This window comes from Acomys minous, assembly GCF_964271855.1.
Source record: "Acomys minous genome assembly, chromosome: 3".
NCBI classification, from domain to species: domain Eukaryota; kingdom Metazoa; phylum Chordata; class Mammalia; order Rodentia; family Muridae; genus Acomys; species Acomys minous.
Genome location: NC_140485.1, coordinates 40,557,447 through 40,629,535, shown reverse-complemented (window position 1 = coordinate 40,629,535; position 72,089 = coordinate 40,557,447).

Here is a 72,089-nt window from a genome sequence, read left to right as displayed (position 1 = left end):
GAAAACTGACCAGCTGAGAAGCAGTTAGCCTACTTGTTCTTTTCAAGCACTCTGCTTGAGCAAGCATTTATACTTTTTGCTTCATTGACCACTATTTCTTCTTCTTCTTTTGGGGTGAGGTGGGGTGGGATGGAGCTTAAATAATAAAATAATAATAAAAGTAGAAACATATAAATAAACACTCCAATATGACGATTTAACAAAAGTAGTATATCCAGATAAAATTAGTACTATCTTAAAGTGATTACTCTAGTTAGATAACTGCAATCCTTATATTTACTACTTCATTAACAGGTTTTAAAGATTAGTTTCTTTAAAAGGAAGAAATTTTTATACAATAAACCTGTATCTTCATTTCTATCACCATTTAAAACATCTGTTTCTGTTTGCCCACGTCTCTTGACACTGCGCCTTTAAGAACGCTGGTGTATAAGTCACATTCTTGACATTGACCATATTCAAGAAGCCAAGTTAAGAATACGTCTCTATACAGCAGTGCCAGAGAATTCTCATTCCTTCTTTAAATCCTAAAGGTCTGCACCTTCCAAAGTAGCTGTCCTTGTTGCACCATGGGCTGAGACTCACCTGTGTAGTCAAGTCAGCTGTCTTCTGGGGAAAGCTGAACACTGAGTCAAGTCACATATCGCCTTTTATACAAAATTAGTACCCTGTGGATTTACTGGGTGTTAACATGACCAATACCAACGCAAAGCCTGCTGTAAGCGAATCGGTGTTTAGACGGACAGGGAGATCAAGTTTAGCCAAGATAGTCTAAACGCCATAGACCAGAAAATGCTATCAGTGATGATGGTTTCTGTACAAATTGAATTTGATATGGTAGCACGCCCACTCCTTTACCTTGCTAAATTAAAATTGACTCTGGAGTCTAGACTGTTCTTTCTGATCTTTAACTTGGAGAACTCGGAATCCTATCCAAGCATTGCTTTCGTGTGCTTGGTACATCAAAATACATCTAATCAAGTGTTCCAAGAACGGACTGAACTCTGCAGGTGTGTAAACCAATATGAAGCACATTTGCATCTTAACCCTATGTGTGGAGTCTTTCCTTACGACCATATTCAGCTCTCCTGACTTAAATTCCTCTTTTCTGATGCTTTGGGAAGAATGTTTAATGTTTACGTGTTTGTAATGCCCTCAATACGGTACTGATGGGCTCCTCTAGATCTCTTTCTGTCACCAATGTCCTTGCTTCCTTCCTGTCTCTTCCTTCCACCAAAGTTCATTTATTTCACATGAAAAACACTAAGAAGCCATTCTAATTGTCTCTAGTTTCACAGTGTCATGTGATCACTGTAGAAATTTGAATAAAGACTTGAATAATCTGGTCTAAATGAATCATTTTCCCTACAGTGTTGATTGTACAGAGAAACATAGGTAGAAGCAGGAAGACCATTAGGATGGTGTGCAACAACCCAGGTCAGACATGGTGTTTCTTTGGACCAATTTGGGGGCAAAGGGTATTATGAGTCATGTTACGACTCTAGATATATTTTGAAACTAAAACAAACAACACTTTGGCTGGATAGATACTAAGTATGGAGGAAAGAGGTGAGGCTGACTCTATAAATGGATGGCTATAGATATAAATTTAGGAAAAATCTAAGATGTTCTTTATAGATCCAATATACACATATTGACCCTGAGGTGTCTGTAATACATTTAATAGACTGATGAATCCGGATTTTAGAGAAATATCTTGACTGAAGTTATAAATTTGGGAGGTAATGGCATGGGGCTGGGTGAGATTACCAAGGGAGTGGACTTAATAAGAATAAAAGAGTTGAAGCTGGTTAAACTCCAATAATACAGTGTCAAGAATATAATGAATCTTCTTCATCCTCTTTGTTTTCTTCTTCATTATTCCTCTCCGTTTCTTCAATCCAATGAAGTAAGAAGGGTAATTGAGGAAGGTATGGAGTAGAGAGAATGTTGTGTCCTAGAATACAGGTAAAGTGACTGTATCAGGATAAAGGAAGTGACAAGTAAGCCAAATGCCAAGGTAGTGATCTAATCCTTAGCCAGAGAAATTGAATGGATATAAACTATGCCCTGGTATTTGTTTCAAATGTTGGGAAGAGATGACATGTAGTGAACATAGACAATTCATTTAAGAATTTTCTTATAAGCATTGGCAAGAGAAAACTGGGTAATTGGGCAATGTAGAAGTAGAGTAAAAATTATTTTTACTTTTGCTTTTATGAGGGGGAATAAATGCATGTTCATATAGAGATGGGAATGTTTAAGGAAAGTAAAAACCAGTAAGCTAGAAAGATTTTTGAGTGTCTTTAAAGACATGAGAACAGATGGCTTTTGAATCACATATGGAGATTCTGGCTTTAGGTAGAAGCATGGGAGCTTACCCTCAAATCAAACAGTGGTGTATGAACAGGTATCCTAGGTGGGCAGGTGTGATGGGAGGGTAGGTTTGACAGATAGGCAGATATGGAGGAAGGGTAGATGTGGTAGGAGGGCAGGTGTGATAGGTGAGTAAATATGGAGGGAGGGCAGCTGTTGTGTGAAGGCGGGTTTGGTAGATGGGCAGGTGTGGTGGATGGGCAGGTGTGGTAGGTGCAGATGCTGTAGACCAGAGTCATGGTGATAGGTTGTAAGATGACCTCTAATTAACTTCCCTTTCCCAGTAAAACTGGGAACATAAAAGAACAACCACAACCAACATTTGGCAGTAAGGACAAGGGGTTTGCTGAGAGTTGTGGAAATCTGCCTAAAGGAGTCTAACATCTGTATCACTTCCTTTTTTTTTTTTTTTTTTTTTTTTGGAGAGGGGACAAGACAGATGCTATCAAACAGCAATGTCAACTTTAGGTGAAATAGCAGAGAAGACTTATAAGCAAAGTTCATTTATTTCACATGAAAAACACTAAGAAGCCATTCTAATTGTCTGTAGTTTCACTTTCATTTCTATTTAGGTTAGAGTTCTTCTAACATAACCCCATTTTACTTGGCTGGTCAAGAAGTGTCAGATCTTTCTCAGTTACATGCCTCTTATAGCTTAGTTAATTTCTTTTATATAGCTCACTGGGTACTCTTACATCTTGCATTATTTATTATTATTATTATTATTATTATTATTGTTGTTGTTGTTGTTATTATTATTATTGTTATTATTATTATTATTATTATTATTATTATTATTATTATTATTATTATTTTAATCTTACTGGAAAAATGAAAAAAAAAACTCATTGATTTTCTTTGTGCTGTGCAGCTTCCCTAGCCTGTTGGCTGTTAAGGGCATTCCTTTTTCTTTTTTTACTCACTGTTCTTGGTGGAGGGCATCTGCAAGGTTCACTCTCAGTGTTATGTGAATAGGCTGTTACTTTTCCAAGGGGAATTGTTAGCAAAAAGTAGAGGAAGTGTGAGCTGTGCTCTTCCGGTGTTGTGTTTCCTTTATTACTATGACTGTTTCCTGGTGTGACTGTGTTCTCCCTGTAACCACAGGTTGCAAGGAACAGCTCCTCTTTGCGACCAGCCCCAACTTTTCTGAGGAAGTCCCAGGCGTGCTCTGGGCCTCTCCAGAGGTTCTCTCCTTCTGGCCTCCGGCAGCTCCCTCTGCATTCCTGTGTGTCCTGTGGGTGAGGAGTGCTCCTCTGCAGTGACTCATGTTCCTAGGTAACTTCTCAGCAATTCCTTGGGTCTCCCATATGTTATCAAGTGTGCTTTTTGTGGTCTCATTGGTCGCTGGTTGACAAACCTGCTCTGTTGTCTTTTGGTCCCTCCAGAAGTAAAATCTATTTGAGTCTGCATGTAGTGACGTTAGCTCGCTATTTACTGAACACTATTTACTGACATCCATTAAATCCGTATCTATTGGATTGGACCGTATCCAAACTTTCCAGTCCCCAGTGTTTACTCTCAGCCTAGTATTTTCTGTTTCTTTTGAGTACCTACCTCGATGGTGATGCATACCCTACTTTCTGTTATAGAAACAGCAGGCTTCTGAGAACCGTGGATATACTCATGTCCCAAACTCTTGTAAGATGCCTGAGCTTCCAGACACATGTGCTTGGAGGTGCATTTTCTTCACACATGTTCTTGGTGGTGCATCTTCTTCTTCGGTTTGCAAAGGGGTTTCATGCTTGACTTCAAAGCAGGGGATTATCTGAGATGAAATCTCTAGAAGTTACCTGTTCACTATGGTGAGGTTTCTTCCCTCTTTTCATTTGTTCACATGATATGTATATTGATATAGGCTTTTAATGTTTAACATATTTTGGGGTTTTGTTTTATTTCTTCTTGAAATAATTTTAATTATTTAAATCCACTTACTTCACTTAGACCACAAAGTGATAAACATCCTATATGATATAATGTCCTCATATAAACTGCCTAATTTTTATTGTTTTAACCCCATTGAATAATCCAGAAAGAATAGCTTAGATATTTGCTGCCCAATATAGCAGATACCAATTACATGTAGTTATTTCAGGTTTGTAACTTGGTTAATAATAATGAAAGTGCTCCATTAAGTCTAAAATAGATGCTGGATCTCAAAGACAAATTTAAAAAATGCATTTAAATTTTCTTATTAGTGATTTTTGTCTCAACCATGTCAGAAATGACATTCACTTAGATATATGAACCCAACTAAAATATAAAGTGGAAATTTTACCTGTACTTTTTAAACTTTAGCCTTGCTTTCAAATGTAGTAAAGGAAAGTAGTTGAATCCCACAATGGCTCAAATTTTATTTCTGTTGGGTAATTCTAGCTTTTCACTTGGTGGCTAATGAGTAAGTTGTTGAGTTTGCTAGGTCTACTTACAGGTCTAAAGCCTGGTCTACGAGCATTGTACACTGCTAGGCTAGGTCAACTGATACAGCAGTAAGAAAACAAAGATCTCACTGTTTGCAATGCTTGTAATAGGAAGACAGAGAATATACTTGATGTTTTTCTGGGAAGAGCTAAGAAGAGTCAGTCTTTGTATTAAACTTCTTGTCACCTCCATGTGGGCTGCCAGCTGGGGATTACATTTATTTCCTCAGAGGGGACAATGGAACAGTAGTATAAAATGAAATGCTTATTTCTGTTGTATTTTCTCTCCTCAGAGCACTCTGGCACAGAATTCTCCTGGTAGAGTACCTTTAAAAGCAGGACTAGCACTTTGAGTATCCCACACTGGCATTCCTGTAAGAAGTCAGTCTGTTTCTGTCGGCTGCCCGATAATGCACAAAGCTAAAAATATTTTCTAGGCTTGTATCAATTAGAACATGCATCGAGTAAGCATTCTACAAATACATATGGATTTCACGTTCACTTTGCTGCTGGCTGGCAGTTCTTTTTAGAAAGCAAAGAACAAGGTTCTAAGAATGCACTGTGTGTTCAAGTAACTAACAATAAGTTGATGATGGATGTGGGCTATGGGGAAAGGGTGCACGCATATTGACAGTTCTCAGTGCACAGTGTAAGTGCCTGCTAGCTGCTTTATATCTCATTTCTTTTGGAAACATCATCTTATTTACATTCATGCACACACATATAGCACACTGGGATAATAGCTCATCATGCTTTCACACACTTAATATCATGCACACCCATTGTGGAAAGGATTATTGCCTTCACTTTGCAAAGTATGAATTTTGAGCTGTCACCATGTTAACGGTTTCCATGCACTATCTCCCTGAATGTCTCAGCCACCTGAGGAAGTCAGCACTGTCAGCATCTCCACACTGCAAATAGAACCAAGTGTCGAAAGTAGGGGTTAAGGTGCCCACTGCCATGGTGTGTGAAGAGAATGAAAGGAGACCCACTATTCCCGCCATTTTACTTCCATTACGTAGTTATTTACTACATAGAGTGGTTCACTAGATAAGAAGCATGCAGCGCCTGGGAGATACCATCCTCACTACCAACACTGTCGGGTTTCTCACACTGTGGATAGACTCAGCAGATAAGAGAAAGCCAGTTGTGGAGAGGGAAGAAACAAATCTCAGCAAGATAACAGAAGTAAAATGTAGGAAAAGTATGGTGTGAGTCATCAACTCAAGGGTCTTGACAGAAAGGTAGACACTAAACAGCTGACTCTCATTGCATATGTAAGTGATGAACAAAGAAGAGGTCTTTTAAATGTACTATTTCAGGCAGTGCAGTCCTTACAACCCTGAAATGAGTCCTGAAATCACTACCGTTTTAGGGATGAGTAAACCAAGTGCAGACCCATGCAGGCCCCTTGCTTGCAGATTCTGTCTCGGTGAGGCCATGTGAGCCCTGCTTAGTTGATTTGATGGGTCATGTTCTCCATCCCCTCTTACTCTCACAGTCTTTCCTCCCCCTCTTCCATGCGGTTCCAGAGCTCTGAGGGGAGGGATCCGGTGGAGAATTTCCATTTAGATTCTTGCTCAGCATAATGTCTGGCTGTGGGTCTCTGTGTATATGCTATGGCTGTTAACTGGGTGTTTTGTGGGACTCCTAAGAGTGGGAGTAGGTGCGCCTCTGACTCCTTTGCCTGCTCTTGAGACTTTTCCTAGTATTGGATTGCCTTGTCTGGCTGTGATAGGAAGGCTTTTGCCTTGTCTTATTGTATCTTGTTTTGTCATGTTTGGCTGTTGTTTCTTGGAGACCTCTTTTTCTGAAAGGAAATGGAGGGGGAGTGGATCTGTGGAAGAGGTGGGAGTTGGGGGGCGGGAAGCTGAGAGTAGCAGAGGGCAGGGAAACTGTGGTGGGAATGTATTATATGAGAGAATAGTCTATATTCAATTTAAAATGTGAATTATTAGAATGTAGAACTTTTCCTAAATAATTTTTTCAATCTCATATCTAGTACAAATCATTACATGTTAGAGAACGTTGAGATATCAAGTTGATGACATCATTGTAATTATTGGTACTTTCTGGGTAATTTTCTGTTCTCTCTGCAAGGCTGTGCCCCAGAGTCACCGGTCTACCTGTTTACCTTTTGCATTGGCCACTTAGCTGCCACATTTCACCAACTGAGACCTGAGAGTAGAATAAAGATACTGTTGAGGAGTCATCGGAGATACAAGGTAACATTGCTTAAGTTTCACCTTGCATGGGAATTACTTATATCCAGTTTCAAAAAGTGCATTCAGAACTAGAGATGTGGCTCAGTTGATAGAGTGCTTGCCTGGCATCCACAAAGCTGTGGGGTCTGAGTGTGGTACACACCCATAATTCCAAAACCTGGGAGGTGAAGGAAGAGGAATCGATATTCAAGGTCATCCTTATATACGTAGTGAGCTTGAGGACAGCCTGGGTTACATGAGACTATCTTAACAAACAAACAAATAAGCAACAACAATGCTACCCTCTTTATTATCTCATGTTATTCTGAATCAGGCTTGGGGATGATTCCTAAAGAAGGCAGGCCAGACAGGATCGCAGAGTGATTTGCCTATATTTACATTGAATGGCAGAATTTTGACTCACAGCTCAACTCTTGACGAAAGTCACGTAATTTGAGTCATCCTATTACAGGTGGCTCTAGGGTTTATTTTTATCACAGGAAAAAAAAATAGCAACTTTAGGAATGTTATGTGACAGAGACTAATGACTTTCCTCTTGTACCCTGCCTCGCTTTGTGTAGGAATAGGATTTTTATCTGCTTCCCCTTTGCATTTAGACACTGCAGAGCTCTAATTAAAAGTGTCTAAATAAAATGCCATATAGTATCTTTGGGGCACCCCTCAACCTCATAATAGACCTCATTGAGTAGCCCAGGTTGCCCTTGAAACCTTGGTCCTCCTGTGTCAGCATCCTCAGTGCTGGAATTACCAGTGTCCACCACCACAGGCTCACTTTTTTTTTTTAAAGGAAACACATGGCAGGGACTTCCCTTCCTTTTTACCTTGCCTCCATGCTGCTCTTTGGGATGTGATCCTGTCTCTGAGGCTCATAGGGTACAATAATGGGACTGTGACCTGTCATCTGAGCCACCCAGGACTTCTCAGAGCAGAGCTCCCTGTCTGGGCTCAGATTGCATAACTTTTCAAATTTAAATGAGAAGGGAAAAAGTTTTAGTTTGTGTAGACTGCTATGATTTCAGGTACCTGTCACTTTTATCTGAATAAATCTCATTTGTGTGGTTAACATCAGCATCTCAGGGCAGAGCTCCTGTTTCTTAGATCAATGGCTTGCCTCGAATGAAGACTATGGAAGTCTAGGGATGTCAAAATTCTTGAAATGAATGCAAATTTGAATGCTGACCTTAAGAGCTTGGAAGTATAAAATCTAAGGATTGCGATTTTAAAGATTCAGACTGCTTTTTTTTTTAATTTAAGTTTTCTTAAGATTGAGATTCTTAACTTCTAAAATATGGAGGCATTCATTCATCTTTGGCCCCAAGCTTTTTAAATCACAGGTGTGTGTGTGTGTGTGTGTGTGTGTGTGTGTGTGTGTGTGTGTGTGTGTGTGTGCGCGCGCGCGCGCGCACATGTGTACAAGAAGAAGAGGTCAGCTACCCCTCTGATGTGGAGTTATAGGCATGCCCAGGATGCTAGGATTAATTAATGTGTGGGTGCTTCATGATTCCACAGCAAGAACACTCTGGACCACTGAGCTATCTCTCCAGCCTGCACAGCTGCATATGGGACTCTCTCTGTCTCTTTCTCATCCCCATGGTCTTTCATCATAGCCCATTGACATTAGAGATGTGGCTATTAGAGATCCTATTAGAGATGTGGAAGCAATATCAGTTTATATGTCTTCAGCTATGAAGAGTTTTCAAATCCCAATCTACCATAGAAAATCTGGGAAGAAAGACATCTATGACTTTGGTGTGGGACCACTGATATGCCATGTGCATAAAGGCAGAAAGGGGCAGCTGGGAGGAGATTTCTGGGTACTTAGCTTAATTAGGATCAAGGGACAAAGTAAGTGAGGAGATAATTGGGTGACTTTCTATGGCATTATTGAGATACTCACAAGTGCTCTCTGTATTGTCTTCACTCACCCTTACATCTGCTCTATATCATGAGTGATGGCAAAACCTCTGTTATAAAGTGGGCGTGTCTGCAGAGGTGTTGTTTTTATGGGAAATAGCCTGTAGGTGAAATGAGAGCTGGGAAATCCATTTTACAAATGAGTAGATTAGACCATCTTGAGGGAGAACCGTTGCTTACAAGAAAAAGATGTCTAGGTGCTGGTTTGGGGACTGTGTTCAGGAAGATGGAAGTTTTTTCGAGGGCACGTGGCAATCTATGCTTTAAGTTAGAGGGAGAAGAACATTCTTCTTTCCTACCGGGAAGCCAACATCTCTCTTTCTCTTCTCACTTGTTTCAACACCAACATTCTTGTTATGGCTTTTGACACTTATATAGCTGACTTCATCTCCTGTGGGGATGACACTGAAGTAGGGAGTCTGGAGTAGCAGACGCCATGGGTAAGCTAGGAATCTGGGACACTGGTAGCATCAGTGTGTGGACCTTCTGGAGAGTTGAGCGCCTAAGGAGAGGGCATTAGGCTTCTCACTGAGGTTGTAGGAAAAGGAGCTTGTTAAACCCATCAGAGTCTGGGCAAACAGTAAGAGTAGAATAATGAACATCCATAAAACTGTGCACTTTAAAGTGAGACAGAGTGAGAGTACAAGACTTGCACAAGACCAAGCCAGACAAAATCCCAGCAGAAATTGGTGAAAGGCTCAAGAAGTTCCACTCCTATTTAAGGCGCTGTTGACAAGGTGCTATTGATGGCTGCTGCAGGAGGGAGAGTCAGGGAAAAGCAATGGGGCCATTGGAGAGGAAGGAAAAGGGAGGGAGCAGGGCTGTGTTTGATAAAAATGAATCGTATGCATGTTTAGATTTTAAGTAAAACATTAACTGAAACACAGAAAGAGTGAGAAAGGCTGTAGAGAGCCGAGAGCACACTGCCTTCAAAGCTTAGTGTGTAAGGAGCACAAGAGTGACGCAGTTGACAACTAAGCAGTGACTTTATGCACAGAATGCTACAGATGCTAGCTCACCAGCCTGAAGAGTTAGCAGTCAGCATCCTCCAAGGGATCAGAACTCTGGGGAAACTGAGACGATTAAGGTTTTCAAAAATAGAAGAATCCAGTTTTAGTCGATGGTCATTCTTGTTATTTGGATTTAAAAATATGCAGAGGACTTTCAGAGGCCAAATCCATACTAAATCCCCCTTTAGGCACTGTAGTGTTCTCTTTATTGTCATCCTTCCTCAGACCAGTAAATGTCCTCTAATATGCTAATAAAATCACTTTCAGCTAAGTTTAAACTTCTTCCTTTGAGCAATCGCTTTTGATGTAACATTTCTCTAGCCCCTACTATTTTAAAAGACATGAGCCTGAAAGAATAGTTAAATGAAGACCACGGTTCTTTTGTGTGGGTTGGCACATTTAAGGATCAAAAGTAGGTCATAGGGCTTTTGAAGTAGGTGTCAGAAGTAGGTGTCTTATAGTGATGTGGAGCATTTTGGGAGATGACAAGCAGCTTAATTTTAATAAACTAAGTTGACCCTAGATTGATCAAAGGTGTAGTATCCCATTTTGGCCTGTAAATCAAACAGGTAGGTGAGGAGGCGATGCCGAATGTGTGTCATCAGAAACAGCCTGGCTTTTGTTTCTGTGCCTCTTCTGTGGCCATGTCATCCTTCCATACGTGTGAAATATCTCCTACTTACACACAAGCAGTTCTCTGGAGATGTTTTCTGTCTCCTGAGAATCTTTCTAGTTTTGTATGTGGAAAACATTGTAATTAATAACAGATCACAATTGTGATCACTCTGTTGGAAAGGTATCTGCATCCCGGCTTGCTGTGACAGTATTCACAGGAAATAAGATGTGGAGGCACCACGAAATGTCTAAATGTCTATTGCCAACTGAAAAAGGGAAATGGGATATGGACATATTCTCTCTCTCTCTCTCTCTCTCTCTCTCTCTCTCTCTCTCTCGCCTTTACAAAGAGTCATTTAAAATGGAGCCAGTTGTGATGACATGAAATAAATGAGCCTAAAAGACATCATGCTGCTATATTTGTTTAGGAGACCTGACAGGCTGCGCCCATATGGTGGGGGAGGAGGTCCCCTTCTGTCAGAGGTCTAGGGGAAGGGAATAGGGTGAAAGAGGGAGGGAGAGAGGGAGAGAGGGAACAGGAAGATACAAGCAAGGGGATAACATTATAACAAATTAAAGAATAAATTATAGTAAATTAAAATAATATAAAAAAGTAAGACCCAGAGGCATGGAGGACACAGAGGAAACAAGGCCTTCTAAATCAGCCGTATCAACACACACACACACACACACACACACACACACACACACACACACACACACAAGCTCAAGCAGTGAGGCAGGAGGGCATGCAGAGGTCTGCACCAGATGGTATCCTAGAGCTGAAAGGAGAAATATACATATGCCCACATTCCTAACCCAGAAGACATCTCCAATTGAAAACCACTTGCAAATGAAAATGTAGTTGTCTAGAAGGGAGTTTCACTGGGGAAACAAACAAACAAAAAATTCTTAAGGGACCGCATGCTCAGTTCTTGATCAACAACAGAAAACAAACCCAATGGTATCTTATAATGTCATGTCAGGGCTTTGTTTTTTAAAAGTTTTCTGTTTTCTTATTTTGTTTATCTATTTCCTGATTTTTTTCATTTTTTTTTTTAGCCCCCTAGGTCCTTTAAATATATATTATGGCATTTGGTTTTGTGTTTTTATGGGATATCTGAGTATGTGAAAAAGTATGTGTTTACATCTATGTTTGTTTATTGTGCCTTTCCTTGAGCTCTTTTCCCTGTTTTTTTGTTTCTTTCTTTGTTTTGTACTATTCCAAAGTGTTATTTTTGTCTTATTATAATATTATATTATAATTATACTAATTATGTTATTATAATCCCTCAGAAGCCTGTTTGTTTCCTAATGAGAGATAGAAAAGGGGTGGATTGGATGGGAGAGGAGGTAGGGAGAAGCTGGAAGGAGAAGATGGAGTGAAACTGTAATCAGGGTACATTATATGAGAAAAAAAAATCTATTTTGTATAAAATGAAAAAAGGCATCATGCTGAGTCAAATACATTAAACACAAAAAAGCAAGTCACTTTATAAGTGGATCTTGAAAAAGCCAAACTCACAGAAACAGTAAGAAGGGTTACCAGGAATCATGGGGAGATGTTGGTCAAAAGTCATGGCCTTCATTTGTACCTGCTGGGGACCATGATAAAAGAGTGCATACAGTACGTGGAATCAGCCCGATGAGTGCACCTGAAGTACTCTTTGCGATCACAGAACAAAAAACCTGATTTGGTTATTTATTTTATAGCAGAAACACATAACAAACCTAGAGTTGGATACTTTAAAGTTGCATAATTTGCCAATCACATATCAGTATAGCAGAAAAAAAATGAAAAAGGATATGTTATTAAATTAAAAATAGTGGTGAATATGCTTGTTCTTTTGTCTGTTTTTATGGTTGTGGCATATTTTAACAAAGTAATCAAAGCATATTGTGAAACAAATCAGTATTCTGTAGGAAGCTAGAGAGCTTGAAAAGTCCAACTTCCTGGTAAACATTTTGCCTGAGGCCAACCCTGTGTTTCTCTGGAAAATGCTTAGGAGCTAAGAGGGTCTTTTATCCCTCTGGGCACTCAACTATGCGAAGAGCTCCATGAAGTAAATTAGACGAGTCGAGTCAGACTCCACTTGCTGAGCCTGCACAGCTCGGGTGTCGCGAGCCCGCTGCTGCAGACGCGTGAGTCACTGAGCATCCTGGGTACTTTGGGTGCTCATGTGAAAGGGGTCCTTGGCCATGGCTGTGGCATTTTGGAGCAATCCATTTAGTTGCTCAGTTGGAATTGTCCCAAGCCTTCCCTCCAGGTCACTTACATTCTTGACCTTTAAAATGTATTGGAGTCTAAATTGTCAAGGTAAGAGAGAACGGGAGGCCCGAGCCCTGATAAGCATCTTTGTTTTGACTGAATTAGTCTGTTATCACAGGCTGCTGGAAAGAAGGGCCAGAGGCGGTTTTCCTCAGGGCTTAAGAGCCAAAGGGAAGTCAGTTATTTAGAGAGGGGGAGACCGAGGAAGAGAGAGAAGAGGGCAAGAAGTAGCCATGGTTCCGATTCTTCAAGAAGACGTTATTGGGTGCCTTATGCTGATCTAAAACTTGACAGAAAGCCTTTCAAGGATGGAAGACAGCTTTGCCCTGCTATGCCCTCAATCATCAATAAGCAGTTATGGAAGTCGCAAACCAGAGCCACTCGCCACATAGTTCATCCCCAAAGAAGTGGGCTTCACGAAGACGTGCTCTTAAAAAAATAATAAACTGATATTTGAGTCAAAAATTGAGGGATTGGCCTTAGAATGATGCTGTCTTTCCTCTGTGCGTTTGGAGTTTGGGAGTTTAGGGTTTTTCAAACTGCAACTGAGGCTTTTATTTTGATCCTAGGAGATTTGCCTCCTGACAGGTGGCTGCCGCCAGGTGAGAGATGGCTCTAGACGTTGCCATCAGCTGCTCAGCCTTCCTTCTCATTGGCAGGTGCAGCTGAGCACACAGCCGCTGCAGCCTGGAAGCTCACTGTGCTTACCCATAAACGAAATACAGCGGGCAGCAGAAATGAGCCCTATTACTAAATCACAGGTTCCTCCCGCCGAGAGCACTGCTGCAAAACAACAAGAAAATACCTGAGTGCTAAATGATGCATTACCCATTAGAGATGATGGCCCTCATTTCGTTCTGCGATGACATTTTCCGCGCAGCCAAGGCTGTTTTGGTCCAGAAACTTTCTCCATAGCTGTGTTTTCCATGACTCGTTAGTTTTCCTCCCTGGCACCCTTTTCGTTCAGATAAAAAAAATCTCTCATTAGACATACTAGTCTTTTTACACTGCTGTTGAAGAAATCCATCTTGGTGGTATCTCTGGAGCAAACCATTACATTCCTAGGCCTGGACAGACACCCTGAATTACTCCAAGAAGAAGCTCCTGTCCCTGGGTGACAGAGGATCTGGTGAAGGGGAGGGCAAGGCTAAGGTGGTATTGATAATTGTCCTGACTTTGAGAGTCTGAGGTTCTTGATTGCTGGCAGCTGTTCCATTGTGTGGAAGAGAACCTTGTTTAGGGAGCAGCACAGTCCTGCCAGTGTTGGGGAGCAGCACAGTCCCCAGGCTATGGCCCTCCTGCTAATATTGAGACCTGAAAGAGACAGTTGAAGATGCAGTAAAGAGCTGGGTATGTCCGAGGCTGGGAATTTTGGAAATTTCCCATTACAAAATTACAAATTCTACTTTTTGTTCAAGGATAAAACACGGCTGACAGCTTTATGTATGATAGGGTTTATCTGAGTTTATCTATGAGAATCCTCTGACTCAGCATCTCAGACAATGACCACTATTATGAACGCGCGGGCTTCCTCTTAGAAAGGACTTGCAGCCCAATAGTATGGCTGCTAGCTGCTTCAGCTGCTAAGCTCTTGAGAGTCAGCCTTAGGTCTGTATGGCATTGTTCAATCCCTTAGCAGGACTATGGTAAAGGGGTGATTACCTTGCTTAGCTCTTGGTGTCATGATATAAACAAGATGTGCCAAATGCAGACTGTCAGGGAGAAGTTATATATATGGGAGAAGCTGGGCCTGTTGACTTTTATTATGTATTTCTAGGCCATAGTGTGTTTCCGAACACAAAGCAAAAACAAGATAAAGTTTTGCCGAGGAGCCTTCATTGTAGCTTTCCATCTGAGGCAATGGAACGTGGTAAAGGAAAATGACAGTGTACTCTGTTCAGATTGATGACGGTGTGAAGGGTTGAGGCCACATGGAAGGAGCTAGCCTGCAGATTACAAACACTATGTGGATTGTTATCATTTAGAGCTTGCTCTAGTTTTACTGTAGCTCCTGTCCTCAATCTTCTGCCTCCTGTGCTAATGTGGGAAAGTGCACGGAGCAATTACTTCTAACCTGTCTGCCCCTAAGACCATGCTCCGTGCTTCCATGCTTTCTTCTTAGTGTCATAGAACAGAGTCCTTTGAAATTCATCTGGGATGTTGAAAGTGTGTGGTTTTAAGAAGGAAGCCAACTTAGCGTTTTGAAATGCAGATTGCAACCATCTACTTTGCTTCATTCCCACTACCTTCTCAGATCCATAATACCTTGCCCACTCTGGAAATGCCAGCAAACATTTACAGGTATCCCTAGCGATCTACCCTGCTGTCTTCTTAGAGACAGCTCCTCAGAGGTCCTGATAGTGAAAGCACACTTCAAAGCACTCCCAGTTTCAGACTTTTAAATCAATGTGGTGTCAGAGAGATGGCTTTGAAAATGAAACCCATTTTGAAAGCTGGAATGAGAAAGCAAGTCTCCATTAGTGGCTCCTCTCCTATGCTTCTCTGCTCTTTCCTCACTGTTGGTAGTTTTGTTTGTCTGTTTTTAGCTTGTCAATCCTCAGAGGGAAGGGGATATATTCCACTCACCACTGCTTCTCTAGCTGATTTCTAATCAATGTAAAGGAAAAAAAAAAAAAGCAGGCCTGTAAACATTGTTCTGATAAATGAAAGTGACAGCCCGAAGTAGCTTGAACTTATGTGGCCACAAACATCTCACTTTGAAGTCTCTGAATTAGTTTAGGTTGATAAAGAATACTCTTTTTAAATAGAGCTATGTAAAGGTTAATTGATGGGATATATATATATATATACACACACACACATATATATATACATTATTTGATTAAGACTAGTGATTAATACTCATTCCTTACATCTTTCACAAGCATATAGTTGTAAAGGTTTAGTTCATAGTATTCCTAATAACACAGAAAGGTATTCCTGTTTTAAGAGAACACAAAACAGCCCCTGAATCTTTGGCTGTATTAAATTCCTTTCTGATGTTTTGCTGATGTCTGCACCCAGAGTAGAACTTTCTGTGCTAAACCTCTTGTCTCTGTGGCTAGCAGGAAATGCTGCACCGAAGTCAGTCCATGGGGAGCTAAAATTAGGGAGGCTTGCTAACCTGAGATTCAGCTTCAGGGAAGGGCTGGAGAATCCTTGTGTGGTCTCTACATCCTGAGAGGGTTTCTGAACTTGATAAGGAAAGATAGAGACCCTCAAATTGAGGCTCCCGTTATGAGTGTCTCCTACTCACGGTGTGGCAGCATCCTCTGAATGACTATCTCCTAAGGAGAGGTGTAATACAACTGTGGCAAACACTACCATTGCTAATTTGTCCCTATTACAGTATGAAGATCAAATAGTTTAATTGTTTAAACACAGTTTCAGGGCATCAAAGTGCTCTATGTAGGAATGATTGAATAACTAAGAATATTTCCTGACCCTCATTTACATAAAGTTCATGTAGGAAAGATATTTGGCGAGTCTGGTTTGGTATCCTTAGACCACTGGTCTAAATGTGGAAGTGTGTCCTGGAAGATGATGCTGATGCTGATTATAATAGCAACATTACTTTAAGTGTCTAATCACCACTGGGTGCTTAGGATTTCTTAGGTCTCCTGATGAAGATTTTACTCCCAGATTAACGGTGAAGAAACAAAAATTCGGAAAAGTGACAGAGTTTGTTTACAGCCATGTACTAACTGGCTTAGCTAGAATATTATGATTCTGACTGCATTCAGATCACAAGCTCTTAACTGTGAGAGCTAATAGAAAATGAGATTTGTGTATAAAGATGTATTGCAAAACATATTTTTTCTATAGATTCATAGAACATGAGAATTAGAAAAGCGATCTTCAACCCAAGTTAGTTGGACCTATACCACGCTGTGAGAAGGGGCCTGGATCCTGAAGGAAACCGTTGCCCACAGGTTGGTACTCACCGACAACCACCTGCTGACCACAACTAAAGACCTCCTGGTTCCTAGACAAACAAGAGAGGCAGACACTCAACGGTGCACTGATTGGCAGCAGCTCATGGCTGTTGCCTCTAAAGCAGTGGTTCCTAACTCTCCTAATGCTGCATACCTTTAAAACAGCTCCTCATGTTGCGGTGATGTCCAACCATAAAATTATTTTTGTTGATGCTTCATAACTGTCATTTTGCTACTGTTACCAATCACAACGTTCATGTCTGATATGTAGGACATCTGACACGTGACCCCACAAGGGTCCTGGCCCACAGGTTGAGAACCAGTGCTAGGGTCTCCCTTCCTTTCCCCTTCTCAGAGTTCTTTTTAAAACTCCAAATAAAGAACAGGACAATAACAAAGTATCCCAGGAACCCATGTGATGCTTTTGCGTTTCTCCCTAGAGTTTCTTTTCTCCTGCTGTTCAGTATACTGCTTTGGCTTTCATACGAACATATTGTCTGTGTGTTTCATTCATGGACCTTGTGAGACAGGAACCCAGGCTTGGCCTCTAGTGATTGTCAGGTACTTTTGCACCAACAGCAAGCCCTACTTAGTCTATTGACCACACTCCATTGTGCTCACAAAGATGACCTGCCCGAGTCTCAATCTTGAGGTTTATCTAAGGTCATCATGAATTATTTGTGGAACAGAGTTTATTTAGCTAAATTCTTTTGGCAAGCACCAGGAGTTGAAGAAAAAGAAAAAAAAAAGAAGAAGAAGAAGAAAAAGAAGAAGAAGAAGAAGAAAAGAAAAGAAAAGAAAAAAAGAAAAAAGAAAAAAGAAAAAAATCTTGTTCAGGAGTTGCTAACTCGCAATATCCCCTTAAATGATCTTTTCACTTCTTGGTTTCCAAAGAGATAATACTGTTTACTAAACTGCCTCCTTACATTGTCTCTTAAGTTCATAGTTGTACAAAGTTTTACAGAGTATCCCATTTAAGGCATTGAAGCAATAAATAATACAACAAATTAATCCATCAGTAAAAATTCAGTTTGAGTTGGATAAAGATCTTACTTGTACACACAGATACAATAAAAGATAACATACCAAATATATATGTTCAGGCTCAGATATGTATCGTATTCAGAAATGTGAGAAAGACAGACATTCTAAGTCGAATGCCAACACGTTAAGAAGATTAAAATGTCAAGTGATTATATTATCGTTAGATGCATATGTGTTAAGGTCAAGTTATGTCTCAAGCATCAGACCCAGCACAGTGAATCTAACCCCCTCCTACACTCTTAGACTGGACACAAATAGGCAGGAGTAGTTATATTTCTACTAACCCTGAAATAAATATCATAGGACAGAGCAATATTAAATTCCAGACACAGTAATCCGACTGTACAAAAATATCCCCGTCCTGAGTACCTGTCTTTCTTCACAGTGAGCAAACACATTATCATGGATAAGGTGTGTCTGACAGATGGGACAGCCACCAATTTATCAGAGAACACTTGCCTATCTGTCCTCCAACAGGTGAGTCAATGCCATCATCATTTTCAAATATCAGCTACTGGATTCTTCTTTAATTAATTGCCATAAAATAGCAGCATTGCATTTATTAAAGAACCATTTCCTTGGGTACCAGCTGGACACCAGGTACCATGGCAGGCTTCAAGGCATGTCAAAGATGAATGCTAGATCAGACTTGCCTTAAAGAGGCCACATGACCTTTGCAACATAAGCCAAATTCATTGCTGAACGACTCAGATACGGTTACAAGGATGAAAGCAAGAAGGCAGTCCTATGTGAGAGGGAAACTTGTACAAGTTGAAGAGCTCCCTCAGTGTTGAGATATATGGGTGCATTGTGTCACAGAAGCTAAGGGGTGTTGAAGGGCACTCAAAAGGACATCTGTGAGGGAAGAAGAAAGTGCAAATTAACAAATCTTAGGCCCAGGAAGCTCTGAGAAGGTGCAGAACTCAAAGGGGCCTTCCCCAAGGATAGAAAATCAGCAGTTGATTGCTGGGAGAAGAAACTCTATGTCAGGGGTCCTCAGTCTTCATTCTACCCTTTAATAAATCCCTCAACCATAAAATTATTTTCATTGCTAGTTTCTACTTCATAAGTGTAACTTTACTATTCGTAAATCATACTGTAAATATTTTTGGAGATCGAGGTTTGCGACTCACAGATTTAGAACCGCCGCTCTCCAGCTAAGCTGCTTCAGTTGTACAGCGATACAGCTACCCTTGAGTCACCCATATTCTTCCAGTCACCCCTCAATGTTCCTGTAACAAATCCCTCACCCGTTCTATTGCATGTAACCCCTCACCTATGCTGAATACAAATAACTCGATAAACTCGTTGGTTTACCAAGCCAGACTTAGTTAGTTGGAATCCAAGATAACTAGGGTTCTATAGAAGAAGAAATCAGGAGTCAGACATAGATTGAGGTGAGACCAAGTGGAGACAGAGGAAGATGATGGCTATCTGTCAGCCAAGGAGGAACATGTTAGTAGAAGGAGTGAACCCTACTGATACTTTGTCCTTGCACTTACAGCATTCAGAATGGTAACATAGTTAGCTTCTGCTGCTGTGACTACCCAGTCTGTGGTGTTTTGTTATAGCAGCCCTTGCACTCTAACACAGCTCACATTTAACATTCTAAAAGGAGATTCTACCATGTTATTGTAAAGTACTGAAAAATCAGACATTTATAGGGGATCAAGTCCAAAGCTGGATCTGGAGGTTAGCATATATATTTTTTAAAAAAATTTGTCAGAAAAATGGGGTACAGAACTAAACAGAGGATTCTCAAAAAAGAATATCAAGTGGCCGAGAAACAGAAAAGTTCTCACTATCTTTAGTCATCAGGGAAATGCAAATCAAACTGTCTCAGAGATTCTTTCTTTCACCTATCAGAATGGCTAAGATAAAAAACTCAAGTGACAACACATGCTGGTGAGGATGTGGAAAAAGGGAACACTCTCCATTGCTGGTGGGAGTGTAAACTTGTATAATCACTTTGGAAGTCAATCTGGCATTTTATCAGAAAATTGGGAATAGCTTTACCTCAAGACCGAGCCATACCACTCCTGGGCATATATCTGAAAGATTCTCCACCACACAATGACACCTGCTCAACTATGTTCATAGCAGCTTTATTCATAATAGCCAGAATCTGGAAACAACCTAGATGCTCCGCAACCGAAGAACAGATGAAGAAACTTTGGCACATTTACACAAGGGAAGAGTACTCAGCTTTCAAAAACAAGGAAATCTTGAAATTTGCATGCAAATGGATGGAACTAGAAATGATCATCCTGAGTGAGGTAACCCAGACCCAGAAAGATACACATAGTTTATACTCACTTATAAGTGGATATTAGCCTATTAGCCCAATAATACAGGATACCCACACTATAATACAAAGACCTAAAGAAACCAAATAACAAGGAGGACCCTAGGGAGAATGCTCAATCTCATTCAGAAAGACAAATAGATAGACACTAGAGAAGGAAGAGGAAGAAAGCCTACCTCAGAGGTCCTCTGAAAGATTCCACCAAGCAAGAGATCCAAGCAGATGCTGACACACACAACCTGGGGTGGAACACAGGGAGTCTTATGAAGAGTTGGGGAATAGAAGGACCTAGAGGGATCAGGAGCTCTACAAGGAGACCATTGGAACCAGTAAATCCAGGCAGAGGAGACGGGTGCTGCAGAGACTGATGCACCAACGAAAGGCCAGCCATGCATGGTGTGGAGCTAGACCTTCTGCTCAGAAGTAGTAGATAGACAGCACAGTCTCCTGTGAGTCCCGTAATATGGGGAGTAGGGACAACTTCTGACATGGACTCTGGCCCCCATACATTGATCATTTCCTCTGGAAAGGCAGCCTTGCCAGGCCACAGAGAAAGAGGATACAGCAGTCTAGATGATAGGTTGAGGTCAGATGCTAGGGGAGGAGGGTTCCCCTTTCTGAAGACTAGGGGAAGGGAGGGAAGGATTGTGAGGGAGGGAGGGTGGGACTGGGAGTCAATGAGGGAACAGGCTACAATTGGGCTGTAAAGTGAATGAGTTAAAAATTAAAAATCTAAAAAAATTATCAAACAGTCAAAAATAGGAAGGGCATTATCATTTGCTAGAAATAGCACCATCTTGGAAGTTAGGAGTTAATGAAAAGTAAGAATATATAGATAAACATCTAGAAAACATACTAAAGTTGCCTCCAATCTCACCATATGTGCACTTGTTCATATGAGTATTTCCTCATATTTCTGCTGTATAGAAGATTTACATGTTTTGATGGACAACATAGTGCTATCACTATGTTGTCCTTTACACTTGTCATTTCACTAGGAATTTACTTTATACATGTATACATATATATGTGTATATACATGCACATAGACATATATGTATATGTACACTGTATACATATATATATGTGTGTGTGTGCAGTATATACAGATGTATACATATAGGTATATGCATATGTATACACATATATACATGTGTATATATACACATGTATACATGATGATATTTATAGTAATATACTATATTATCTACTTCCCTTTCTAAAATACTCTCCACCACATTGTCATTCTTCAGAGCCTTAACATTTACTGACAGACCTTTCTCTACCTTGCTTGCTATGGTTGACACTGTCTTCTCTGAGTTCTCAGAAAATTGTGTGAAGTCTGAGAATTCGGCACTTGCCATTTGTCTTTATGGGAAACTCATTTTTATTTTCAAATACCTCATTTCTATATGTTGTTTGTGTGTTGGTTAGTGTCAACTTTCACCTTGACAGAATCTAGAACTACCCCTGAAGTGAGTCTTGATGAGGGATACTACAAACAAGGTTGGCCTGCGGAAATGTCTATCTCTGGGTATCTTAAAATTGCTGTGAGAAGACTCATTGACCGTGGGGGCACCATTCCCTGCCCAAAGGGGACACGAGCTGGTGTAAGAATGGTGAGGGCAGACCGAGCACCAGTGGGCATCACGCCTTAATTCACTCTTCTTTGCTCTTGAGTGGATGTACTGTGAGGATTTCAGTTTTAGCTACTAGATTTCCTCCCAGTAATGGATGAAATAAATTCTCTCCCCTTTATGTGGTTTTGTGATGGCCTTTTTGTCACAGCAAGAGGAAACTAAGAGAGCATACCAGATCAATATCATAACCATGATGTTTCTGTTCTTGTTTACCTCATGCAAAATAAGACTTTTTTGGCTATTTGTTGTCACGTTCTTCAGTTTTGTTATATAAGAGCATCTAACACTCACAAACTATCTTTGGACTTCTGTCTACCTAGATGGGCACTTAATCTTCATGAAAACAGTGACTCTGAGGTCAATCTCATTTTCAGAGCTAACGCTCATATACATGCAGTGGATAGGGAAAACCCGTTCTTCACTGAGGGTTAAAATTATTTGTCATTTTGAGATATTCTTATTAGGAAAAGGTTTCAGTATGTAGATGGAAAAGAGTGTATAACAATGTGTCAGTACCCATAAAGAAGCTTGCATTTCTCTATATCATAAAACTTTTGTATTTTGATTAATATTTTTGACTTATTTAAAATAGGTAAGCAACCAACAGCCAACATTAAATTAAATGGAGAGATACTCAAGGAAATCCTTCTAAAATCGGGAACCAGACAAGGCTGCCCTCTGTCCCCATATCTCTTCAATATAGTTCTTGAAGTTCTAGCCAGAGCAATAAGACATCAAAAGGAGATCATGGGGATCCAAATGGGAAAGGAAGAAGTCAAATTATCCCTATTTGCAGATGATATGATAGTGTATATAAGCGACCCCAAAAATTCCACCAGAGAACTCCTGCAGCTGATAAACACCTTCAGCAAATTGGCAGGATACAAAATAAACTCGAAAAAGTCAGTAGCCTAAATGTCCCTCAGTAGAAGAATGGACTAAGAAACTGTGGTACATTTACACTATGGAGTATTACTCAGCTATTAAAAACAAGGAATCCCCTAAATTTGTGGACAAATGGATTGACCTAGAAATTATCATAATGAGCGAGTTCACCCAGAAGCAAAAAGAGACAAACGGTATATACTCACTTACATCAAAACACTAGTCCAAGGTATACGTCCCATGAAAAACTTTACTTACCAAGAAAGTGAGTCAGAGGAGAGGACATCCTATTGAGACTTTAGGCGAGAGTAGCATGGAAGAATGAGGAAATAATAGGACCCACAGTGTCCTGGAAACCTAGAAGAAGAACTTTATGACAGGCAGATGTGGGTCCTGGGGTTCTCCTCAAACTAAGGTACCAGCCAAGGAGAAATAGGCAGTAAACTTCGAACCCCTACCAAGACCTAGCAGACGAACACGATATTCTCCACCGTTGAGTGGAGAGTGAGATCTGATTCTCACATGAACTCTGGTGCCCCTTTTCTGACCATGTCTCCTGGATGGGGAGGCCTGGTGGCACTCAGAGGAAGGATAGCAAGTTACCAAGAAGAGACTCAATAATCTTAGAGCATACATAGGGGGAAGAAGTCTCCCTCAATCACAGACATAGGGGAGGGGAGAAGGGGGGAAGTGGGAGGGAGGGAAGAATGGGAGGAAACAGGGGAAGGGCTAACAATCAATATGTAATATGAATAAATTAATAAAAAATAGTAAAAAAAATAAAAATAAAAATAAAAACTTTAAAAAAATAGGTAAGCATTCTCACAGGTAACCACTAAGAATAAGTGTGTGTGGCAGGTGGAAGGGGAATATAGATAGCTCTGTATTTAAGAGCACTTGCTGCTCTTCCAGAGTACTCAGGTTCAGTTTTCTTTTTAAATTTTTTTTAATTTTTATTTTTTAAAATTAATTTATTCATATTACATCTCAGTTGTTAGCCCATCCCACGTATCCTCCCATTCCTCCCTTCCTCCCAGTTCTCCCCTATTCCCCTCCCCTCCCCTATGTCTGTGTCTGAGGGGGACCTCCTCCTCCTGTATATGCTCATAGGGTATCAAGTCTCTCCTTGGTGACCTATTATCTTTCCTCTGAGTGCCACCAGGCATCTCCATCCAAGGGACATGTTCAAATATGGGGCACCAGAGTTTGTGTGAAAGTTAGATCTCCTTCTCCACTCACCAGTGGAGAATGTCCTGTCCATCGGCTAGTCTGGGTAGGGGTTCGAGGTTTACTGCCTATTTTTTCCTTGGCTGTTGCCATAGTTTGCGGAGGACCCTAGGGCCCAGACTTGCCTGTAGTTTTCCAGGACCCGCTGGATCCTTCTATTTCCTCTTTCTCCCAAGCTTCTCATACCTAAAGTCTCAATAGGATGTCCTCCCCTCTTACCCACTATCCTGGTAGGTACAGTTTTTCATGGGGACGTACCCCTTGGACTAGTGTCTCGATATAAGTGAGTATATACCATTTAGCTCTTTTTGCTTCTGTGTGAACTCACTCATTATGACAATTTCTAGTTTAATCCATTTGTCCACAAATTTTGGAAATTCCTTGTTTTTAATAGCTGAGTAGTATTCCATAGTGTAGATGTACCACAGTTTCTTTATCCATTCTTCTATTGAGGGACACGTAGGTTGTTTCCAAGTTCTGGCTATTATGAATAAGGCAGCTATGAACATGGTTGAGCATATGTCCCTGTTCTGTGGTAGTGACTGGATGTCTACATGTAGAAAAATGCAATTAGACCCCTATTTGTCACCATGCACAAAACTCAAGTCCAAGTGGATTAAAGACCTCAACCTAAAACCACAGACATTAACCCAGTTAGAGGAAAAAGTGGGGAAGAGTCTGGAACTCATAGGCACAGGAGACAACTTCCTGAACAGAACACTAACAGCTCAGGTTCAGTTTTCAGCAGCCACCTGGCAGCTCATAATCATCTTAACTCCAGCCTCAGGAGATCTGATGCCCTCTTCTGGCCACTGCAGGCACTACATGCTCATGGTGCATGCAAACATCCCAGATGCGTAAAAAATACAAATACAGAAAGAAAGAAAAAAAAAAAAAGGGGGGGGGGAATTTAAAAATTAAACTATTAAAAAAGTCATATGTGTCAATTATGAAAGTTAACTCACAGGGTTGTGAAAGCTGAAAAATATGAGGATGCATTGTCTGTGAGTGGAAGAATCAAAAGCTGGTGAGTAAGTAGTTCAACCCAAGCTTGAAGGCATGGGAAGTGGTGAAAGTGCATTTGGAAATATCCACATCTGAAGCCATGGGACCATGAGCTACAATTTCCCAGGACAGAAAGCAGATGTTCCAGGTGAGGATGAGAGAGTGAGGATGCTGATCTTTCTTCACCTTTTTTCTACAGAGATCCTCAGAGAATTAGAGGGCACCAGACTGCACTGGGCACGGAGGGTAGCATACTTCCATATTGGTCTTTTCTGGAACCAGCATCTCGGGTAACCTCATAAAAATGCTCTTACCATTTGATCTGTGTACCCTTTAACCCCATCAACTTGACACATAAAATTAGCCATCACATCAGAGAAAGACAATATACTTTTTAAAGAGACCGCAGACCACAAGTTCTGGAAATTTACAATGATATGAGCTAAATTTCTCGAGAGGAAAGCAAGCATACCTTAAATTAAGAATTTCAAAAGTACCCATGCAAAGGCCTTATGCTCTCTCCTTGTTACTATATGCGGCTTGATTTGATGGCTGTGGTAATACCAACCTGGCTGCCTTCCTTAACATACTATCCCTTACAGAGCTGAAATTCTCAGCCTTGAGCATCTGGAAAGCACCAGTCCGTCCACTTACTCTGCAACCAGGGGGGAATGGAGTGAAGAGCCACATTTATATCTTTGCTCACTATGGAGGACTTGGGATCATTTAACCTCTTTCTCAGTGGGAGATAATTTCCTTGTTTATTACATGATAATGGTGATTTTACTCACTTTATTTAAATTATTAATATTTTCAGTTTTAAGTCATATTGAAATTTAACCAATACATAGAGCATACAAATCATACATATTAGTAAAATGTCATATTATACCTTAATGTATTAACATTGTGATTATTGAATCTAGTTAAACATATCTGTCAATCTAATTATCATCTATCTATCTATCATCATTTATCTATCCTTCTGTTATCATCTATGTACTTTCCTACCTTCCTCCGCAATTCTCTATCATTTCTTCATAATGAGAGCATTATTAAATGTGCATTATTAATATACTTTAGTCTCTTTTCTTTATATGCTGCACAACACTAATTGTATATGACTGGTTATAAGTGTCTTATTTGGACTCTTAGAATGTACAGGAGCAAATAATTGCACCACACCCTTGTAAGCTGCTTAGTGTAAGGCAGATGATAAACTATGCCTTTCTTACAGATTATATCCTTCACCCAAACTCATCTGCTTGAATCATTACTAATTTGTTTTAAGTTAGCAACGTACCTAACCCAAGTAACAAATCATGATTGACTTATCTTGACAACGTTGTTAATCTTCAGTGGATATTTGATTTCTCAACTTTTCTTGAGTATTATATGTTAATAATTAATATATTATATCAATTATATTTTAATGGTTGATATACCATATTAATTATTATATAACCCTGTTGGAATCAATAAGGCATAAAAGGTACTTGGTGGAAAGGTTGAGACGTTTGAGAAGGGGAACTGGAGTCCTCATGACATCATTGAATAGCCAGACTACTAATTACCACTATCTCCAAACTTCTTTTTTAAATGATGATTATAATATATTTAATAATATTTTTTATTTTTCATTTAATCACTTTACAGCCTGATACCAGCTCCTTCCCGACTCTTGCCAGTCCTGCCTTCATGCCTACTTCTCAGAGGAGGGAGCTTTAAGTCCATATTTATTATACTACACTGTTTTCTTTATATACTTGTAGCTAAACGTTTCCAAAATAAAGGCATGAACTGGAGAGTATCCCTCAGAGTCTCTCTGTTAGTGTCCTGGCGTCTTAAACATCACAAACCATCTTATAGTTCTGGAGACTGGGTGTCCAGACTTAGTCTTTCCAGATGAAATCATAGTGCTGGCAGAGCTGTGTTCCTCTCTGGGGGCTTTCAGGGAAGATGTTTTCCTGCATTTTCCACTTTTAGAGATTGTCATTCTTGGGACATGTGCCCCTGTTCCATTTTCAATGACAGCAACAATACAATTTCCTGTGACCCTTATGTTTTTTAATCGACTATCAGGGCCCCCTGTCTACTGTTCAGGATGTTGTGATTACATTTGATCCTTACGGACAGGTTAGTATAGTCTTTCATCTCAGCATTGGTTGATCAGCATCCTCGACTTCAACTATAAATTTCCTTTTTTTTTTTCCTGTCATGTCACTTAGCACATTCACAAGTTGCAGAGATGAGGACGAGGACCAAATTGGAGAGGTGACGTCATTAGGGTTACTACAGTGTAGCAGAATGAGGGGATCTGGCTTCCTCATCCTTTGGAGCTGCTTTAGGTTCTTTCATTAAATTTATGTTCTAGAGCTGGATTTAATTTCCTTTAGCTCTTAAAGAAAAACTGGCCTACCTCAATAATTTCCTTTTTAATTTTTAGTAGCATATTCCTTTTCTATGAGACAGAAGATTATCAAGTCTTTATGAATAAAGCGTCAACGCCATTCAGGCACAAGGATCCAATTCTTCATTCTTCTCTGTATTTATTCTTCTTGTTCTTTAATTCATGACTGGAAGACTATCTCTCCCAGATCCATTTCTATTTGAAAACTTCAACTGTGACCTATTTTGGAAATATGGCTTCTGCAGATATAGTTAACTGGGAGACTATTAGTGTGGGCTCTAAGATGAAGAGAACGCAAACACCATCAGGATGATAAACAACAGGCAAGAAACTCCACAGATCCTAGCAGCCACCATGTGCTGGGAGGGAGGCTGAGGGAACTTCCTGAATTGAGAATCCTTCTGAGAGAAGGAGCTAAATTGCAAAGAACTTGATTTTGGATTTTTAGCCTGCAAAAGTTGTGAAAAAATTTATTTTTGGCTATTTAGTTTGTAACTTTTAAATTTTTATCATAGCAATGAATAGAGCATGAATAGAGTCATAAAACATTACTGCGCCTACCCAACCATAGTTCTGGACTACTCCCATGCCAGTGGCTTCGGTCAAGTGGATATTCTCAGATAAGCTGGAGGCAGGCAAAGGAAGAGCAGGCTTGAGTAGGGCTCATCATCAGCTTTGTTGTTCTTGGCTAAAGATGTGCCTTGGTTGGCCTACTGAAGGAAAAGAGAGCTAGGAGCTCAGCCGTGTTGCCAGCTCATGCTCACTGGAGCATCCTAGTGAGTGAATAAATGCCACCTTCTCAAGTACATGAGCTGGTCCAGGTCCGGCTTGGTCAGTTGATCTTGGTCAGTAGCCAGCTGATTTCATTGGAGTGACACATGCTTACTTTCTCCCTACCACCAGGGCTTTGGGGATGTGCTACTCAGTGTTGATGTGAGGTAGGCCCCACTGATGCAGAGAAGGAGGGCTGGAGTGAGGTGACCATCTAGGCACCTTCATGGGACCAGTTAGCAAATCCCTGGATTAAACATATTTTGAGCTCCTGCCAGTTTTGTCTTTTCACTCTGATACTCTTTAGAACATCGTGTTTTCAGAATCTACTTTTTAGATTCACATTAATTTGATTAAGTGTCTCTCCCTCATTCCTGGGGTTGTTGGCCAGCAGTCCTCAGGAGCAAGGGAGCAGCAGTGATGAACTGGGGATTCAGATAGACAGAGTGACCCCCATGAACCACTTCTGCGAGATAGCTCAACTTTATTTGGCTTGAACAAAAGCTATATAGTCTTTTGGGAGTGAGTGGGGGCAGGGTTCTCAGCATAGGTATACACCATCGGATGGGGCTCGGAGTGCCAGGGATACTTTATTTCATTTGGCAGTATGGTCCAGTCACATGAACGGGGACACAGTACCTAGATATGCAGTAGGTACAGTGAGGGAAGTGTTAGCAGGAAACTGTGCCAAAGGTCATACACCAGTCATGGTTAGGGGCATCTGTGCCTAAAGACACTCTGCATAAGAGGTCAGGCAGAGAGTAGGAGGCCTCTTGGGCAGAGGCAGTCCTCCATCAGAAAGGCTATCCAGAACTGGGGGACTGCAACCTCAAAGAGCAGGTCCTGCAACAATATTAGAAACATGAATCTATTGTATCCAAAGGGTTACTGAGGGTTAAGTAACTCACTCCTAAAATGGAGGAAATAATATCTCAGTCACAGGTGCATTGTGGACCTAAATAAGATGGCCAACCTGTTCTTAGCCCAGACCTTCTCTACCCATAGTTGAACCCAGATGCAGGAAAACACGGAATGCTCTGAGCACAGGGATGTGGTGAAGATTGTGTTCTTTTTCTCTGTTTTTATTTCATTTTTCATCTTATGCTTACTTTATATGTATGGGTGGTTTGCATACATGATGAACAAGGTGGCCAGAAGAGATATTTGGATTCTCTGAGACTGAAGTTACAGACAGTTGTGAGCTACCAGGTGGGTACTGGAAATTAAACCCAGGTCATCTGGAAAGGCAACCAGTGTGCTTATCTGCTGAGCTGCCTCTTCAGCTCTGTTTACTCTGTTTTTTAAAGCTCATTATAGACATGATTCAAATTCACTTACTGTCACAGTAAAATATTTTGTGATATATAGATGCAAATTTGTGTACATACATGTGCAAGTATGTATGTATGCATACGTGCTTGTGTGTTGATGCCTGTATTCCACACTACTTTTGAGCCACACAGATTTTTAATGAAAGATAACTAGAGGTGATACATGGTGGATGTCTAGTTAACAAAGCTGAATATATTTTTCTTTGGTTTTCTTGTCCCTAAGAATTATAGTTTTCTTCCCATCCCCCCACTTTACATTGGATTGTAGCCCCCTCCCTCCTCTCCTTCCAGTACCACCCTCCTTCCTTCTTCCCCCCCCCTGCCTACTCCTCAGAAAAGGGAAACCTGTGCCTGCACATCAAGTCACATCAGGTCTGAGCCTATCCTCTTCCACTTAGGCCAGGCAAGGCAGCCCCACCAGAGGGAAGTGACCAAAATGCAGGCAACAGACCGTGTCAGAGGACCCCACTCCCTTTACTAGGGGACACACATGAAGACAGGGCTGCCCATTGGCGACATATGCCTGCCGGGCCTGGTCCAGTCCATGCATGGTCCTTGTTTTTTTCTTTTTTCTTTTTTTTGCATTCTCTCTCTCTCTCTCTCTCTCTCTCTCTCTCTCTCTCTCTCTCTGTTTTTGGTTTCTGGTTTTTTGATACAGAGTTCTCTGTATAGCCTTGGCCATCTTGGGCTCTCTTTGTAAACCAGGCTGGCCTTGAACTCACAGAGATCTGCCTGCCTCTGGCTACCCACTGTGTAGATCTTTCTTTCTTTCTTTCTTTCTTTCTTTCTTTCTTTCTTTCTTTCTCTCTTTCTCTCTCTCTTTCTCTCTTTCTTTCTTTCTTTCTTTCTTTCTTTCTTTCTTTCTTTCTTTCTTCCTTTCTTTCATAGATCAGCCTTGGTTCAGCAGGGGCATGGCAGGTTATTAACTCCTAAGCTCCCTTTCAATATCTGCCAGTTTCCATGCCATGCCATCTGCTTTTAATAATTTCATTTAGGGCTACCTCCCACAATGAATCATAATCCCAAAATACTTGTAAAAGTTGTTCATCTGAGCCATTTCATTCATGTGGAACTTCAGTGTTCCTCCTCTAGGCCCACATGGCTGGTTCCTATTCCAGGGCTGGTACCTGACTACTTCTCCTTCCCAGATCCTCTCTGTTCCAAAAGCCTGTGGACCATTGCCACGCCTACCTTCCTCATGCCCTGCCCAGGGATCTGCTTTTTATTAGTCAAACAGGGAGGGAAGATTACACAGCAATATTTGGGGTACATAAGAAAGTGCTTGTCAGGGCAGTAATTAGATCTTGGGAGCCAGTAATTAGCATAAAAATATACAGCACCAGACCAAACCCCAACATTTCTCCTTTTCTGTCTAACTAAAAAGGTTATTAAAAAAATAATACACACTTGGTTCTTAAGGTCTTTGCTCAGAATTGTAGTAAAAAAAAGTTGAGGAAGGAGAGTGAGCTTCCTTCAGATGGCCACTAGATGGCAGTGACGCAACCTACCGCTGAGGAAGTCCGTGAACCAGTCCCCTGGGCTGGCAATAGTGCGTCAAATCGCACTTGAAAGAGCAAGTGTTTTGCTGCAGAATACTAATCATATAAGTGGATGGAAAACCAGAGAACTGTCTACTCTGGGTCACACTAGGATCACTTTGCTGCTCGGCCATGTGCAGGATATAAAAAAGAAACCATACAGAAGAACAAAGGTTTTCTCTGTACAGAAATGTAGCCTCTGTGCAGGTGTTTCTCTGTTTTTCAATTTTAGACCTACCACTCCTTGCCACCATCCTGTTGGTGGAACTAAAAGTGAGGTCTGCACACGTTATGCAGGCGTGTGGATGTGTGGGATCCTGTCAAATGCTCACCACTCCTCTCCTCAGCAAAAAGGGCAGTTTTTCTGTCATAAGCTCTACAGGCAGGCAGAGCTTTCTCCTTACAACCTGGATGCTTTCTGCTTCTCTTCTAAGGCTTCCCTGCTGAGTGAAAGGCTTTAGCAACAAAATAACTGGCCAGCAGTTATAGCTTGGCTGTTTAGCTTGGTCAGGTTAAATTACGGGAGCCCAGGGCATCAGACTGTTACAGAAACTGGAGTTTCTTTGGAGACGCTTTGTGTGGAATGCTAAAAGGAATATGTTAGCAGCGCTGGTGATAGCAGCAGGTAGCTGCTGCTTCTGATGTCTCAAAACCATTGGCCTGCTTTTTTATATAGGAATATTCTTTAAGAAAGCTACAGCGTGAATGACCATCAAACAGCCATATTCTCTCCCTTCAGAGAAAATGTAGTGACATTTCTCAGCACACCAAGGTCCTTCTGAGAGTGGTGTAAGGAATCGTGACCTCACTGATCACTTTGTTCTATCTGTGTCTGGGTTGCTTGGGAAGGGACCACCTCCAAGTGTGGTCCTAGGACAACAGCCATTGTATTGATATTTTCAGGAAGCTCCAGCTAGGAATTTGCAAAGGGCACAGCAGGGGCAGGCTGTCTCTGTTCTAGGAGTCTCAGTGCTCAGCAGGGAAACATACTAGCACTGTTGTGACTTGCTGGCTAAAATCCCCAGGGCCTTCCTTGTTCTTTTCCTGCAGGGTTGGTACCTGAGCTGGAGTTGTTAGCAGGGTACCAGTACCTGGTGCTCCCCTCAAACTATGAGGCATTTTGATGGTTATTGTTAATGGCCAACTTGACAGAATCTAGAAAAACCTGGCAGATGGGTTTTCAAGGAAACCTGTGTGTGTGTGTGTGTGTGTGTGTGTGTGTGTGTGTGTGTGTGTGTGTGTGTTTATCTTGAGTACATTAATTGACATGGGAAGGCTCATCTTACTTGTGGGTAGTAGCATTGCCTGGGCAGGGTTCCTGGACTGTCTAAAATAGGGATAGTGGACTGAGTACTGCAGCATGCATGCATCATATTCTGTTTTTGATAGTGAAAGTGATCTCACCATCTGTTTCAAGCTCCTGCATCTCTGACGTACCCCCTGGGTCGGCTGTACCTCAGGTTGTTCTTTGACTTGTTCTTGTCGAGGTATTTTATCATAGTGAGAAGACAAGAAACAAAGACGGGCATCTACGTAACACACTGGCTGGGTTCTAAGAGTGAGCATCTGGAGAGACTCAGGCAGAAACTCTTACCTCGGATGTTACCTAAACGTTTTCTTTTATAGTCGCTAGTCCATCTGGATTCACAGGAACATGATGCATAAGCCTCCAATGTCCCTCTGTAAGAAGATAGTGTGGGCTGGGGGTTGCTGTGGCCAGCTTTAGAAAATTCCATTCTACTCCATAAATCAACACGTCGTCTCAAGGGAGATATTGGTAAGCAACTGGAGAGATGGCTGAGGGTCACACCTCTGTAAAACCAGAAATTACCTGCATGTAGTTACATCCTTGAGGTTTATTATTTCGTGAAATGTCAGAGCTAGAAGGCAGGTTCTGTATTTCTTCTAGCCATAAAGTGCTGCTTTCCTTTCTGAAATGAGAGGATGCAGCCAGGCAGTGAGGACGCTGGGGCACATAAAAGTCTTAAGTTCTTTTTGAGAAGCTCATAGTCCATGAGGGCATGGCAGAGTTGTCAAGAAAAGTAAGCACAAACACAGAGGGAGCACTTTGGAGTCAGGCAGAGAAGGTTTCAGACAAGTGGTGAAATGTGGGCTGGGACTTGAAAGATGCAAAGAGCTAGGCTGGAGCTTGAAGAGGCATCCATTTTGTAGATAAGATGGGTATGCTGTGGTTTAAGGAAGTCAAGGAACAGATATTTGTGTCAGTTAGCAGATATGTATCCAGAAGCAGAGTGGGGACTGAAGACAGCTGGTCTGGCATCTTAATAAAGAGCATGAATTCTATCCTATAACCCTGAGAAATCCATGTGAATTTTTGAGCAGCCAATTGGCAAGATTTGGTCTTTGGTTTTAGAAAAGTCTTATGCCATTGCTTGGAGGTGATACCATTGGCTGCAGAGGTAGAGAGAAAAAGCTCTTGAGAGGTGACTGTCACAACTCAGAGAAGAGAGGACAAGCTCTTAACTCAGGGCATTGGCAGTAGGCACGGGGTTGAAGGAACAGATTGAGCTCATGGTTGAGAGGCTGAATGAGTTCTGGGACCTAGTAGCCCTCAGTGTGAGTTATAGCTATTCTTATTCTGTGTTGTGCTATAGCACTGGAGTTTTACAGTCACTGTTGTGAACATCTGGAACAGGACATCTGAGAGGACAGCATAATTTGGATTGGGGACTAGCAATAGTCAGGGTATTTTCCATCACAGGCAGTAAGTGCTAGCCAGAGGAGATAGGCAATGAGTTCAGTTTGGGATGTGTGAACCTTTAAGTGTCTCGGTAACTTCCCAACAAATGACTTCTGTTACCTATTGGGTGTGTGTATCGGAGCACAGGAGGAAAGTCTAATTTGAGTGATGATCAATACTGATTACCAATGGCAATTGTAGTAAGGTTAATTTTATGGAACGAAGGGAATTTCATGGGAATTTCATGTCCCATTTCCCTTACCACTTCTGTCATTCTTCAAAGTCTGGAAAAAGAATCTGTCCTCTCTTAGTCCATCCATTATCTATACACTATTTGTTTACCCCCCCCTCTCTGTCTCTCTCTCTTATCATGTCTATCATCTATCTATATCATCATCATCATCATCATCATCATCATCACCACCATCATTATCCCTGTCTCTCTTTATTACCACTGTCTATCTGCCTTATTTAGTGTACCTCTCACTGTGAAAAAGTGCTCATATAAAAGGAATCTAAGGGAGAAAGTTTACTTTAGTTCACAGTTGGAGAATACAGCTAGTTCATCATTGCATGGAACTCCTGGTACTTACAATAAAACCAACATTCCAGCTCACCAAAGCCATCCAAAGGTAATGCCATGAAAGCTTTGTATCAAAGTACTTGGATGATTATTTTATAATTTTCATCCTTTTCCAGGTGAGTGATGTTTGATGTTATGATTGCCACATGACACCGATGCAGCAAATAGAAGCCAATCCATAGTAGGGCTTGTTAAATTCTTAATCCAGTTTCCTTTGACATCTTCTCTTAATGCTTGGGGAAAGGACACAATAAAATCAAGCCAATCATTTTTCTTGGAGGTGATATTGAAATGCAGAAAGAACCATAAGATTCTTGCCAAGTTAGAATAAAACTAACAATTTTAAGATAAGATTAAAAATGATGAGGCAAAAGACTCATTATGCCAAAGACTTTCAGCACATCAATAAAAACAGGAAAACTTGGGTTTACTGGAGGGAGACATGACAGGTGTTACTTGTTGGCTTCACAAACATATCTTTAGAGACACAAGAGACAGCTAGGGATGCAGCTGAGTTGGATAAGTGCTTGTTGGGCATGCATGAAGCCCTAGATTTTATTTTTAGAACAACAACAACAGTAACAGCAGCAACAGTAATAAATAGAGAAGCAACAACAATAACAATATGAGTATTGTAAAATTCCAATAATTCTTTACTATATAGCAAGTTTGGAATTGGATTAGGAAACACAACACCTCATCTCAAAAGAAAAAAAAAAGAAAAAAGAAAAAGAAAAAGAAAGAAAGAAAGAAAGAAAGAAAGAAAGAAAGAAAGAAAAAAGACACAGTAGGTGGCACCACTGCCAAAACAAAACTTAGTTCTGAATAAGAAGAGTCCTTAACCCTCATCTTTGGGAAATATCTGAATAAAATTAAACAGACTTCTTTACTAAGGAACCCTGAATAAACCAATAGAAGTTGCAGCACTAGAAGTGGAGCAGCATTTCCCAAACTTAATAACAACCAACTCTCCCTACAGAGGAAATGGTGCCCATCTAAGGTGCCCATCAGCTGCTGAATGAATGAAGAAACTTTGGTTCTTATACACACTACAATTATGTACAGTTGTAAAAAAAAAAAACCAAAACAAAACAAAGAAATCATAAATCTTGCAGGTAAATAGATGGAACTGGAGACCCTTCATCAAGTGTGATGATTCAGATTCCGAGAGACAGGCCCTCATGTTTTCTGTCATATGTGGATTACAGCTTGGATCTTTAGATTTTTGTGTTTAACATGGAGCAAATTTGGAAGGTGGCTAGATAATAAATACTATATTTTACTACACTATACTCTACTCTACTCTACTACACTATACACTCTACTCTACTCTACTATACTATACACTCTACTCTACTACAATATACTACACTATACTATACTACACTATGTTATTTTATACTACACTATACTCTACTATGAAAATGGAAAAGGGGAACAGTGGAAATAGAAATGTTAATCAGGGAGGTGGTAGGAGATGGGAAAATGAAGGGGCAAGAGGAAAAAAATGAAAGGTTAACCGAAATGAAGGCTGAATAAAAAACCCAAATGTAAACCTAATTTGTAAATCATTTATTTAATTTTAAGGGAGAAATCCTGCGTGGCTGATGACTTCTGTTCTTGAAACCTAAGCATTGTTTAAAAAAAAAAAAAAAAAAGGTCTGGTGTCAGGTATGATGGAGGCATACCTGAGCTGTTGGTCAATGAAAGCCCAGGGGCTTCAGACAATATAGACTCTTGTCACCCTTTTCTGTTTCCTATGACACCTAGAGAATGCGGCTCTATTGCTGAAGAAAGTACACACCTTGGCATTGTCCAATCGAGGAATGTCTTGCCTGCTTTCACATTCCCAGAAGGTATTGTTTGGCTGTTGGAAAAGACAAGGAATCAATGGCTGTGAACTTTATGAATTTCAACATGAACATAGCAGGCAGTAAGTGACCACTGGAATAATAGCAGCAAGAATGTTACGGGATTAATTCACCACTTGGAATTTTGAACTCACCGTGCTGGCTGTGAGTCTGTTCCAAGCCCTGGTGAGGGGCCGTCTGGCCACATGAGGCCTCTCCTGACCAGTGTGACTACAGGTAGAGCCTTTCTCTTTGAGAACTCACTTCCCCACTTGGGTAAATCCTGGTTAGGGCTGCAGGAGACACTAACTTTGGACCTTCACAGGGGCTGGGTAGAGATGGCTGATGATCTTCCTCCACCACTAGTTAAATCTGGGATTCCCTCTACAAGAGGGAATTCACTCTAGGTACTGTATCCCTGTTAAAAATCCTCACGGTGGAGGAGGTCTTTGGCCCTAGGTGCGAACTCAACTATGGTTGTGTAGCTAAACAGACAACTCCAAATGGCCTTCTACGTGTTTATGTCTAAACCTATAGACAAATAGTTCCATGAGCCTTAGTCAGTGGAGGTTCCCTATGCAGAGAGTGTAAATCAATGCAGAGACTCATGGCTGCTTAGGTGCTGACAATAAGTGACAGTTGATGGCTCAGCCCTAAAGAGGACATTTATACTACCTCCTGAAGTTCAAGGAAATCAGAGAAATGGACTTAGAAGATGAGATGAAGATCTGTGAAATGCCATCTTCAGGACACAACGTAGTCATTGTAATTGTGATCCTATAACAGCTGAGGTTGCCTCCACGGAGCCTGCAGAAGACTGGTCCTGTGCTCAGTCAGTCATGGGTTGTGGAGAAGCTCATGGGGTCCAACCGTTTCTTGTGAACTATTGGATAGTGATGGATTCTGAGGGGGAAGCAGTTGTTTTTAGTGGTGTACCTATAGAGAATCCCATTAGGTACCAAGGGACAATCCCAAACCCATGATCACACAGATAGCACTGGTTAAACTCAGTGGTTCACAATACAAAGCAAAAAGATATGAATGTGAGAGACGGAAGAGCAAGGCATTGCTAGGGGTGGGAGAGAGATAGAAAAGTTGGAATGAGAAGAAACAGAATGCATTATATAAATGTATGAGACAGTCAAACAAAAGTGAAGTGAAATTACTTTTCAGATGTGACACTCGTTTGGAAAATTATAGGAAATAGTCTAGATGTTTAAGCTGACTTGAGTCTAACTTTAGTCAATAGATAGATTTGTATGCCAGCTTGTGCTTGCTTAGATCTCTTCTCCCACAATGTATAATGTATCAATAAATGCATTTTATGTTGATTAGGCTATTTATTTTCCAAACACATTATGGGAGCTATGTTATAGGTATGCCGTTATAGTGATTTTAATTATCCTATTTTATTAATGAGGAGACCTCCCTAAGGGTAGCATTTTAATATAACAAAACTTACACAGGTGCTCATGGCAGAAATAGGATCCAAATATGTGTACTCTCTGGCTAAGGTCATATTGTCTTTTTACCACATCTAAACAAGTGCTTTTCATGTTGCCTGCCACACTCAGCCACCCTAAAGAAACCAAAGTGGGAACAGTACTCCATATGATTGTAGAGAGAAGCCCATCAGATAGTGAGGGGAGGATGAATGGTCATGATACCCATGATCTCCATATGATTGTAGAGAGATGCCCACCAGATGATGAAGGCAGGACAAATAATACCATGGTTAGTCTTCAGTTCACTATCAGAGCACAGAGGTGAAGGCTTCAGGCATCTGCAAAACTACTGCTATTCAAGGAGTGTGAGATAACGGAAGAGATATTACTGGAGTGTGAAACAAAAAGAGCAGCAACTTCTAAGAGGCATGTTTCTGAGACTGCAGGAATCCTTCACATATTACCTAATAGCTAACATTTGGCCTTTTTTTAAAATCCAGCTTTCTGTAGAGAGGAAAGGCCACCCTGAAGTATATTCTGTTTCCCCTGCTCCAGGAAGGCAGGGTGTGCTCTTCATAACATGGTACCTTTTCTTATTGGTATCACTTAACTCCAACACCCCCACCCCCAATTTACAGGAATATGTGTCTATTGACTCTATAAACCAATTCAAGAATTTATGGTAGTTATGAGGGTACAAGAGTTTTAGTGTGCTTTGGACACTATAATCAAAAAGATTTTGGAATAAAAGCCAAAGTATTGAACTTTCTTCATAGACAAAAATACTTTGAAGTTGCCAGAAATAATTTTCTAGAAGGATACATGTCCAGGAAAAAGTTAGTCCATTTTTTATATGTTTCATATATAGAACACACAGAAAAGATTCTGGAGATGCAACTGGGGATCAAAAACACTCAGAAAAAGTTGCATCTGCATTAATCATGTATATATTTTTATCATTCCTGAAACAACAAAATATAATAGCCTATTTAAATAGCATTTATGTTGGACTAAGGCATTATGGGAGAATCTAGAGATAATTTAAATACATGGGAGGATGTATTTAGTCCATTTTAAAACATTACACCATTTTACATAAGGAATTTGAGTATCCAAGCTTTGACAGTTACAGGGAGTCCCGGAACCACTCTGTTATCATTAGCCTCAGTGGTCATCTGGACTTAGAACCTCAACCAAAGATTGTGCAGACCAGATAGCCTTAGGCCATGTTTGATGGGCATTCTCTCGATTGTAAATTGATGTAGGAGGGCCCAGACCATTGTGATCCATGTGATTCCTAGGAAGACAGGACTTTGCTATGTAAGAAAACAAGCCGGAAGGAACAAGCCAGTAAGCAGTGTTCCTCAACCACTATCTGGTTCAAGATTTTTGCCTTGAGTTCCTGCCTTGACAATTCTCAAAGTTAGACTGTAAACTGGAAGATGAAATAAACCCTCCTCTCCTCCAAACTGCTTTTGTTCATGGTGTTTATCACAGCAACAAAAAGAAAACTGGGACACAATACCTAATGTGTACTGGGGAGAGAAGAAAATAGGTAACATATATAATTGAATATTAAATGTCATACTTAATACAAGTATGTATTGTATTCTCTAGAGGAATATTCTCCAATAGAGCTTCACATGGTGATAAAATGCTCTTGGAGCTTGTTGCCTGATACAGTCATTTCTATTGGCATCTGGCTATTAAGTACTTGAAATATGGCTGCTATGACTAAAGCATTGAGATTTTAATGTAATTTCTTATATAGTTCATATTTAAATAACCATACAGCATGAAAAGCTATTTCATTGGTTTGCACAGCTCTAAAATATGGAAGAATGTCCACCACTAATATTTCTGTGCAATTGTACTTTCTAAAATGTCTGAAATTTTAAAATAAATTTTAAACATAAAATTTCTAGTCTAATGATCATTCTGAGTGAGTTAACCCAGAAGCAGAAAGACCTACATAGTATATACTCACTTATAAGTGGGCTCTAGCCCAAAAGGCATGTCCCATGAAAGTCTTCACATACCAGGAGATTGGAATAGATTTGAAGACAACCCACTGGGATTCTAGGTAAGACAAATACAGGAGATGGGGAAATAGAAGGACCCAGAGGGTCCTAGAAACCTACAAGAAGAACATCCTAACAGGTAGATCCCCCCAGGGGGATCTACTCAAACTATTGCACTAACCAAGGACAATACAAGTAGTAAACATCGAATAAACCCCTACTCTGCCTAGCCAATGGTCAGGACATTCTCTCCACAGTTATGTGGAGAGCGGGGACTGACTCTTCCATGAACTCTGGTGTCCCATATTTGACCACCTCCTCTGGGTGAGGAGGCCTGAGGGCACTCAAAGAAAGAATAAGCAGGCTACCAAGATGAGACTTAATAGCCTATGACTGTATAGTGGGAGAGGAGGTCCCCCTCGGTCATAGACCTAGAGGAGGGGAATAGGGTGAAAGAGGGAGGGAGGGAGGAATGGGAGGATACAAATGATGGGATAACAATTGAGTTGTAATCTGAATAAGTTAATAACATTTTAAAAAATAAAGTGGTAAAAAAAGAAAGAGCATACAACTCACTTCTGAAGGCTGAAAAAAATTTCTAGTCTACCAAAATTAATTTTCTGATGAAGATAAAAAGAGAAAGTTTACAAAGCCAGATGCATAGAGTCAGTAAACAGTAATGACAGAAGCCTGTAGAATATTTGAGGACACACACACACACACACACACACACACACACACACACACACACACACAGACATAGCCACCTGGCTTTCCTTCTTATTTGAGTTCCAAACAAAAGAAGCCAGAGAAAAGATTAAGCAAATGGAGGCAAAATATTTTCACTATGGGTAAGGCTGATATTTAGATGGATGTAGTTTGTATCTATGTGTTTAATAAGACATAGCTGTGTAAGGAGAATTTCCACATGGTTACAGACAGCTGTGACCTTGAAGGCTCAGCCCCTAAAAGTGGGGCCTTTACAGGTGTGTTGATTTCTTCAATGGTTCTCAAACTGTGGGTCTTGATCCCTTTGGCACCAAATGACCCTTTTACAGGGATTTCCTAAGACAGTCAGAGAACAAATATTTATGGTTCATAACAGTAGCAAAATTATAGTTACGAAGTAGCAATTAAAATAATTCTGTGGTTGGGGGGGTCAACACAATATAGAGAACTGGATCAGAGGGCACAGCAGGAGGAAGGTTGAGAACCACTAGGCCTTGGCTGATGACCGGGATGAATATATACTCCCTCACGTAGAATAACTAGCAGATGGAGGCACCAAGGGCAAGGAAGGAAGATCTTAAGGATAAGAGGTGAGCAAAGGGTTAAGAGAAACTTGATACTAAATTTTCACTACAGTAAACAAACTTGTCTTAGTTTGGTTTCTTGGGATGTAATAAACACATGACCAAAAGCAACTTGGCAAGTAAAGGTTTACTTCAGCTTATATTTTATAGTCCATCATTGAGCGAAGCAGTCCAGGAAATCAAGGTAGGAACTAGAGGCAGGAACTGAAACAGACCCCATGGAAGGATGTTGCTTACCGCCTTTCTCTCCTATGACTTGCCCAGCCTGCTTTCTTATACAACCCAGGACCATGTGCCCAGGAGTCGCATTGCTCATAATAGGCTTGGCCCTCCCACATCAAGGATTAATCAGTTCTCCTCGGAATTGACTGCAGGCCAATATCATGGAGGATTTTCTCAATTATGGTCTTATCATCTCAGATGACCCTGGCTTGTATGAAGTTACAAAAATCTAGCTGGCACTGAATATCAGATGTCAGAAGGAAAAAATCATATTCTTCTGCCTGTATCTTCATTCCACATCAAAATTTTGGGTGGACACTGTAGGTGCCTTTCAGTGCGCTTCACAGAGTAAATGAGGCCATGATCTGGCCATAGCTTGGCCAAAGCAGAGGTCTCTCCTTTTAACAATATTACTTTGAGCAATACTATAGGCATTAATCTATAAAATTTAGACTCCTTAAAATAGTGTTGTCCCTAAAATGTAATCTAGTGATGCATAAAATGCTGCCAAAGGAACAGACAATAGACCCAAATGTTATAGCATAAGTCATAAAATTTATGTAAGAAAATAGAGTTAAAATTTGTTTTGAACCTGAGTTAAGCAAAGATTTCACAAATGGGATAAAAAAAAAAGCACAGCCCCAAACAACAACAACAGAAAGAAAGAAAACTGGATCTCACTAAAATTAAAATTGGTCTCTTTTCAAACATTCCATAAGAAATATATTTTAAAAAGGAGAACCAAGACTGGGAGACAATTTCTCCAAAGGCATACATATTACTACTTTTCAACTAATATGCCAAAATACCATGACAATGACAACTTATAAAGAAAAGGATTTATCAGGGCTTATAGTTTGAGAAAGTTAGAGTCCATGGCTGAAGTGGAAATTTCTGATTTCTTTGAAAACTCAGTTGTGTACCATGATGTTTTTCTGGAAGAGATCTTGTGAGAAGGCATTTATGTAGTGTTTGTCTGGGACCAGACACATGAGAGGGTGAATGATATTTGGAAGAGTACAAATAGAAACCACATGGACAGTGGAAGAAGGGTTGTGCATTGCTACCCTTTTTTGCAATGCTTCGCTCTTCTTTGCGGGTCTTTGCTTTGCAGATGGAAACATTTCAGAGAACTTCTCATGGTACTCTGGCTGATTCTGGCCCCTTCCACTGACTTGTGCTGATTTAGGGGAACCTTGCAGTTTCTTCTGGATTGTGGCACAGCTACAGATTAACGTGACTGCTTGGTGTTGTCTATTGAACCGGACTGTTGGTATTGGCCCAAGGAATGATGTTTAAACAGGTTCAAAACCCCTTCTTCCTAGTAACATTCTTTCTCCCCTTCCTCTGGTCAGTGGGTTAGAAGTAAGGTTGAAGTGTTTATGAGCCCTGAGTAAAGTAGGTGTAGAAAATCAAAGCCTACCCATGACTATCATGCAGGGAGCACAGCAGTAAGCAGTAAGGTCCTGAAGCAGTAGTCGAGAGTTACATATTCTTATGTGAAAGTTGAAGGCAGATAGAGTAAACTGGGAATGACATGGACTTTTGAAAGTTCAAATTCTACCCCAGTGACACAATTCTTCCAACAAGGCCACAGCTCTCAATTCTTCCCAAAAAGTTCCACCAACTGAGGATCAAGCATTCAAACATATGAGCCTATGAGGGCTATTCTTCTAAAAACACAGTAGCCTCATTTCCTTTAAGGAGGGTTCGGTAGGTGTTTGGTTGTTTTCCTGAGATATAGAGGGTTATTATGAATGGAAGTTGGTTAAGTTATTATTGGTCTTATTTAGAGAAAAAACAAGGTTAGATTCAGTGATATCTCTCTTTTCCTTTACCTTACATTTTTAGGATTGGAGATAGGGGTTGAAAAGAAAGAAGGGGGAATATAGAAATATATAGGGAAGTTAGAACAAAAAATAGATTGGTGAATGTATACCTCAACTTAATGCCTCAATTGTCACTCACAATGTTATTTTTAGTTCACTGGTATAGAATTTTGTACATAGATGCAAAATAAGTTTAATTCTAGATACAGTGGTATAGAATTCAAATGAAAGTTCATTCTTCACACATATTATATATGTTTTATATATATATATATAGTGTTTTATATGTATATATATATATATATATATATATATATATATATATATATATACTCTAATATGAGGTATTGTACCCATATAAATCAATTATAATACAAAGTTTACTCCCAATACTTTGAAAGTGCTATTACAGGCTGTTTAGGATAAATAAATTATACAAGTTAACTGCTAGCTGATCAAATCATGGTCATTTCAATTACTAGTCTACTTTTATCACAAGAATATACATCTTAGGAGTAACAGATAGATATGATTCTATAGAAAGATAAAGTAGGATAGTTAGATAAGGTCTTCTAAAACCTCAGAGACATGCAGAATATGGCATTTAAAATGATTTTATTATTTTAAAGATTCATGGACAATGAGACAGGTTAACTTCTGGCAACACCTAGCATATCTCAAAGAGGAGCATGAGCATCGAAGAACCTCTTTATGGAGATGGCTTCAAGTGTTGCAAACAAGCCACTGGGCAAAATGTCCTCATTTCTACCACAGACAGAATTCTGCCTAAAAAAGGGCAAGCTTGGATGCAAGCAGAGTTGATGGCCAAACTCTGCCAAGACAGGTTAAGCAAGTTCTCAATAGTTCCTGCCTCACAAATATGTCTGTCAGATGGCTGAAGATGATGCTCCAACATTATCGAGAGTTTTGGGTGACTATTCAGGTAGCAAACTGTCTCTGTCATCTTCTCATTTGGAAAGCTACTGACTTGCACTCCCAGCATACTCAGGTAATCAAGTTTATTCCTTCTCAAGTCTCTGATGGAGTTGAAGACAGGGTACCTTAGTTTTACAATGAAGCTTAGTTGTTTAGGGGTTAAGATATTTTTTAGGTCTAGATAGATGTTTTAAGCTGATAATGACAAAATGTGATGGAGATTGATTTACATTCAGAGTTTTAGACACACCAAGATAGGAAAGATGCTTTCTTCAAGGCTGTCAAATACAAATAGCCAAAATACCTAGAAACCTACAAGAAGAACATTGTGACAGGCAGATTTGGGCCCAGGGATTCTGCTCAAACTACTGCACCAACCAAGGACAATACTTGTAGTAAATGTCAAACCCCTTCTCAGATCTAGCCAATGGACAAGACATTCTCCACAGTTGAGTGGAAAGCAGGAACTGACTAGGATGTGAACTCTGGTGCCCCATATTTGACCACTTCCCCATGGTGGAGAGGCCTGGTGGCACTCAGAGAAAGAATAAGCAGGATATCAAGATGTGACTTGATAGCCTATGACCATAGAGTGGGAGAGGAGGTCCCCCTCGGTCACAGACATAGGGAAAGGAAATAGGGTAAAAGCAGGAGGGAGGGAGGAATGGGAGGATACAAGGAATGGGATAGCAATTGGGATGCAATTTGAATAAATTAGTTAAATAAAAAAAGAATGTAACATTTATATAATTCCTGATTGTGCCATGGTTCTTCTTGCTATAGGTAGTCTATTGTATATATGTTTAATAATATAAATGAATATGTAAAAAATAAGAAATGTTTGATTAATAAAAATAAAATAAAATGCATTTAAAAAACACAACAGCATATTTGACAAAAACATATTTAAAATAAGGAATCTTTATAGAGATATGTCTATCCTCTATGGTACCTTTTTACTTTACTGAGGTTGGGGTGGGAATGTGACAAAGGAGGAGCTGGAAGGGAGAGAAGGTGTAGTGGAAATGATGGAAATACAATACTTATGCATACATTTCTCAAAAAATATGTAAAAAAATCCTTATAACTATTTGTTTTGTTTTATTTTTTTCAACAAAAAAATCTATACCAGCTTGACCTTGAACTCACAGAGACCCACCTATCTATCTTTCTCTCAAATGTTTGGTTGAAATGTATTTGTTGCCACACCTAGCCCACAAAGCTTCTTAACTCTCTAATTTAAAATATTGGGCGAAAGATTTGAATCCTTCTCCATACATGTATATTAGGACAAATCAGTGTTGGTTAGTAGGAAAATGTAGTTTTTTTTCCCCCTCTCCTACTTTCTCTCTCCCCTCCTCTCCATTTTCTTTTCCTTTCTTGCACTTTTAGGGACAGAACTCAGGGTTGCCACAAGAGCTGAGTTCTTGTCCAGTTTCCATACTATTATATCCCTAGTACACAAAGCATTGCTAACACCTTCACCTTCAGTGAAGGGCTGGATGACATGCTCCCTGCTTGCCTTTCCAGAGCTATCTATCTCTTTAGGATAACAGCTTGTGTCTTTTTATGTCATATTTACTTTTCACCATGAAAGTAAAATGATATTTCTGATCAATGTTCTACTAAATAATCTGATCAGGTTCACTGTAGATGATCTCCTCTCAGAGCTAACCAACCTTCTTCCTTCTGCTATGTGACAAAGACTCTGACTCTGTGAGTAGGCCCTAGGGTTGACCCAGAGGGAACATAGATAACGTCATTATAGGTTTATTTCAGAGACACATCAAGCCTTGGATATAGATATAAAGTCACATTTTCTCAATTGTTTTATTAATAATAAAAGAATGCTTAGATTTCTATTTATTGCACTTGAATATCCTTTGGTTCTGTCTTTGGAACCAGACATTGGAACTTCTTCTGAAGGGCACATTCCTACCCCCCCAAACTCTAAAGATATGTTTTCATAAATATGTATTGATTATATAAATGAACAAAATTGTGTGGATGAATTTATCCATTCTGCTTACTGTGTCTATCTAAACCTATATCGTCATTACTTGGTTCTCTTAACCATCCACAATCTCAGTCATGACCAACAATGATTTGTTTAGAATGATATATTCCCCCATTGTCAAATATCTTTGACAAAAGACAATAGTGTTTGAATTCTGGTGTCGCACCCAGTTAACACTAACTTGAAGCACTTGCTTTCATTTACTTTAGCTTCATGAACTCAACTACCCAGATAATAGCCATCCAGTACATATCTTTCACCATGGGAGCTAAATTGGTTTCTGAGTTCTACTGAAGCAGGTTTCTCCCTATAAATTACATTGAAAACATTTAGTGATCACTTGTGTGAGTCTCACACATAATCTTACATTCAATATCTTATTGGACAAAAAGAGAATAACCCGAATGTATTTTCTTTGTATTTGTGAGCCGAATTCTTAGAGTACTATAAAAATAAGAGAGGTGTGAGATAAAATGATATGAGGCTCTTGGTGTTCAGGTCTTGAGTAGCTTGGCTTACTAACGTTTGTTAACAACATCACCTTCAAAGTGAGGTTGAAGATCACACAAGGATCATATCTTTCTTGCATGACTCATGGGACCTTAATGTGGTTGTTCTAATTTCCATCCTGTCCCTGTGATGAAACTCTCAGATCAGAAGAACTCTAGGGAAGGAAAGGGCTTATTTGGCTTCTAAGGTATAGCCCATCATTGACAGAGGTCCAAGTAGGAACTCATGTTTTCTGGTTCTCTTGCAGGCTTTTGTATATAGCCAAGAAACATCAGTTCAGGGATTGGTGCCACCCACACTAGTCTGGGCCCTCCTACATTGGCTAACAATTGAGACAATAACATACGGATAGGCCCACAGGTCAATTTGATACAGGGAGTTGCTCAATCAAGGTTCTTCTCTCAAATAACTCTAGGCTATGTCAAGTTGATAATTAAAGTTAACTAGGACAACCAATTACTTTTATTTTGAGACAAATATACTGAATTCAAATGTTCTCATTAATAGATATACTAATTAACCAGTCTTTGTATAGAGTTTTCCCTCTAAAAGGAAAATGAAAGCTATGTCTCTTTGGTTGATTACACTCTGGGTAAATAGGAGTTTAGTAGATTTTAATTCTTTTATTGCTCACTTTATTTGTATTTATTTTACTATTCAATGAATTCATCACCTTAGGCACGGTGACTGAAGTCCTTAACTCATGCTTGAGTTGCTTCTTTGCTAAATGGCAGTCCCTGGCCATCTGGACAAGAGACACACCTCTGTGTTTTATCTGGGAGTAGAGTGCTTAGTGACAGAAGGTGAATGTCCATACGGGCACTAAACCTCAAGGTTGGCAGTTTCCGCCATTGAAAAAGAAAACTCATGTTAGGTTAGTCTCCTTTCAGTTATTCAGAACTTCTTTGATTTTGTTTAGGAGTGAGGTTGACCAGATGGTAAATATGTTAGTCTTTGTGCACCACCACATCTCTGCTGTGATTGTAGGGTTGTGTCATTGTTGCATGAAGATGCCTCTAAACCATGTAAATAAATCTGCATGACTAAGTTCTAATCAAATGTTATTTACAGGAGCAGGCAGCCGACAGTGTTTAGTCTTTGGTATATAGCTTATTGACTCATAGTTTAGGGTATCAGAGACAGAGTGAATATATTGAAATGGTTGTAAGATAACAGAGAGTCAAATGACTTGGCATCCAGTCCTGAGTCTAGTAGTCTGGTTTAATTCAATGGACATTTACTGTTCAGATGAGAATACGCTGGCCTATAGTGACTCTCTCCTTTCTTACTTCCAGCAGCAATTCAGAAAGAATACAGATGTAGTCTTAGAATCCTCAAGACAGTATTGCAGGCAGCTGCCATCTGTGTTTCCTATGTAAAAGGAGACGACCTTGTCACTCCCGAGATAGTGTTAGTTCCTGCAGAGTGCTGGTAACTTTGAGGCTATGTATGCTTGGTCCTAACTCCTCACAGAATTAGAACTCCAGCGTCACATTTTCAAGTCAAATCCTCTAAATGTTTTAAATGGGACTGTCGGGCCCTGCCCTGCGTTTGCTTGTGGATGGTTATTAGGATCAAATGTGTCACTGTGGGGAAATCATTCTACACCCTGTCAAACACAGAAATCCTTCTTGATATATTTTCAGCACTTGGTTAATAAGTGAAAGCAACACCACAGTATTTAGCAAGTCTCATCTGATTTCTTAAAGAGCAATGACGATGAGAATCAAATCCCCACAAGCCTTCAAGGTCTACATGAAACCATTCAGCAACTGGGACACAAGGAAAATATCCACTCATAAAAATGAATGTATTTTGAGAAATTAGGCCAAGCATTTCACTTCTACAAAACTGATGTGTGAATTGTGTTGCCTAAGGTGTCCTTTGTTCTCAAGCTTTACAGATGCCAGGTGGGTGACAAGATCTGAAATAGTTCCCAAGAACAAGGATTCAAATACAAGATAGTAGAAACATTAATTTTTTTTTTTTTTTTAGTGGAGACACCAGTGGGTGGGCACCTTCTGGAGAAGCTCTTTGAGAGATCTCTAGGGATTAGAATGCCTTTTGGTTTCCAAAAGGGATTGGAAGCCAGTTTGGTTTAACCTGGGGACAAATAAGGACTTTATTTTGAAGCAGAATTGGATTCCATAACAAAGAGCACTAATTATAGCCAAACCCCAGGTAGTATCTTGAAGTAGATACTTAAAAACCAATGAGGCTTCTGGGCATCCCTACACTCTCTGACCACATGACTTTGAGTCTTGCTTACTGTTTTCACTGGCCTGATCTTCTATCTACATTCTTGTGATGGGGGAAAAAGCCAAGCTTCATCATTCAAGCTCTTTCACTGTTAAAAGTCTAAATGCCAGAGATGGAGCTGGAAGCACCAGATGCTTACTCTGTTTCAATCAAACGTGGCCAGCATGGCAGAGATGCCAAAAATGCTTTTCAGTGTTAAAAGGAAATATATTTCGCTGAACAGATTGGAAATTGACTTATATATGGGACAGCTACTCACTTCTTGCTTAATGTTTGATGGCTGTACTATTTGAGTATAAGCCTTTGTTGGTTGAGGGGAATAAGTTGATCTTGCTCAAGTTGATAACTGAAGTTTTACCTCAGTTGCCTTTTCTTAGACCTCATCCTAGGCCTGATTTAATAACTTATTTTTTTCTCCACTGTGGAGTATTGAGGTGATATGGGGCACTGGTGACTAATGGCTGTTCTGTCACATGTCAATAAATGTGCAATAGGACCTATACATGTGTGCTATTCTTTTGCAAGAAAAGGTCTGTATCCAAGTCCCGATTCCAGGTCTAATAAAAATCTCCCCAGTGCAGTGAGTCATCAGACTTTACCTGGACTCCTTCAAATGTCTTGTTCTTTGATAGCACAACAGAAATCTTTGCAATGAGGGAACATTTGTCCTTTTATAATCAGTCTACTTTCTCTCACCAGCACACTGTTAGGTATTTAATGTCTGCCTCAAAAATACCAAATGCCAATGTAGATTATCTAATAGGAGGACAGGATGATGGAATCACAGGAAACACTGGTATAGCTGGGGACAAGCTGGGACAATCCTTTTATGTTCAAGCAGAAAGGAACTTAGCTACCAACTATGGTGAGCTAGGTAATGACTCTTTATCCCCTCCCACAACATATGTTCATGTCCTTATTTTCTGGTAACTGAGAATGTTACTTTGCATGGAAAAACAGGTTCTTTGGGTGTGATTGAATTAGGGGTCCTCAGATATAGAGGTTACCCAGATTCTCCCAATGGGTCTGATGCAATCATAATACTTATAGAAGGAAGAGTTAAAGTCGGAGGGGAAGCCTCTGGGGCAATAGACACAGAGACTGGGGTGCTGTGGGGCCATAGGCCAAGGAATATATGCAACCATTAGAAACTGAGAAGAGCCCACTTTTGGAGCAGATTCTCCTGACAATTGCTAGAAGGAGCCATTTCTGATTATCTTTGACTTTAGCCAAATGGAAGAAAGAGGGCTGGAGCTCACAGATGGAAAGTGGTGGGTCACATCCAGCTAGCATAATTGTTTTGTTTGGAGAGGATGCTATTTTGAGAAAGGAAAACAAAAAATGAGTCAACCTTTAACAACGAATATATTTTGCATACAATCTGGATTTCTGGTGGGAATCTGCATTTCTGGGTGATAACCATAATTTAACTCTGACTTGCCACTCTTCCTGTGAGGTGAGCTCTGAGGCTATAAGCTGCAGCTTCCCCCATTCACTATGGGTCCCCTAAGTCTGAATTACTAGAGGTTGAAATCTATAGACAGGCAGAGAGGCCTGCACATTTTAAGGAAGAAGAGTTTTAATCCGTGTAGGATCCTTATGCTGACATTATCAAAAGAGGAATAAAAATGTGGGTGTGTTAGGGATTTGACTATTTTTTGCAACTTTTCCACAAAGCTTAAACTGTTCTAAAATTAAAATTGAATTTCTTTTCATTAAGAAAAGAAATTGAGTTGAGTATGTTTCTTCATGAAAGGGGTTGCTACTATGTATTAAATATGCGACTATGGTGTTTTCTGTTTTAAGAAGTCTCTGGATTCTGTTTCATTCATTGCATTACTATCTAGACCACTCTCAAGAGTGGGTCCACAAGCTGCAGGATTCGTCACACTATAGATGGGGGTTCTGAGGCCCAGAGAGGCAGAGAAATGCATCTAGGACCAGAGCACTGCTCAGGAAGCAGATTTAGGCGAAGCCCAGGACTCCTTTCTAGCCACTCTTTCTTTTCAGCTGGCACCCAACTACTGGGATTGATAGTGCCCACATCCTGGACTACATTAGCAACCTCTTCACCTTCCTAGGGCCCCATATGTGAAAAGAAATGTAACACATTCAGAGCTGCTTGCTTGCTTGATATGTATTTAAAGTATATGTTCAACTTACCTTATTTATATTTTATATCTAGTGCATAGGGAAAACATTTGACATTTATCCAAACACCAAATGTACATTGGGTTTCATTACATTCATATTTAGCCAACTCCAGCTATGAGCAGAATACTTCCCTGGAAAGCCAGAAGGTTTGAGAGGGTCAGAAGGGAAGGCAGGCATTCTGTGTGGGCTCAGGCCATGCCAGGAGGGAAGGATTAAAAGATGAAGCGGATTTGAGAGGTTATGACTATCTGCAGAACACCATCCATCCACAGCCTTGGGTCTAAAAGGCCTTGGTTTGTTTGGCTCAGAGCTGGCTAGAAGGCCAAGGCTACATGCTGCTACAGGACTAAACAGGCTTAGAAACGTGCTATTGCTGGCTTGCCTCTGCTTTTCTCTATGAAAGGCTATTTCCATATCAAGAGCTTTCTCTGGGACCTGATGTGCTGTATAGGCATTAAGAGAATAGCTTTTCTCATTTTTTTTCTAGCAGTTTGAGGGAGAGGAGGGAGAGATAAAGGTAATGATGAAGCCAGTACCGCTTTGTGAGTACCACATCTGTGCTCATGGTTTATGATGTGTGCTGTCATGTGCATATGCTTTTTACTCATCACACTGTTCTATGACTTCTCTAAGCACATGACCTCTGGAAATAGCCAACTTATGAATGATGATTCAGAGATAAGACAAGGTGGCTGGGGTCTCAAAGGTCACCGTGGAAGAACTGTAAAGGCTGCCCAGCTCCTTTCCATACCAGTGTGCCTTGTTTCCAGAGGCTAAGGAGAGGGGTGATAATAAGAAAGAAGTGATACATTTAATATTCTAGAACTCATGCCTGCATGAGTGCGGGCTCCTAGGCCTTGGGGGCAACTGAATGTACATACGTACTCTAGAACCGATTGCCAGGGTTGAAATATCAGTTCCACTGCTTAATAACTGTGTGACATTGGCACATTACTTACGCTCTCTGAACCTCTATTTTGTTTTCATAAACTGAAGACTGAAGTAAGACTCACTTCAAAAGATAATATATAAAGTGAACTAAAGAAGTTGGTAAACAAACAATACTGTGGCTGCTATATAACTGTGAGGCTCTGTTGAGAGATAGTAATATTAACTCTGTTTTGAAAATGGCAGCACAGGCTCAGAAAGGCTACACAGTTCACCCAGGAGCATGTGCAGGGAGTAAGCTGGTTTGGAGTTGTATCTTTGCTCTAAGTCACTGTGTTATCTGTAGCTCCTAGATGCTGTTGGAGCTGTATGCCTTGGTGCAGCTGTGTGGCTAGCAAGGTCTGCTGTGTAAACACAGTTTCTGTGCTCATTGTTGGCAAAGTGTTGCTGTTGCCATGATTCTTCGATCTTTCAGGGATTTCCTTGAATAATTCTTTTTTCATTTTCTAAGAAATTAAAGGGATTGACGCTATAAAATTTAAGTTCAAGACGCTGAACAGGAGGCTGAAGTTAGGTGATTGTTAAGAGTGAGAGGCTACACTGGGCTACTGAATTCGACTTTGTGAGCCACCCCACTCGCCCTAAAGTCCAAGTAACATCCCCTCTGAGTTAACTGAGGGACAGTAGTAGTTGCGAATGCTGAGTGCAAAAATGAGTGCTTTTATTTGAAGTTAGCAAAACATTTTGCCTTGCTGTCTTCAAACTACATAAAAACAAGTAAGTTCATGCAAAAAGGAATGATACTTGACCACAGGTTTGATATACAGACAATAGTTCCAAATAGCAATTGAGATAATATTCTGGTCTAGTAATTTAGATATAGTTATCAGAGCCTGATAAGGGCGAGGACCCAGACCAGGTGTTTGGGACAAATTTGCAAGGCCATTCTCTGCTTTCAAAACGTTCTACTTAAGAGTGTCACTTGCATTTATTTAGGATCCACGATGCTCTTTATGGCTCTGCGATTTATAGACGCTCTTAAAGACATCAAAAATCGATAGGGATTATGATAGAAATTGTCTGGAGATTGGATTGCTCAGAGAAGAATTGGGTAAATTGCAAGTGTTCCTGTTGGAAGGCGAGAACACATTTACTTTCTTTCCTGGAGCAGAGAAAAGCTTGCTCTGGTTTTGGGTGGTTCAGAAGATACACCTGGGTGGCACTCTCGGGCCAAGAGTTTCAGTTTTGTTAAGATCATTCTAATTCAATCAGCTCACTAGTGTTTTGTGCTTTGTGCCACATGGTTACTTGGGATAAAAGGAACCATACAGAAGTCCTGTATCCTCAGCCTTGTTATTATTTCTATGCAGCCTCCTTTTGTCATATAAAAGGGTGGTTATGTGCGGTGGTCTGCACTTTGTAGATAGTCGTATTCAAATGAATTAATTTAATTAGTAAGATGTTTTCATGCTGGAATGTGAGATGTCCACAGGAAGTCTCAAAACAAGGGGCAGCATTGCCATTCTGCTCCCACGACAAGTATCTCAAGCCATCTACTGTTAGCATTATGTAAAGAGAACAATGACCTCACCAGTTCACTTTTCTTTCCTTTGTATTATTTCATTCACCTTTCATTTTGTACTTATATGTTTGGACAGCCAGAAAGCATAGTCACCACTGTTCTGGAAGCACATAGAAGATGATTCTTATGAGACACTACTGTTCTAATAGGCCTGTGATGTGAGAATGTCAAATTAGTTGGAGAAAAGAAAATTGATGGCCAAGAATCCCCTTGATATTCATGCACTGGAAAACACATTAGCTGAAGTGCTTAACCAGATTTCAGAGGTTATAGGAAGACTCCAAATCGAGTCTGAGTTGCAGGCGGAGATTTGCTACAAGATTCCTGAAGAACAAGTCATCTTTCATGGAGACTGAGGAGGAATAAGGAACAACAGGCATACATCATGAAAGTGAATCAAACAAAACAAAAAACCCAGGGCATTTCATGGAAGCAATTTTGTTAGTTATATAGGCACAGTAAAGTAAGATCACTAACAGGTGGCAAAATTCTTATTAAGATGTTCAAATGAACAAAGGGCACAGGAAATAGTCACAGAATTTAAACTAGACCTCAAACAGTGTGCCCACCACAATTATGGAAGTATCTTTGGTCAACAACATTTTTGATCTTTCAGAGAAAGAGATAAAAAAGAGTTAGCATCTTCAGAGGCAGTTTAGTCTTGGAAGCAACTTCAGTGTTTATTGAAGGAAATTATGTTTGGGAGACTATGCAATCAAGCAATAAAGCAAATGCTGAGACTCCAGAAGATAAAGTGACTTTTTTCAAACTTCTTTTAAGAGAAATATTTCATTGAGAAGCTAATGGAAAATGGGTTAATGGATGAGGACAGAGTTCTGTCTGTAAAGTACTTGCTGCATGGAGTGAGGATCTGAGTTTGGGCTCCCATCATGCACATCAAATTGCAACTGGTAGTGCACCACAGATCCCACCACTAGGGTGGAATAGGAGGTAGAGACAGAGACTCAGGTCAGCTAGCCTGGAATATACAGTGGCACACAATGCAAAAAAGACCTTGTCTCGAACAAGGTCAGACACCTGAGGCTGTCATCGGACTTCCACATGTGTGCTATGTTACAGACGCACCTGCACTCACATGGACATACACGTACAGATTTTAAAAAGTGATGCCTGATATACAGTCACATGGCCTTGAAGACTGCCACCTCACCTAGAGTGGGAAAGGCCTTTGCAGATGATATGGCAAGACGTGACACATCTCACTGGGCCAGAGGAAACTTAACAAGAGGCTGGAAGTTCTTAACAAAATGCACTGCAATCATGAAATATATAGGAGCTAACACATTAGGAAAACCATTCCTTTGGTTTTACAACCGAACATGCACGGACTCAAATTAACATTCTACTTGGGATCTTAATTCAAATCTGAAATAAAAATTGTTAGTAAATTCTTTTTTATGTTGTAGATCCTGAATGGCTACACTATTTTCCTACTTAACACTCCACTCCCACAGGTCAACAGCATCCTCTCTGCTAGGAACGCATGGGATAAGTAGAAGATGCTTCCACACAGGAGCATCAGCAATAAAGCAGATGGAACACATTTTATCTGTCCTTTGGTTATTTAGCAGCAAAACCCAAGAGCTCTGAAATGCTAAAAAAAAAAAATCATGGCCCATAGGACATGCAGCCTAGTACATGGTTTCCCATATGGTCCTCTCACCTAACTATCTTGAGATCTTCTTAGCCCTGGAGTTTGCATATGTATAATTAAGAGTAACCTCAAGGCTACTTAGGTCTGTTATAAAAGGGAAAGTACTCATGAATTGAGGTTAGATGAAACATAGAGCCCAGATCTGAGGATATGAGAATCAGTGATGATGGGTCCCCTCTGGTCCTCTCAACCCTGAGCTCCTCCTCCTGCTCGTCTGCCAGGATAGCAGGCCCCAGTGGTTCTGATGGATACCCAGCTCATGGTTTTCAGGGTGACTGCAGGGCAGACACAGAGATGTTTTAGATGCCTTGGTTCTTCTAGACAAAGGTGGATGGACTGAAATGTTCCTTGTCTATTTACGCTTTCATTTTGCTGAAAGAACAGTTGCTGAGCGCCAGGCTTTGCATGGTGTGGTCAATGCCGTTGCTGTCACACTTGCCACAGTGACGTTCAATGACAACTGGGTATGTGTAGAGAGACTCTGAGTGGTGGGCACAGCCAGGAAGCCTCATGGTCTCCTTTACCAACTTCATAAAGGGCATGGTTTCTAGGTGTTGGTCCTGTCTGGGTCCTCATAGCCCAGATCCTGTGTAGTTCAGGAGGGAAAGAGTTGGGTTACTTTATTGTGGAAACTTAAATTTGGCTCAGTCAAAACAAGATAGGCACTTAACACAGCTTTCTCTAATATTTGGTCTCTGAAAAACCACCTTTTGGCATGCTTAAAAACATGGCAGTTTGCTTTAGTAAGGAGCTCCATGCTGTATCTATCTTTAGAAGTGTTAGACAAATGATTCTGGGATAGGACAGGCTGCTCAGTGCTTCTGAGCACTTGATGCTCTTTCAGAGCATCAAAGTTTAGATCCCAGATTGAATTTTGGTTGCTCATTACTACCTGCAACTGTGGTCCATGAGATCTGATGTTCTGGCTTCCATGGATACCTGCACATATGTGTGCATATGCTTCCTCACACACATACAAGCAGCGATAAAAATAGATTACTAAAAGCAATGTCTTTCTATGCTGCCATGAAAATATCACCCATGGAGCTCCTGACCCTTTTGGTCCTTCTAATCTTCCCTCACTCTTCCCTAAGATGCTTTATGGTTTCACCAATGTTTGGCTGTGAGCCTCAGCATGTTTCAAAGTATGGCTTGGTAGAGCCTCTCAAAGGACAACTCTGCTAGGCTCCTGACTACAAGATTAGCAGAGTATTGATAATGGTGTCAGGGGTTGGCTTTCCTTCATAAAGAGGATTTATCTTGGGCCAGGCACTGGTGGATATTCCCTCAAGCTCTGCTCTATCTGCTCTATCTTTATCCCTGCATGTCTTGTAGGCAGGGTAATATTTGGGTTGAAGTTTTGTGGATGGGTTAGTGTTCCCCTACCTCCACTAGGAATCTTGTCTAGTTAGAGGGTGTCCTCTTCATTCTTCATGGCCCCTGCTACTGCTACTAGGAGTCTCAGCTAGAGTCCCCCTCATATTCCTCCTAGAAGCTTTCCCAGACTTAGGTCTCCAGCTTGTCAAAGAGTTTCTATTTTCTCTGCAGGCCTCTGTCTTCCAGTCACAGCTCTTCCCAGGTCTGATCTCCATCCTCATTTTTCACTACGCTCCCTCTCTTACCTTGTCCCCTCTCTTTAACCACTTCCTCTGTCTACTCTATTAACCCTGTCTGAGTGAGATTTAAGCATCATCCCTTGGGTCCTCCTTGTTACTTATCTTCTTTGGGTCTATGCAGTGTAGTATGTTTATCCTGTACTAAAATTTGCTTGTAAGTGAGTACATACCATGTGCACCTTTCTGGGTCTGAGTTACCTCACTAAGGATCATATTGTCTAATTCTATTCATTTGTCTGCAAATTGCATGATTTTCTTGTTTTTAATAGCTGAGTAGTATTCCATTATGTAAAGGTACCACAGTTTCTTCATCCATTCTTTGGTTGAGGGACATCTAGGTTATTTCCAGATTCTGGCTATTACAAATAAAGCTGCTAGGAATATAATTGAGCAAGTGTCATGTGGTATGGTAGAGCATCTTTTGGGTATATTCCCAGGAATGGTATAGCTGGGTCTTGAGGAAGAGCTATTCCCAATTTTGAGAAAAAGTACCACAATGATTTCCAAAGTGGTTGTAAAAGTTTGCACTCCCACCAGCAATGTAGAAGTGTTCTCCTTTCTCCAAATCCTCGTCAGCATGGCTGTCACTAGAGTTTTCTTATCTTAGCTCTCAGCGTGTGCATTTGATAGCATCCCTGTAGCAGAGGGATGCCCTTTGTTCTCAAAACTGACTTTTTGAGACTATTGACAGTATTTGACGGATAAATATAGATACATACCCTTGCTCATGTTTATCTTACACTAAATAGAGCTAGCATAGAAATAGAAACACTATTTGAATCATTCTATTACATCCGTCTGGGATTCCCTAAATTTATTTTACCCATGTCTAATCCTAACCCAAACATCTCAGTGATGTCATGGTAATTAATTTCACACAGTACAGACAGTATTGGCTAAGGGGTTCAAGGCTGCTATTAAGAGAGACAAAATACAGATAAAGTGGGACTTAGTTAAGGCTACTTTGCTTAGAGCCTCAGACAGCTCAATTCTAGAAAAGCAGAGCTCTCACCTGCTTGTAGTTGACACTGCATCCCGAGTGGTTTCTGTGCTCAGACAGAAGCCCCTTTCTCTTTCTCCACTGTGGTGATGCTGATGGTGGGCTCAAATTGCTACAGATTGTCTTTCAGACAACAGCAGAGGAAACGAAAGCTGGCTGACCTCAGCTCCAGCCAGAAAGCAACCGGCTAGAAACTCACAGTAGTAACTATTGCTAACCTTGACCTGGTCAGATTCAAGCAAAATCACCTGTTTTTCAAACTCCACAGCCACATTTAGTTTCAACTAAAAACACATCTTGGCAAAAGGGTCAGAACCTCCAATACAATTCTCTAGGTGCAATTACAGTTTTCAGAGGAAAAATGTTACAGGGGATTACTTAAAAGTGAAAGAGGTTAATATATAGTGAGATAAACATCTTCTCGACTGACCTTGGATTCTCAGGTTCAATTGTGTGTAGATTTTAGTAAAGGGACTTTTACCTAGTTTTAGGTTCACTTAAACACAGGCATATACTCCTGTTCATGTCTGATGACTAACACAACATTTTAAAGGGCAAGCTGACTGGTTCTCTTCTTGCTTGTGATACACAAGTACTTGTTATTTAAGAAACCAGGTTGGGACACCTGAACTGACTCACTGCACAATGGCAGTGGGAAACCCTTTCCTGAGAGTCTCGGTCTGTGTTTTGTAGAGTTTACAGTTGTTAATTTTAGAAACAACTAGGCTGATTGTAAACAAGGAAAGCAGAGCCCCGTGGCACACTAGCTCTTCTATGAACGCTCAGCTCACAGACAAGTCTCAAGTTCACTGTACTCATGAAACCATGCAAAGCGGGCACCTGGTAGACTTGTCAGGTATCAAGCTGTTCTAAGGATTAAGTCATGTTTGAAATGATCAGGTGATATGACAATGTGATTACACCTTCTTAGAATCTACTTCAGCACAACACACGAGCGAAGAGAAGACAGAGTTCAGAATTCAAACGGTGGTGGTGTAGCTACCTTTTCCTCCACCTCGTCAGTTTAACTGTTCCTTTTGCTTCAGGGTTTCTAACTTGATGGACTCAGAATCTCTTCCAGGTTCCATTTGGCCATGTTGAGACGGAGAGTTATAAAGATGAAGAAGGCACAGACTGAAACTTCACAGCATGGTTCCATCCACATCACTGGCCTCAGCTCCTGGAGTGCCTGCCTTCCTCCATGTACATGAAACCAACCATATTTGTCAGTTTAGCAAGAGTCTCCTCTTCTGTCTTCATGATCCCGGGTATAAAATTAGCCTGTGGCTCCTTTAATCTATCAAGGAATCAAAATCTTCAAAGCTGTGGCGCAGCTGCCGTAGACTTTGTCCTTCACGTCTCTCAGTCAGACAGTGTCTACATGTCCCCCTAACTGAGAGCTTGTAAAGGCAGGGTCTCATTTCCTCATCCTTTCCCTCTCTTGATGCTTAATCCTACAGTGATAGGCTTGTAGTAATTTGTTTTCCTGTCTCTCTGGTGGGTTATGACACATTGGAGGCGTGCGTTGGAAGTTCTTGCCGTCTAGCAAATGCAGTGAACAATATAGTAAAAGTGAAATTACAAGTACTTAGTAAGCCATTGCAAAGGGTCTATATAAACAAATATGTGTATATTCAAAGCTCAAAGAACATATAGTTAAATTTCATATAGTGGTTTTTAGTAAAATATATAGCTTCTTTAAATATTATCAAATATTATAAAATTATAGCTACTTTTAGGGCTGGAGACAAGGCTCAGCAGTTAGGAGCACTTACAGCTCTTCCAGAGGTCCTGTGTTTGGTTACCCAACACTCACTGATGGAGGTTCACAACTGCCTGTAATTCTAGCTTGGAGGACCTGAGGCCCTTTCTGAACTCCACAGACACTTGCGTTTGTATGTGCACAATCTTATAGACAGATGCACACACATATACATAATTAAACATGAAATGTTTAAAAGAATTAAAGCCGCATTTTCCACTGAGTATATTTAATATATAATATATAAGCCCTTGCTTAAATATTTTATATCTATCTTATAAGATTAGAATGCAAAGCCTCGGAATTTCCTCTAAACATTGTTTTGGAGGAATTTAAAATCTTACTTCATATAGAATTGGAAACACTGTGAAATTGAAGATATTTTTGAAGTTCTCCTCTTTATATGTGGGTCTTTGGAAGCACAATGCATAATTTTCAGACTTTGGATGATTTTGAAAGAATTTTTATTAATTTGATCAATTATACCATATAGAGAAAACATGTCATATAATTTATGTTATTTATAAAATGTGAAATTCTTTGGAGCTCATGCTAGGAGTTTTCTTCTTGACTACTTTTTTTGCATTAGAATGTGAATTCTGTTAGAGGTTGAACGTCTTCTATCAGCTTGGTGGACCCGACTGACAGTGCTTTTGATCCACCTTTACAGCTTTACTTTCTTTTTGTTTATTATATTGAATGCTGAGCAGAAATGTAGAAATTTTCAGTAATAATTAAAGACTTATTTAATCCTTATTGTGCCTTCTTTCATTGCTTGATATTCCATTGCTAGGTATGCATACTTTGGACTTTTACATATTTTTTTGATGAATTCATCATTTATCAGCATGAAATATTCCCTCTATAAATTACCTAAGTTTCCCTTTGTTGGACAGCAATAAAGTCATTCTACTATTATTATTATGGGAAAGATATTTTCCCCATCCTATCTACACAGCATATAGTTGAGTCTTGCCTTCTTCAAAATCTGACTTGCTGATTTTGACTTTCAAATGGAATATTAAGAGCCTCTCATTTCTAAAAATCAGGGGGCACGAGGAATCTCAGCATGATTTTTTCTCTTCCTTCATAGACTAAACTTGCTTACTGCCCCTTCTCCCACTGCCTCCCATTGTTCAGTGTTTGATGGCATTGCTTTATTACTTCTATTGTTGTATGTGTGTGATGAGAGAACAAGACTGGTCCTTCAGACTCTGTACGGGAATTTACACTTCAGACAAGCAAGTTTAGAGCTACTCTGATACTTGAAAAGAGATAAATCTCCCTGGCAGAGCTCTGAACAGTAGTATGTATTTGTCTAATATTGCTTAGGACTTCCTGGAATACAGAGGGAAGAAAACAACTCAATTATCCTTTGGCTTCTGTTTCTTGGTGTTTTGAAGTATCTATCTTGTGATGTATTTTAGGAAGAATAACTTGGAACCTAGCAGAAGATCCACCTTGATGTTGGCAGGATCCTAAGAACAGCCTGTAATTCTAGGCACAATAATCCTCTAGATCATACTCCTCTATTAGAATAAAAGACTTACTGAGGAGCAAAGTATAATATATTCAGAATATATCTACATACACACACATATTCAGTGAATGAGTGACATACACACACATATACTCAGTGAATGGGTGACATATATATATATTTTTTTTCTGTGAATGAGTGACATATGCCATGATATTCCAAAATATGAGGCACTATGAATTTCTCACAAAAACTAGGTCGGTCATAAATGGATGCAAGATGTCAGCTTAGGGGAGGAAGCCACAATATTTAGCCATACTGTCAGTAAACTTCTAATTGAGTTGATATCAGGGTGTCCAGCCAGGTTGGTGCATTCAGTAGCCACAAGAAATAATTCCTGCCTATAACCCATGACCCAGTGCAAAGGCACTAGGACCTAATTATATTAGTTTACTCAGGCTGTTGCAATAAAAAGCCACAAACTAGTTGACTTAAATTTAAAAAAAAATGTTGTCTAGCAATTCTAGAAGCTAGATGTCCAAAATCAACATGAAGGCAGGGTTGGTCTCTTCAGGGAGAGGTATCTAGTGTATTCTTTTCCCATTGCTTTTGGTGGGTTTTTTTTTTTTTTGTTGTTGTTATCTTTGGCACCATGTAGCCAGACTCACTTTAAGTAAATACTTCTGTCTCAACTCCATTATTATATAAGAACAAATTCTGACAGCCGGGAAGTTTGGACTTCGGTGTATGAGTTTTGGAATGGTGAAACTCAAAACACAACTAGGCTTAAACATGAAGCCTTTCTCCCTTTTTTGACTTAGCATGCATCCACTATGGAAATAGGGGATGATGATGCTTACCTTGTAAGACTCAGGTTAAGTGGGATGATGTCCACTTATTTGAACCTGACATGTGGTCCTATTCAGTGCATGCTGACTTTCACTATGCTAAGCTATCTGCTTGTTAATTGATTGGAAAGAAAATGTATTGTCTCCATAAAACTGATAATTAAGTCAATTTTTTTTTCCATTAGCTTTCTTGTCCATTGGAAATAGCTCTGGCTACTGTGAAATGTTTGCCAGTTTCTTTCTTAGGTTGCTTGCTAGGAGCAGGAAGATGGCTATTGAATTACAAGTGCGTGAATAATTAAGCCAAAACAAGAGAAAGCTGATGACAGTGTTCTCTATATTATAACTGTAGAGCAATACCTTTGAAAGGGTTAATCCTGAAAACTTTATTGATTTAACTGAACCATAATCAACCAGCAACTCAGAAACACTCTGGGATGCACCACTTCTCCAGAATGCTGATGTGGTCAGAAGCTGGCCCTGCCTGCGCTGTGGACTTGCCACCCTCCTTGCTGTTTGTCAAATGGTTTTCAGTGGAAACCCCATAGAACATTGTTTTTTTGTAATAAAATTATCTCCATTTTGCCAGCACAGCAAATTAACTCCACAAAGATCAAGCCTTCTAGGAGAGATTCCCTTCTTATTGGACACAAAGAGCATGCATTTGGGAATTCACAGAGTTTGAAAGAGAAATGGTATCATTCTGATTGTCTGTCCTCTTGTTAGGATCCTACCACTTTAGTTGTTTCTGTATTTAATTAATTTTTTCATTTATTCATTCTACAGTTTTCTGGATGGACTATCCCTCATGAGTGAGGAGAACACACATTTTTCACTCTGGCTTGGTATGAAGGGATTTTTCCTTAGGTGTGGTAGTAGCCTCCTGACATCTTCACAGGTATGTACTTGGAGGAGTGGAATGTTTAAGTGGTCACAAACATAAAAGGAATCATTGGATATACCTCGATTTTCTTCCCTTCTCTCAATTAAGTCTAGAATAAACATTCTTTTCATGTTCCTCCATGCTGCACTGGAGAAATTTGCTCCTGCCTCAATTGGGGTCTGCTGAATTGGTAAGATCTAGCAGGCCAAGATGGCTTATCATCCATGGGTAGTGTATTACTCAGGGTTCTTTAGAGTAGCAGAACTTACAGAATGAAACCCTTTATACACACATACATACATACACACACACACACACACACACACACACACACACACACACACACGAAGGGGATTTCTTAGAATCACCTACAGGCTATGGTCTAGCTAATCCAACAATGGTGAGCTATGAAAAGAAGGGTCAAGGATCCAGAAGTTACTCAGTCCACAGGGCTTGCTGTGTCAGCTGCTCTTCAGTAGTTGCTAGAGTTCTGAAGAAGTAGCCTCTACTGCTAATGAAGGAATGGACTTACTAAAAAGGGGAAAGCAGCCAGGCAAGAAGAAAACCTTCCTTCTTTCAGGCCCTTTTATAGGCTTCCAGCAGAAGGTGTGGCCCAAATTATAGGTGTGTCTTCCTGTCTCAGGATATCAAAGGCATGTTTTTCTGCCTCCCAACATCTGGACTAGAGTAGATTCACCCATTTCAAATCAAGCAAAAAAATCTCTCACCAAGCGTGCTCTCCATTTTTGGATTGTGGTTCATTCCAAATGTAGTCACGCTGGCCAAGAATAGCCATCACTGGTAGATCCTTCATTTAGCCTGTGTGGGAAAGAAGGGAACTGTGTAGGATTCATTATGAATCACTGTTTGCTCCAATAATCAAAATTTGAGGACCCCAGGGAGAGATATAGGGTGTTGCTTGTGGTGGAAGGGATCTGGTAGGAGACCAATGGGGCCACTTCTGTGCATTATCAGCAAAGATGGTCTTTCACTGAGTGTAGAGTGATAGTCAAGAATTCTTCCAATCACCAAGTTACTACAGTAACTAGAGATTAGACAATCTGTATCCATAAAGAACAAGTCTAATGAAGCAGTTGAATATTAGATACACCCTCCAAATATTGGAAGAAATTTTATTGAAGCATGGGTTTTGTGTTGAGCAGGTAAATTTTTTTTTTTTGTAATCTCAACTAATATTAGAGAATGTGCCATCTTGCCTTGAAGTTTTTTCCTGTTTGTGAGGAAAAGTTGAAAGCCTCTTTCTTCATTTAAAAGGACCCCTAATGTGCGTGCTACATGAATAAACTTCTGGGAAATACAACTGAAGCCTTTTCTGGCTCTCATGTTAACAACGACTGTCCTGATGCCAATCCTGAACTGGGCCCCCCAAATAGTTTCGGAGAGATGGAAAAGGCATTGTGGGCAATGACCCTTTGTTATTAGGTTGTTTTTCCTTTATGATTTGTTTTGTTTCATGGGGACTAAGGAGTGCTGGGAGAAAACAGAGAGGTTAAAGAAATTGCCAACACTACACACCTATCATTTAGAGAAGCTGGCTTGGAAGCTGAGTTTGAGACCTAGGCTGGGGCCCATTCTGCTCATTATTGCTGCTCCTTACCAAAGAATTACCAACAGCAGCCAGCTGCTTATATTACCTATGGGTTTCATGGTGCTGGGAATGATGGAGCCAAGGGCCCTGTGTGTTCTAAGCAAGCGCTCTAACAGTGAGCCACGCCCACAGCTCCTCAAACTATCATTTTATCTTTTCTTATCATGGTGGCTAGGAAAGCCAAGCCATGTGCTCATGTGAGCCCTTTGTCAGCTACTTATTTCAGTAGCTCATGGCATTATTTTCACTTCTGAGAGTTACATATGGACTCCCTTCCTTCAGGATACACCCAGCTACTTGACAGCAGCCACAACGTCTCTTTCTGACAAGACAGTAATTTAGGGGAATTATATTCTCTGGCATGAATCTTGCTGACATGATATATGGTAGCAATTGGGAGAGTCACCATGGGTCCCATTACTGTTTTAAGCTGTTCACAAGGATTTACATTTTTCCTATTATCTTGTCCTGTTGGACATTTGTTGAAATTCTTCAATGCTGATTCCCTCAGTGCTTTTTCTATGGCATATTTAAGAAAATTAGTTAGCAACTTGTTATTTGGAATTATTTGGGATTGTTCTGGGACTGAGGCCCAGGTAAGTACCGTCTCTCTGGAGTGTGTTGGAGGGATCTGATCTCCTCAGGCTGGACCAGGTGCATGGCATCAGGGGGACCTTGCATTTTTCTCTGTCGGAGATTTTATTTCAACACTTGATACTGTTTATTTATGTGTCTTTTCTCCCCTCTTGGCTGCAAAGTAGAATCTTATAAGATGAGGTTAAAATTGTTTTTACATTTATTTATATATTGGGAAGGGCATGGCATGCATGCTGTAGTGGTAGTCAGTGGAGATAGAAGGAAATCAATTTGCCTGAATTGGCTCCTCCTCTCTCCTCCCACTGGTTTCAGGCATTGGACTTAGGTGGCCAGACTCCCAAGCAAACTCTTCACCTGCCAAGCCACTAATCTGACCTGTACAAAGGGATTTTTTTTTTTTGGTCAGATGAGCCTGTTTCAACCATTTTACTGCTGTGCATTTTGAGGGCAATCTATTTAAACTTCTCTTAATATTGTTTGGTTTATATGTAAAATAGCCAAAATAATATCTTATTGTAGAGTTTTGAGTAGTAAATGGAGACATGTATATCAAATATTTAGCACAGAATTTTATAAAGAAAAATTACAGCTTAATTTTGCTTTAATTACTGCATTGGGAAGCATAAAGCTTGTCCCATGGTAGGTGCTGTCAACAGCTACATATTGAATATACAAATGGCTCTCAGCATTACAGTCATCTTAGGTAACAGAATCTTCCATATCATACCTGATTTGATAGCTGTTTCCTTCTTTCAGTCTCTTTCTTCTTGGAGCCTATGGTCAAAGGGGAGAGATATAGATTGTATCTTTGTCAAATGGTGAGGTCTGTGTGAGATAAAGGAGAGGGCTTTGGTGTCTGCTTTGTTGTTATCTCCTTGATCTCCCAAAAGTCTTCCCCAAGTGCCTTTAACTTGGCACATCCTACACAAGAAGTTTTATAGTCAAGAAGACCATGTCACAGCATGGTGAGTGCCAGAGTCTGATCTGGGGTCTTGATCATGCTGAGAAACGACTGGGTTATAATCATCTCTGGTAATAGAAAATCACAACACTGGTTGATAAAAACTTAAATACTTGTTTCTAAGGATAAATAGTCCTTTGCTCTTAGCTCTTTGAGTGATCACATGAGAGGGTATCCTGACGATCTGAATGCCTCTCCAGTAAATGCTGGACCCCCAAGACTCAGTAAGTGCAGACTCAGGGTGTCACCTGGCCTCTGCAGATATTTCCACAGGTAGACCACAGAACAGAGACCTCTGCAGAGTGCACATGAGTTTGGAGTCTCTGCCTTTGATCAAATTCCCTCCCCACTCCAAGGTTAAGGGTAGACTTTGACCCTTAATCACTAGTTCTTCTCTTGACAGAATGTGGTGAACATTCTCTGTATTCAGGACATGTGCTAAATTTAAATTTTTGACTTGCATCTTGTATTGATTTTTGTCCAGTCATCCAAATGTTTTGATTCCAGTCTTAATAAAGATAGAAAATAACATGGCAGAGGGAACTATTTTTATTTTAACTGGGGTGTCCTGTTCCCTCTTTTCTCATATCCCTGGTAGCATCTGTCAACTGTACTTCCAGGAGGCTGACAATCTTACCTCCATCTCTTGGTATTTCCTTTGGTTTCTGTCGCTCTTCTGCCTTAAGCTAAGGATTTTTACCAGCTGACTTAAATGAAATGTGACTGCTGATCATTATAATGCAGCTAATGCTGAATGAGTGAATGAATGAGTGAGTGAAGGAATGAATGAATGAATGAATGAATGAATGGACAAATGAAGAGAGCAGTTTGTTCCACAGCATCTCTTTCCCTTTGGGATCCATTCAGAACACATTACAGTCTTAGGATCTGAGAAACTCAGAAATAATGGAAGCTAGATCTTGTTCCGGGGTAGCCTTACTGCCTGATCCTGCTTTCTATTTAATTATCTTTTGTTTTTCTTTTAGCAATTAGTAATGTGCCAGCCTGTCTCAAATGTGCTAAGGAGAACCAGGAGAAGATGCTTTTGTACACACTTGAACCAAAGTGTTAAAGGAAAACTGGCACATTTGGGCTTGGGGGCTGGGAGCATGTGGAGATAGAAATGACAGTAATTAATATTTATTGAGCAACCATAATGTACGTTTTTAGACATGAGCTCACTTTATTCTCACAGCTACCGTGTACAGTCTATTCTAGGTAAAAATTGTGTTTGGCCAGTTCAGGGACTTGCTGAAACCCTAGAGTTAGTTAATGGCACGATTTAAATTTTATCCCAGGTGTTTTCACACAAGACCATCTTGTTTCTCACCGTGAGAAGAGTCCTGGCAGGGGCTGCAACAGTGATCAAAGCTGGAGAATTCTTAAGAGCAGGCAACACTTTAGCAAAGGATGACTCTTTATTTCTTATTTATTTATTTACTTACTTTACATCCAGTCATAGCCCTCCCTCTTCTCCTCCCAGTCCCACCCTCACTCTGTCGCCCTCCCACCTCCCCTACTCCTCAGAAAAGGGGAGCCCCCCTACCCCACCCCAGTATATCAAGTCACATCAGAACTGAGCACATCCTCTTCCCCTGTGACCTGGTGAGGCAGCCTCACCAGGGGCAAGTGATTGAAGAGCAGGCAACAGAGTCCATGTCAGAGACAGCCCCTGCTCCTCTTACTAGGGGACCCACATGAAGCCTGAGCTTCTGGTCAGCTACATCTGTGTCAGGGACCTAGGTCCAGTCCATGCATGGTCTTTGGTTGGTGCTTAAGTCTCTGTAAGGCTCCTTAGGCCAAAGATACTTGGCTTTCTTGATCTTCTTATGGCTCTCATATCCCCTTCCTTCTATTTGCCTACCCTCCAACCAGCCATTTTTCCACAAATCTTCCTGTGCTCAACCAGCATCTGTTTCTATCTGCTGCTGGGTGAAGCCTCTCCGGGGACAGCTGGGCTAGGCTCCTGTCTGCAAGCGTAGCTAAGCTATTAAAAACAAAGACATCTTTTAAAAAATGGATGGAACTTGATAAGATCATTCTGAATGAGGCAACCCAAACCCCAAAAGACATGCATGGTATGAACTCATTTATAAGTGGAATTTAGCCACATAGTACAGGATAACCGTACTAAGATTCATAGGCCCAAAGAAGATGAGTAATAAAGACGACCCAGGGGAGGATGCTGAAGTCTCACTCAGAAGGGGAAATAGAATAGACATGAGAAGGGGTTGAAGAGAGGAAACAGGCTAGGAGAAGGTGCTTGGATAGAAATGAGGGTGGAAATCAGACTTGGGAAGAGCAGGGTGGGAGAACAGAGGGCTTGCAGAGATCAGAGAAACTATGGGTGAGGGCATCTCGGTGACAAGCTGGAAACTTCCACCGGGATATTAGGGCTATTTTGAAACTATTTTATTTTTGTTTCTTATATCTCTTTCTCCCTTCTCCACACCAATTCCTTCCAACATGCCAACACCAGGTAGGAGAGAAAGAAGGTTAGTGGGCGTTGTTGTCCTTAGCTACTTCCTGCTGGTTAGGGTCATTGGGTGCCTTGGGGCAAGGGCAATCTCCATAGTCAGGATATCACCAACTTCTTTTCATCAAACTGTATCAACAGCAACCAGGAGCAGCAAGGGGAAGCAGCTGTACCATTCTTTCTTGGAGCCCCCTAACACTTTCTGGGCTCTGTCATTTATTCCCTCTCCAGAGTCCTCAGAATTAAACTGTCTGTAGCTGGCAAAGAGCCCCCTCTCAGAGACCACACAAGGCAAATAGTCTGTTGCTGTGGACAATCTGAAGCAGCTCCATATCCTACATCTGGGATTAAAACAAAAACATATTTACATAACATCACTGAGTATTTAAAGACACCAAAACTTTCCACCACGTAAGTGGGTTATTTTAGCTGAGAATCTTAGCAGGGTCATGAAGTCTGAAGAGGCAACCCTCTAACTAGACAGGACTTCCAGTGGAGGGAGGGAACATGGACACAAAAACTTCAACCTGAAATTTACCCTGCCTACAAGAGACTCCGAAATAAAAATAGAGCAGAGACTGAGGGAATGTCCAACCAATGGCTGCCCCAACCTGAGACCCACCCCATGGGAGAAAGCCAACCTCTGATGCTACGAATGAGACTTTTTACTTCTTACCTTGGCCCTTTTACCTTTCATTTGTTCATTGGTTCCCTTCTTCAAACAATAGCCACTGGGGACTCCTTTGTCTCACTGTAGTTCCAGATTTCCAAGATACTAATGAGATGATGAATACTATAAAAATAGTCCCTTCCCCTGAACAATTATTTTTAATTTAGAGAAAAAAAAAAGCCACCCAGGCAAGATGTAATGGTAAATTTAATTTGGGAGCAGATAAGAAGGTAACGGAGAGTGGCAGTTGTTGGCGAGGTGGGGATCAGTGAAAGCCTCATGGAGATAGTAATATGTGGGTTGAAATGTAAGTGATAAGAAGAATGTAGCGATGCCAACAGTTGGGTGAGTGCTGCTTCAAGCAGAGAAACTGCAAAAGGACACAGATGTGAGACACTCAAGAAGGTAATTAGATTGCCTTATTATTTCCAAAGTAAGGGCTATTCATGAAGGAAGATAGCCTGTCTGAAATAGACAGAGACACAGAAACGTTATCGCCTGGAGAAATATTTGTAGCGAGAGCAGGCAAGGAATGCAAGCAGGTTGGATTCCAAGGGCTTGAAGGAGGCAGAGACAGAGGCAAGGATGATGACAGTGAGCAAGCAGAGGCCTAGAAGGGACATTAAGGGTTGAATCATTTGATAAGGAAAATCTCCAACTGCAGCGGCAGTTCTGACTTTGCTGCTTTCGAAATTGCATTTGGAACGAGGAGACAGTGAAATTGTATAAAGCCACTCTGTGCTGGCAAAGAATATACTGAGTGGCAGTTGGGATTGTGATCAAATTCAGTCTCCTCCAATTCTGCAATTATAAACTGTTTTCCAAAAGTGTAGGCAGGTAGGCTGATTAAAGTACATGCTCTGAGCTAGCCAAATGCTTCCTCCAAATGTTTAAAGTCCTAGCTCGGTCCTTCATCACGAAACACTTTCTGTGTTTAAATATTAATTGCAATAATTTCATTTTTCAGCTTCAATACTTAAAATATCAATTTAAATGATGGATCATGAACTTTAAAGCCGAAAGAAACATTGATCATTTGTCTCCTTCTCTCTGCTCTTATTAGACAAAGGAGTTGGCAATCAGTGAGCACCTGCAGTCACAAAGCCAAATATAGATGGGAAACCAATAAAATGCATTTCCATAATAACAAAAATGAATGTCAGGAAATGCAGAATCTCGAGTCTAATGATTTGCCCACTCATGGTGTGCACAGCCTTTCTGACACTTTGTCATTCAGCACATTTTTGTTTGTTTCTCTAGATTTTTCCTTCAGTAAATTCACCCCAAACTGATTGTTACTATTAGAGAGCTGGCTAACACCCAGGAAATCAACTGTGTGAGCTAGGTGATGGCTCAGTGGGCAAGGTGCTTGCTGGGCCTCAGTGAAAACTGAGGTTCAGATGCTCAGTGCTAACACAGAAGTTGGCATTCTAGTGCTGGGGAGAAGGACGCAGAGACCAGAGAGGCTCTGCTGCTCAGTGGCCAGCCAGTCTAGTCCAAATAGTGGTCTTTAGGTTCAGTGAGAGACCCTGTCTCAAGAAAAAAAAATGAGCCGAGGGTGACTGATCCAGACTTCTGACATCAGCTTCTGCCCTCTACATGTGTGTTCATGGATGAGCACATCTGTGCTCACAGAGGAAATATCACACAGGCATATACATACACAGATTATAGAAAAATCCAAGGGAACATGTTCCCAAACAACATGGCAAAGGTAATTAGTTCTAGATTGTGGGCTATCACCGACGGCTTCCTGTGATAAAAAATGTTTTATCATTTTATGTTTCAGAAGCCCAGTGGAGCTATATGCCTCTTCCATCACTCAGTTATCTGCTTTGCCTTGTGCCAAGTGTTACGGCATGGTGAAATGTAGATCATTTGCACTATGGTTTTGGTAACAAGTGGGCAAAAATAGACATCTGTATTGGGGGACTAAAGGGGCAAGTAAAATTTGAAATGGGCTTAAAAAAAAGTGAGGCAGATAACAATAGCTGGTTAGAAAGTTGCTACTTCGTTAAGGTGAAGGAGTTTAAAGCTAGATCGTTGAAACTAGATTGGATGATTCTCTGAAGGGCCTGAACTAATGTTGGAAAGGGGCTGAAATAGTGTGCTAGTGCTTTTCTGACATTATAGTGCTGGCCATATCATATCTCTATACTGAGAAAGACCTTTATGATCAGATTGGGGAAAGAAATTAGGCTCACATATGAGAGGTCATAGGGACTGATGCTCAGAAGCCTCTTCGTAATTGCCAAAGATGTCATTCTCTCTGCCCAAGGCACACTGGTGGACATCACAGTGAACCATGACATTTATTTCCTTCTGAGAATGAGTAGCCCTGTGAAGGCCACATTCTAGGAGGATAGCTGAGCTTCAATCCTTGTGCTATGAAATAGGATGCTATGCTGGGCTGGCAGAGAGCAGTGATGAGAAAAGAGTGACTGCACTTCCTCAAGGGATGAAGCACCACTAGGGAAGTCAGCCAAGATGGACACTGAGGGGCTACACAGGTGAAGCTGCACTATCCTGAGAGTAATGGGCAGAGAGCTGAAAGAAATACTATGTACTGAGCTCCTTTCTGTTCTGAGCATTCATTAAGTTGCTGGGAAGCAAGAAAAACAACATTATGATTTAATGGTGTTTATGCTATCAGCAGGAGACACCTTGGATTTGGCAGTCAGGGAGCAATGGTATCTTGAGCTGATGTCTAGTGATGGGCAGGGCAGTTTCTGCAGGAAAAAAACTGGGAGAAAGATAGAAAGATAGTGTTACACAAAGAAATATAAGGGGGAGGTGAATCAGGGAGAAATAATGTTACAAGGGAATTAGAGACAAGGAGAGAGAATGTCACACAGAGAGAATGAGAGAGAGGAGAGCACATATGTACACACACAGAGACACACATACACACACACACACACACAGAGAGAGAGAGAGAGAGAGAGAGAGAGAGAGAGAGAGAGAGAGAGAGAGAGAGAGAGAGAGAGAACCATGGTAGCAAATGGGCAGCTAGCAGCCATATTGCTCAAGGTCCCTTGCTAAGCTGTTTTGAAGTGGTTCTAAGACTTTCTGCTCTCAGAACTCCCTCCCACGGTCTTCAAAATTGCCAGTAACCTCCAAGAATATTAGTTTATACTGCTTATACCCACTGATATCTACCATGTTAAAAATGAAACCAATGCTAATAACAATCATTAGCATTTTCAATGAACAGTAATGCAATTTTAATAAAATACTTTCAAAATACAAAAATGCATGGGGGAAGCACTTGGCATTTTTACA